General features: G+C 42.0%; 5 protein-coding genes and 1 long non-coding RNA gene across 10 annotated transcripts; 3 read left to right on the plus strand and 3 right to left on the minus strand.

The window, feature by feature from the left end:
- Positions 1-268: 268 nt before the first annotated feature.
- Positions 269-17247, plus strand: slc26a5 (solute carrier family 26 member 5). Of its 3 annotated transcripts, none has more exons than XM_030439578.1 (18): positions 269-474; positions 1993-2288; positions 3764-3903; positions 4361-4471; positions 7603-7781; positions 8070-8234; positions 8560-8795; positions 8966-9113; positions 10418-10531; positions 10619-10696; positions 10912-11007; positions 12545-12651; positions 12867-12936; positions 13047-13139; positions 14283-14387; positions 14758-14964; positions 15158-15212; positions 16358-17247. In XM_030439578.1, exons 2-18 carry the CDS (start codon positions 2146-2148, stop codon positions 16504-16506), a joined length of 2196 nt encoding a protein of 731 aa, XP_030295438.1. In that variant the 5' UTR covers positions 269-474; positions 1993-2145; the 3' UTR covers positions 16507-17247. The 3 variants fall into 3 exon arrangements, with proteins under 3 accessions (XP_030295438.1, XP_030295437.1, XP_030295439.1); XM_030439577.1 differs by having other exon boundaries at positions 1996-2288; XM_030439579.1 differs by lacking the exon at positions 269-474 and adding an exon at positions 789-809 and having other exon boundaries at positions 1996-2288.
- On the minus strand, positions 17215-22399 carry psmc2 (proteasome 26S subunit, ATPase 2). The gene is made up of 12 exons (XM_030439584.1): positions 22217-22399; positions 21865-21902; positions 21674-21755; positions 21452-21551; positions 20706-20837; positions 20540-20612; positions 20315-20410; positions 19986-20150; positions 19805-19892; positions 18734-18936; positions 18512-18608; positions 17215-17497 (listed from the first exon to the last, which is right to left on the minus strand). The coding sequence occupies exons 1-12, from the start codon at positions 22284-22286 to the stop codon at positions 17340-17342; spliced, it is 1302 nt and encodes a 433-aa protein (XP_030295444.1). The 5' UTR covers positions 22287-22399; the 3' UTR covers positions 17215-17339.
- Positions 22400-22612: 213 nt separating this feature from the next.
- On the plus strand, positions 22613-29930 carry dnajc2 (DnaJ (Hsp40) homolog, subfamily C, member 2). 3 transcript variants are annotated; one of them, XM_030439581.1, is made up of 16 exons: positions 22617-22827; positions 24068-24258; positions 25257-25332; positions 25426-25524; positions 25605-25827; positions 25944-26009; positions 26149-26240; positions 26362-26483; positions 26922-27071; positions 27167-27255; positions 27461-27530; positions 27633-27820; positions 28507-28607; positions 28872-28982; positions 29334-29494; positions 29755-29823. In XM_030439581.1, the coding sequence occupies exons 1-16, from the start codon at positions 22773-22775 to the stop codon at positions 29821-29823; spliced, it is 1863 nt and encodes a 620-aa protein (XP_030295441.1). In that variant the 5' UTR covers positions 22617-22772. The 3 variants fall into 3 exon arrangements, with proteins under 3 accessions (XP_030295442.1, XP_030295441.1, XP_030295440.1); XM_030439580.1 differs by lacking the exon at positions 22617-22827 and having other exon boundaries at positions 29755-29930; XM_030439582.1 differs by lacking the exons at positions 28507-28607; positions 28872-28982; positions 29334-29494; positions 29755-29823 and having other exon boundaries at positions 22613-22827; positions 27633-27839.
- Positions 29847-37100, minus strand: pmpcb (peptidase, mitochondrial processing subunit beta). The gene is made up of 13 exons (XM_030439583.1): positions 36976-37100; positions 36503-36640; positions 35907-35993; positions 35636-35765; positions 35214-35412; positions 34990-35069; positions 33620-33732; positions 32957-33100; positions 32656-32816; positions 32465-32550; positions 32265-32353; positions 31269-31344; positions 29847-30057 (listed from the first exon to the last, which is right to left on the minus strand). Exons 1-13 carry the CDS (start codon positions 37057-37059, stop codon positions 29993-29995), a joined length of 1452 nt encoding a protein of 483 aa, XP_030295443.1. The 5' UTR covers positions 37060-37100; the 3' UTR covers positions 29847-29992.
- A 1536-nt stretch (positions 37101-38636) lies between these two features.
- Positions 38637-40589, plus strand: phax (phosphorylated adaptor for RNA export). The gene is made up of 2 exons (XM_030440724.1): positions 38637-38814; positions 38991-40589. Exon 2 carries the CDS (start codon positions 38998-39000, stop codon positions 40219-40221), a length of 1224 nt encoding a protein of 407 aa, XP_030296584.1. The 5' UTR covers positions 38637-38814; positions 38991-38997; the 3' UTR covers positions 40222-40589.
- Positions 40590-62840: 22251 nt separating this feature from the next.
- On the minus strand, positions 62841-64365 carry LOC115595657 (uncharacterized). The gene is made up of 3 exons (XR_003986743.1): positions 64298-64365; positions 63063-63191; positions 62841-62897 (listed from the first exon to the last, which is right to left on the minus strand). It is a non-coding gene; the product is annotated as an uncharacterized LOC115595657 (long non-coding RNA).
- Between the last annotated feature and the right edge of the window lie 5553 nt (positions 64366-69918).

Genomic DNA, 69918 nt, shown 5'->3' on the forward strand with positions numbered 1-69918 from the left:
TGTCTGTTTGTTTTTTCCTCAACGACTGTACTGTTTTACATATCAGTAGGCCTATTTAAAGTTGAAAAACCATATCTGTGGCGGTATGGATTTTTTTTTCCCCAGATAAAGAAAATCGACTCACTTTATGTACTCAACTGCAGCTCATGTAATGTAATGGCAACACAAAACATTCGAAATATGGCAAGAAAACCCCATCGCTCAAATACCAACTTCGTTAGGGACTACAAAACCGCCTGAGGGAAAGCGCATGCGTGAGGCTCAACACCCATCCTTGCAGACCGGAAGGTGAGAGGGAATTCCACTGTAGAGTAATTCATCCCTTCAGCGTTGCCTATCTCTGGTCTATCATAAAGTGTCTGTTGCTACCCGCGAAGGACGTTGTCCCTGTTAAACTTTAACTCAGGAGGTCGCTTTATAAAACCATATCCTCCTTCAGCCGGCAGCATCCCCAGGAGCTGGAGGAGTACGGAGGTAAGACCCAAGTCTTTACTAGCATCTTTAGGTTAGCTTAAATGCTGAACTGTGGAGAGTCAGGGTGGGGGTCATCTCCTGTCATGTCAAAGCGAGGTCACACTAGCAGCCCCACAGTTCGACTACTGGTTCGTTCTTGTAACACGAGCATGACATGTCCTCACGGTTGTAATTTATGGAGTCACCGTTCGTCCTTCATCAACATCATGTTAGCTAGCTAACGTCAGGTAACGTTAGGGGAAACGGGAAGAGGGCTCGAGGCGCTCAACTGTTTTCACGTCAGAGATTTGACTGTGTGAGGAGAACTGATGAGTTCCGGTCCATCCAGTCTCACTGTGAGTCAACGAGAAGTGATTCATTTGTAAAAATCCCACCTTAAAATAGCTGGGTTAGTGTCCGTGTCATTATGACACCATTGTCACATTTAAAATGATAAAACTGTCTGTATTAGCATCTTTTACAGCATTAGCCACCAGTGTGTTTATTTACCCCTAAACCCACATTACAGTACGTTTTATGACTGAGACACAACACCGTTAAATAGAACACTCAACACACAGTGGCACTACATGGATTCTTATGTTTCATACTTGTGTGTCTTAAAAGAAAAGCATGGCCGTTCAGAGGTTGTAAGCATCACCAGTTCATTTAAAAGCAGATACCTACTGTATGCGCAGTAGGCAGGATGACAGGGGATGAGAGGGGCTGCCATCCCCTCTGTTAGCAAAAAGACCAAAATCCACCCCCTCCATCCATTAGAAGCAGAGAGTGCAGTGGCAGAGGGGTTGTTTAAGTTGAATATGTTTAGTCTGCTTGACTCATTGATTCTATATCTGACTGAGATTTGAGACGGGTAGAGTCTATGACCCCTCAAATCTAAAGAACCCCCCCCCCAAAAAAAAAATCAGTTTGCTAATCATGGGTGAATGAAACAAACTTGGTCCAACCCCCTGTATGCTGAACTTTCATACATGAACAAAAGCTTTCTTCAGTACCCGGAGGTAAGCTTTCTGTAAATTCACTGGGAAGTTGTGTGAAGTTGGGACCAACCCTGTGTTGGTGTCCCAGTTTTTGTCTTACTTTGAAGGCATCAACCTTCAGTGGAGTCCAACTGACAAACTGTACAGTTGAAAGAAAAATAAACATCATATTTTGCGTACATTCTTGGTTCCAAAGATGTCGAAGCGCGAAGGCATGTGACGGCAGGGCCGTTGAGAGAAATGACGGGAGTTGAACCTTTACCCATTTCATTTTGCTAACAGCAGACTTTGTCGCAAAGATAGCTCACATTCAGTTTCATGCACTAGCCAAACACCAGATATTTGCTAAAAATCTGATAAAACATCTAAGGTGGTAAGCCTTGCAAATTCAACTGGAGTCTCTCTTATCAGCACCACAGTGCACAAACTCAAAACGCCTGGTCGGTTATCATCACTCCCACTCCTGTTATCATTTCAAAGTGGTGAACCAACGGTTAGTGTTGGAATAACATCCATCTTGTTTTCTATTTCCTCCAAGCAGAAAGCGGAAGTGCTGACAGAAGTTTAGAGTTGGAGCGGTTGAAAGGAATGAGGATAAACCAGCCAGAACAATGACTGAGAAGAAAAAGCAGGAGAGATAAACCACACCAGAGAGACCTACACCTTATACGTCTGCCCTCCTGCCACTGTCATGGACCCAGAAGAAGCTGCAGACTCACAGCTGATGTACAGTATAGATCGCCCGGTCTATGATGAAGCCTTCCTCCGGACGCAGCTTCTCCATCGCAAAGAAAACTCCACCACCCTCCGACAGAGGCTGGCAAACCATTGCCGGTAAGTTTAGCCCTGCTAAAGTACTGTTCAGCAAATCATCGAATACGTGTAGACGTATTGATACAAGTCAAAGTATTCCTAAATGGCTCAGTTAAATGTATTTTTTTTAGATATATATCTAAAAAATAAGATCTAGGATTTGATTAGTCATGAGTTAAAAAAAAGTTCATCCGATCAATCAATTAGTTGATTTAAAAAAAAAACATTCACTGACATTTTTGATAGTGGATTAATAATTTAAAGCAGCCATTAAGCAAAAATGTAATGTTACTGAAATTTGGATATCTTTGGACAGCTGATCAGACAAAACCAGCACTTTGAAGACATCTATTTAGCTTCAGGACAATTGTGAAGGAAAGTAATCACTGACTTACTGAGTTATCAGTTAATCACAAAGAAATATAATTATACAGCAGACATGTTGTCGGTGCATTAACCGATAATTGTTCGGTCTTTATAATGGAACAGGAGCAAATGTTTCTTTTCTTTTTGTTTTCCTGAGAATTTTCCTAGATAGATATTCAATTATCCGTATAGTGGATTCATGGTTAATGACTTTTCACTTCATTGAGCAAATGATTATATTTAAGTAATTGTTTCTGCATTATCAAGAAGTTTTTGCGAAAAGTCCCTCTTATGCAAAATGCTTCTCTTCCTGCCTTGTGGCTTGTTCACTGGAAAGGCATCCTGCTCTGTCTAAACCGCCTGACACTGTATGATTAACTAAATGAACATGCGTCAGCGGTGGTTGACTGTCCCTATTGTCCAGTCTGTGGATGGTAGCATGCGGTGACAGATTACAGCATCATGTACGCAATGAGCTCGACTTGAGCTAACACTTCGGGTGCAGCTTTACTCATTTTAAGAATGTGCCTTTGCTCACCTGTCGGTGTTTTATGGGTGTTTGAACAGTGAATCGCTGCTAAAACGTCTGGCTCCCGATTCGGATGTGAAATGACACAAGTCCTGATAAGGTTTATTTAAAGGGTTTGTCCCGTCACAGAATAGAAGAACATTAGAGGTTTCTTGATACAGTCACGGTTCCTCCTCCTAGTATACAAACAGACAAAAGACAGATGATATATGTGGCAGACTACCAGTGAACTTCTGCACTGGTATGTGACTCTTCCATTATAGTTACAAAGCCAGTCTGACTTGTACAAACCTAGCAACATCTTGTATTTGAAGAGTTAGAATGTAGAAAACTCCTCATACTTTTTATGCTATTTTAGGATCTGGCTAACACTAACAATGTTAGAGGAAGTATGACGTCCCGTCATGCTGCCAGTAATGATCTATTTTATAGTTCCTTGAATTCCTTGTTAAACATACCCCTCCCATCTCTCTCATGGTGATTAACGGTTTTTGGTAGGGTGTGAGAATTAAGTGTTATGTAATGATGTGCTGACTTTATTGGTATACAGTTTTTTTTTTATAACAAACTGATCGGTTCACCCGCTTGTTTTCTTTCATAGGTGTTCAACAGAAAAGGCCAAGGCGGCGGTTTTGACCTTCCTGCCGATTCTAACATGGCTGCCGTCCTATCCAGTCAAGCAGTACCTGTTATCAGATGTGGTCTCAGGACTCAGCACAGGAGTTGTGCAGCTCCCTCAAGGTCAGTGCCCTGCAGACCCTGCTGCACTACTGATTGAGGTCCTGTTCGGACAGTATCTATTAGAAGACTGGAGTTGATCTCTTTCATAGAGTTCTATCGAATATGTGAAAGCTGTTGTGGAGTGCTGTGTTGGCAAAACACTTCACCACGACCCTTTGTCGCCCATATCTTTGTTTGAGAGCCTGGCAAACATTACCTTGACAGAATAATGAAGCCAACAATGTTAGCTATTCCAATGCTTTGTACAGTAACCATAAGCTAACTTTGCCTGGCTAGTCATCTGGAATGACAAAAAGATTAAACATGAGATGGGCCAGCTGCCAGCTCCTGAGGGGCTGCTCTCAGCGTCACGCTGTCTCTGTTTTGGTATCTCTGCAGCGCTGAGGTTGTGATGCAATCATTTGGCTTCTGGGACTTTCAAGCTTTTTTACATCTGTCCCTTTCCTCTGCTCCACAGGTCTGGCCTATGCTATGTTGGCTGCTGTGCCTCCAGTTTATGGCCTCTACTCCTCATTCTACCCAGTCCTGCTCTACACCTTTTTTGGCACTTCCAGACACATATCCATAGGTGAGAAACTGTTAAAGCTGCCTGTCGAGGCTTCGGGTCATAAATCTCCTTCTATAGTCTGTGGCTGGAGCCAAGATAGAGATTCAGCAGAAGGAGCAAGGCAGCAAAAAGACAATGCCAAGACTGCCATAGATTAAGAAAACGATGAACAACAAAGGCAAACTTTGTACCATTTTTGTGGCATAATATTTCAGGGAAGTGTGTCCTTATCCGGTGTTTGTTGTTATCCATCATGTTCTAAATGAATAACGGTGGATATGCTTTTAAGAAGTGATCAGTCAGTGGCCTTTCAAACATCTAGGTTGCTCCTCACAGTCACACGATCAGTTAAAAATGCCAACTGTCTCTGTCCCACGCACACAGGGGCTACAGCAGCGTTCTCAGTATCAGCTCAATTAAACATCTGAACAAGTTACAGACTGAGCCAGATTATGGGAGGAAAGATAACGTTTTCTTTGAGATTGCATGTTGAGGAAATGTTTTCAGTCCGACGTGATAGGCTTTCCTCAGCTGACATGAGCAGCAGGATTGTGAAATTTCCCTGACCCCACCCCTGACATCTCACTCATCTGGGTACTTTCGTTCTTAGAAAGGGCACCGAGGAGTCTCAAATGTCAGCTCAAAGTTATCTCCACATGGCGAATGAGCGCTTCAAACTAAACCCACTCAACTCTTTGAAAAAAAAAGGATCTGATATGAAATGACAAACAGGAAGCAGTTGGCTTCACTGCCTCTGCCACAAATTTAGTCAGAAAACAGGTTGCTGTGGAAATGATGATCTCTTAACTTCTGGCAGAGAGCGAGAGGGAATAACTGGGCTGCTGTTCAAGTGCTGGGCAACATGGCCTTTTCAATCAGAGGGATACGCATACACACACTTAGAGTGGTCAGCACCTAGCCTGTGAATAAGTGGGGCTAAGGTGAAATCTGTACATGGCTCAGATATGATAATATTGACAGAGGACTGCAGTGTTTGTTTTGGTGTTACTTTGCCCCATTTTCCTGTAGTGAAGGCCGACACTGATAAGAGACTGTATATCCGTGAAACTGAAAGAAGATAAAACATTTGTCATAATGTTCCACTGCAATGATCTGCAGTTATCTACTGGATGTACAATAGGTATCCATCCCTACAGTCTTGCTGTACTTTTATTTGAGGTCACAGTTTTGGTCAGAATATAGAAGGCAGCTGGCAAATGTAATTCATAAAAAAATGAATATAGTAATAATTCCTGGGGCCTTACACAGTCCTATAGCTCCACTAAAGCACTACTCCAAATGCTTTTTTTGTTATGAATTTTCAAAGCTTGGCCTTCACTAAACTAATTTCCAACATCAGCAACTTAGCCAAACTTGTAAAAAAAAACTAACTTTTCTGTTAGCGTAGCATGTGTTTTGACAGTGGCACTCTTCTTCTAGGCTTTTTCCAATTAAGCACGGCTCTGTGATCTCACTATCACATCAAACTGTTCAATAAGGAAATGAATCATGATTGCCTTCTGAGTATGTTGCAATCCATTTTGCAATCTGACCAAGCCCATTTCTGGTGGGATTAGTCCAGACTTGCTTTATTGTCAAATGCTACGAGTTGATTATGTCAGAAACCGGTTCAGAAAAGTTTTCATTTATGAAATAATATAAGTGTATTGGGCTAAGGAAGTAAGAAAAATGATTTGTCCAGTTTACAGGAAACAATATGACACCATCTAGTATGCAACTAACCAAGCTATGACAAGCTGTAACTTTCAAATGTCCTGAATTTATGAATATCTGGCGTGGTAGGTATCACACAAAGATTTTTGAGAAATTAAACAATGAATAAGTATTATCACATTTTTAAATTTTTTTATTACATACCTGCAATGAATGTTATTACTTTCACACAGAGTTTAAAGGAAATTATGACAAACTTTGTTCGTCAAATATGCACACATTATATCTTAGTAGGTGTGTTTTTTTTCAAGCTATATTTAGCAAGCTCTGTGTCTTTTATGCAGAACCAAATAACTTCTAGATGTGAAAGACCTACATTAATACTACACAGAATGAAATTTTGGTTGCGAGAAAGGGAAAGCTAGTGGATAGTTATTTTGGAAAACAAAATCCAGGTTTGGTGGAAATGTGTTCAGTAGTGTTTGTGTGGTGCTGCTGAAAAAAACAACCAACCAACAAACCAACGGACACAGCAGAATACTTAAAAAAATGAAACAATTTATGCACGAAAATCCATGAGTTCTGAGATTAATTAGTTTGGAATGATACTCTCTTTACACATCTGCTTCATGTTCTCTCACGTGGCTGTATTTTAAGCACTAGTGGCGGTGAAACTCTCATCAACGTCAGTATGGTCTCATCATTTTGTCATACAACAAATCTTTGACACAATATTTCGAGGAAATGTACTTGTGCTGTTCTAACCCCATTCCCATGTTGTTATGTTTAATCCTGGCTAAGTAATTGGTGGTCTTTAAGACAGTCAGTGGCCTTTTCACACAGCCAGGTTGCATTCCACAGTCAGCGCCAAGAACAGTATGATGAGCTCCAAATGCCAGCACTCTCTGTCCCACACACAGGGGGTCAGCTTTATTAACTCTCTGAAGATTCACTAGTTGCACACTGATCCAGATTAGGAGGTGGTTTCGATGTGTCCATAAATGACATCAGGAGCAGCAGGATTGTAAAATGTCCCTGACCCCGCTCTCCTCATCTGACCTGATCTCCTGGTCAACACCAGACAAATGGGTACGATAAACCAAACCCTCTCAACCTTTAAAACACAAGACTTGATCTTAAATTAACAACCGGCAGCAGTTACTGTGACTGTAAAATGGCCTCTACACTAAGGTAAATCTGAGTTGCTTTGGAAATGATGAGCTCTCAACTTCTGGCAGAGATCGAGAGTGAATAACTGGGCTGCTGTTCAAGTGCTGGACAAGATGGCCTTTTCCTTCAGAGGGATACTGCACTAAGTGTAGGCACAACCCCCCCCCCCCACACACACACAGTTTAGGTGCATGATTCTACAGTTACAGTGGAGATCAAAATACTGTAGAACCAAACCTGGATAGATGAAGAACTCCACGATTCAGACATAAAGTTTGATAAACTGTCCTGTGTTTTTTGATCTGCAGGCACCTTTGCTGTAGTAAGTCTGATGATTGGGGGTGTAGCAGTGAGGGAAGCCCCAGACTCCATGTTTATCTTGCCTGCAAACGGATCCAACATGTCTGATGTCGTGGACGTGGCGGCTCGTGATGCCAAGCGGGTGCAGGTTGCCGTTGTGCTAACGACCCTGGTGGGAATCATCCAGGTCAGCCTGAAAAAAACCAAACAAACACCACACACATCCAGAAAGTGAGAGCTGCCTTCAGCCTCCGACAGAGAATCTGTTATTTGGTTAAAGCCTCACAGGAAAGTGATACAGCTTTCTGAAACCTTCTCACGCTCGAAATCACTGTTTACCCAAAGGATGTCTGATTCACTGTTGATGTATCCACATCTTGAATGGTGTTTTTATTTGAAACAAAACTAGCTCAATCTTATCGCCATACCTCTTTCGTATTTCATACTTTCTCTTTTTTTTATCACTTTCTTTCAGTTTGTCTTCGGGCTTCTCAGATTTGGCTTCGTGGCGATTTACCTCACAGAGCCCCTGGTGCGAGGCTTCACCACAGCAGCAGCTGTGCACGTCGTTGTTTCTCAGCTTAAGTACCTGCTGGGGGTGAAAACACCGCGCTTCAGTGGACCCCTCTCTGTTATTTTTGTGAGTTTTAATAGCAATGGAGGGTTTGTAGGAGGGAGATGGCCAGATGGCTGATTTTGATGTGGATCCTGGTCTTTTTTCCAGCTGCTTTACAGTAAAAAATAGGCATAGAGACCTGCAACTACTGCTAATGTACAGCTGAAATAATGGGGATTCAGAGATGTACAAATGGTGATTAGGACTAATTGAATTAAAGGGACCTATTGGGCTTTAGCAGAGATTTGCACTCTTCTGAGTGAGTGTTTTAGTTGTCTTGAATGTGTAGTAAATTCAAAAAAATAGGCAGCTTAGATGCTTTCAAACTGTCCTTTGTCCTCTGCCGCAGAGCGTCAGCGCGGTAGTCAGTGACATCACCAGCACCAATGTCACCACTCTCATCCTGGGCCTCGTCTGCCTGGTCTTCCTATACGTGATCAAAGACCTCAACGAGCGGTTCAAGAAGAAACTGCCCATTCCCATTCCTGGAGAGATTATCGTGGTCATCGTGTCAACCGGCGTCTCGTACGGCCTATTGTTATCTGAAGACTACAGCGTGGGTGTGGTTGGGAAGATACCAACAGGGTACGTTTCTATGTTGTCATTCTTTCAGGTGAATTTCTGGAATGTCTCTGAAGATGTCTCGGAGGATTGTACTTTAGTCAGTGGATTGTAGAGCTGGGAGAGCTGAATGTTCTGGTGGTTTTAGATACTTGTGCTTGATGTACTACAAGCGTTATCTTGTGTGTTCTCAGGCTTCTTCCTCCATCCCTCCCAGACTTCTCTCTGTTACCCAGTTTGGTCACAGATTCCTTTGCTATAGCCATTGTAGGATTCTCAATGGGTGTCTCACTTGCCAAGATCTTTGCCCTGAAGCACGGCTACACCGTGGACGGCAACCAGGTGAGTCTGGATATAGCCCGGCACAGTGAACTCTATCATGGGCCAAGCTTGTTAACCAACAACAATTGGTGCGTTGACATGAATTTGGGAAAACGGGTTACATTCTAAGAAACCTGTTCTTTTTTTAAATGTATTTATTTATTTTTTACTGTGCTTGAGATAAGAGATATGAGAAACCTGATCTCCCAGCTAGACTTGTCCATTTAGTAAAATAATCCGGTTTCTGTTCTGCTTTTTAACGATGTCACACAGTGAAAATGTTGCTGACACAAGTTTGAGTAATTATGGCTTTGCTCGGAACGTGGCTGAGGGTGGGGCTGTATATCAGTGACATCACAACTTACAAAAATCCTGACAGCTCACTTAAAGGCACAGTTTTAAAATATATATGTATACAGGGTTCGTACGGGTGCTTGAAATCCTTGAAAGTGCTTGAATTTCAATGTTGTGTTTTCAAGGTCTGAAAAGTGCTTGGATTTTAGTTTAAGTGCTTGAAAGTGCTCGACATTATAACTCTGTGTCTTTTACAAAATTGGGATCAGACTGGATAATTAATTTCTGAAGTTTTTGCTATTATAGAATATAATTTTAGATGTTTACAGCATAATACAATGTACATAATTGTGATAAAAAGTGAAGAAAAAAATCACAAGTATATATATTCCTTTAGATCTGTATTTTACCCCAGCAGTAAGGTGCTGGAAAATCTTAAAAATGACCCTTAAAAGTGCTTGAAAAGTGCTTGAATTTGACCTTGAAAAATGTGTACGAACCCTGTGTATATTTTGTATTATTAATACATTTTTAATTTTTTTAACTTAATTTTAACTTTAATTTTTTAAACATTTATTATTATTAATTAATAAAATTAATTGTATTATGTATCACTTGCATAGCACCTAGACGTGCTTTATAATAAAAAAGATACGGAAGTCTCACTTTTGGCAATGCAGAACCTTTAAGTGACGCTTCAGAAAGTAGGTTTAATGTTGAAAGAAAATGTGTTCATTCACCTGCTGCGTGTATATATAGATTACATTAAACAAGGTTATGGTTATGAGTTGTTTGGTCTGAGCCATGGTGGAAAGGATCTTGTGTTTTTGTATTTGGTTTGTTGTGGTTTACAGTGCCGGAGCGTGTAAACACAAGTCACATGGATCCACAAGCAGAACTAGAGAAAAACCAAACAAACCAGTAGTTAACTAAATAAAGACACAACCATATTTCACTGTATATGTTGCATTTTACTATAACAGTTGGGTATGGAAAGTCATGTCAGTCTGTGACACTGTACTGTGTTTCAGGAGCTGATCGCCCTCGGCCTGTGTAACTTCATCAGCTCTTTCTTCCAAACCTTCGCCATCACGTGCTCCATGTCAAGGAGCCTGGTGCAGGAGAGCACTGGTGGAAAGACACAGGTGACACACAAACGCATACACGCACTTCCTCTACAGGAGAGATGACAGTGACAATGAGAGGTGACGCCGTTATCACTTTGTGTTCAGATCGCAGGGCTGCTGTCGTCTCTCGTGGTGCTGCTGGTGGTGGTTGCCATCGGTTTCGTCTTCCAGCCGCTCCCTCAGGTGGGTGGAGCTGGTGACACTGAGCCACAAGCTTCCTGTCTGGCAGCTCAGCATCACAGATGCAGACACTTTTTGTTTGCGGTCTCTTAACAAAAACTAGTTTATGCTTCATTTTTCACCTCATGAGAACAAATCACTGCCAGTAGCTTTTTTTTATTTATGTGTTCTGTATAGTTTTGTCCTCATGTTGTATTCCCCTCTGTTGTGTGTCCCAGACTGCACTGGCTGCCATCATCATGGTGAATCTGTTGGGGATGTTCAAACAGTTCAGGGACATTCCTGCTCTGTGGAGGACCAGCAAGATTGAACTGGTCAGTTTGTCAAATCTTATCAGGGTAGTGCTCTGCACTTTTTTTTGTTGCACTGCGGTTTTTGGTGATCTGATTTTAAACTGATGGTGAAGGATAGTGTTCCAAGAAAAATTCAATGTTAGTGTTGAATGAACGGAAGTTTTGAATGTAAAAATTAAGAGCCTACTTGTTTTTATTCAGGAGTCTAGCTGTGAGCTGGGGCTGGATGATATGGCTTTAGAATAATCTCTGTATTTTACGGCTATATTGAACGGAAGAGGATTAGGGCCACATGTGAATTTTTTTTTTAGTTCTGACTTTAAGGTCAGAATTCTGAGAAAAAAGTCAGAATTCTGACTTTTTTTTTTTTTTTTTTTTTTGATATACTATTATAATCCCAAATTGGGAAATTCCTTTTTCCACTCACATTACACACAGGTGCGCACACACAAACACACACAGTGTAGAGGAGATGAGCGAAGGGGCAGCCACACATGCTACGGCGCCCAATGAGCAGTGTTAGGGGTCGGTGCCTTGCTCAGGGGCACCTCGGCAATGCCCAGGATGTGAACAAGCACTCTCCAACTGCCAGTCCACATCATTCTTTCTTGGTCCGGGTGGGACTTGAACCGGCGACCTTCAAGTCCCCAAGCACTGAGCTATTTAAAGTCAGAACTAAAAAAAAAAATTCACATGTGGCCCTAATCCTCTTCCGTAATATTGCAACACATGATATATACCCTGATGTTTTAAAATCGCTTCAAAAGCACTTGATAAATGGTAGATTGGTGACAAATCAATTATTATCTTATTTTTACACCACAATACTCATGATGTGACAATATTGTAGGTATGACTATTGGTACTTTGACACAATATTAACACAATGAGATTTTTGATTAATAATCTTAAGTAATGTGGTACAGTTCCACCCGAGCTAGGTACCAAAGGCATTTAACAACAGTTTGGCACTGATCCAAGGCAACTGAACAGTACTTTGCGACTTTTTTGGCAACTTCTACTTCTCCTTACAGTTTATGTTGGCTGAAGTCCAGCTGCAGATTGAACTGTTTGTGCCTGTGTTTGTGTGTGTTTAAATGGAGCAGTCCATCTCAACGTTGGGAGGGATACTTGCAGGTTTATTTTTTATCAGTTTTGTTATGTACAACACAAACAAGATCAACTTCATATATTTCTGTTTTATAGATTAGTGAACCTGAATCTGCGAGTTGGATTGCGATGCAACGCAAATTTCAGAAGGAATCTGACAGGATAGAGCAATTTAATCTTACCACTGTTCAGTTAGACGTCATAGTCCACCTTGGAAAGAGAACAATGTAGAGTGACCTTATAAACACAATGCAATAGTAGAACTGAATCTTTATTTGGTGATTTTAGCTGATGTAAAGGTTTCACCATGACACCAGTGATGTCACTGTGTCAAAATCAAGATAAGAGAACACCTTGTTTTTTTTTTCCCCATCTGATGAAGAAAACAGGATGCAGCTGTAACAATTTCTGTCTGTATATTTCTGTTTCTTCCCTCTTTCTCTCTCAGGCCATCTGGCTGGTGGCCTTTGTGGCGTCTGTGCTGTTGGGTCTGGATTACGGCCTCCTGGTGGCCGTCGCGTTCGCCATAATAACAGTCATCTACAGAACACAGAGGTGCTGAAAATGGACAGATGCTTGTCGTTAGTCCAAATGTGTTTTTGTTCTGTTTCCATCACATCGTTATTCACTATTTTCTCTGAATCACCGCGATGCCACATATCATTTGCATGAACGGGTATGGACGGTGCTCCAGGCCTGCTAACAGTCAGCTAAATAACTTTTACATTAAATTCTTTTACGTGTGTCTGACCTTTGTCCTTGTCTTTCAGCCCTAAAAGTGCTGTCCTTGGTCATGTTTCCGGCACAGGGCTGTACTGTGATGTGGACGAGTATGAAGAGGTGAGCCTGTTATAGTAGAAAACATTGCAGTCTGAACGCAGGCTGGAAATGTCGCACTCAGTCTGTTGGCCTGAATTCTGAACACCTGCAACTGGTGTTTTTGTTCCCAGGCGGCTGAATACGAGGGGATTAAGATTTTCCACTCCAACTCTTCAATCTACTTTGCTAACAGTGACCTCTATGTGAACACCCTCAAGGAGAAGGTAATCCTAACCGCCGTGTGTGTGTTTATGGAGTACTGTACTAAATGTTAAAGAAATGTGCTTTTTTTTTAAATTTTCCTTTACTGGAGCAGAGGTCTAGCAGGAATACTTGTAGTCAAGGAGTCAGACAGGTTCTAAACAGGCTGTGCACTGAAGTCTAGAATTAACGGACATTGTCGGCACAATGTGTTTATCCCTACTGGTACAGAGAGACATGTAATTAAATGAATGCGAAAACAACTTGACTGCGAGCACGCAGGAATGTGACATTGACAGACATCCTCTGTTTGTGTGTTGTCTCTGTCAATCCACGGGTTGTTGAAGAAACAAGTAGTTAATCCCAAACCTGCAGAAGTGAAATCTTATACACAGTTTATATTATAATAGAATAACAAAATATTACATAGGCAGAGAACACCCATTTTGGATACAACTGACTCAGTTTCCTAGATGCATGATGATTTTCGGAGCGGCTAGGCTTCCCCACACTGGCTCTGCTTCCACTCTTTATGCTCAGCTAAACTAAGTTTGCCGCTTGCAGTTGAGCGTGACATCAAACTTTTCTTATCATCAACATGACTCCTAACAAAGAGATTTCTGTCATGTTGACATGGTGATATATGGCAACACAGATTATTAGTGATAAACTAACAATCTGCTTCGACTGTGAAAACTGACGAAAACTGATTCAACCGTACTGTGGCACTTCTCAGATGACTTCTGAAAAGAATGCTGGAGATTCTGCTGCAGCCTGGAAGAAATAAAAGAAGTAAAAAAGCAACATCAAGTAGCTGATTTCCTTTAACCAGATTATGTTTAAATTAAACTTTAATTAAGCCATGGCTGTAGTTTTCCTATCTTTACTTTCACCTCAAAAAAGTTAAAAGACAAAATAATACTACCAGCTTTTAAGATAATTAGCTGGTTATGACCAATTAAGTTATCATTAGATGTACATCAGAATGCGCCTTTTTAAAAGTGCTACAAGCATAACAAAGTTACAGGAATATTTATTTTTTCCTCATCAGATCATATTTTAGAGCCATATGAGCATGGACGAGAAGTGCATGTTAGAACTGAGCTGCTGAAAACAATTTTACAAACTGTTTGACCTGTCTGCTGCTGCTGCTGATGTGTTCACAGACGGGAGTAAACCCTGAGGACTTACAAGCTGTTCGAAAAGCCAGAAGGAAACTGAAGGAGAAGGCCAACGGCAGCCACAGCACTCCACTGAAGATCTGTGCCAAGGTGAGTCTGTGTTCTCTGCCCGGTGGCTTGTTGTGTATATGCACAGTCAGCTTTGTTGACAGTGTAAATATGCAGCATGCGGCTATATGTCTGTCACGTAGGGGCTTGTGTAAATCCTGGAAGGACTGGAAAACTTGTTCCTCAGGCTGACGTACACGAGCAGGGAGTGCCCGAACCCTCGGGAGGTTTAATGGGTGATGTTTTTCCACCAGACAAGCTTTCACATGTATAGCTATCGGTGGAATTTGGACTTTTCTGACCTCGGCTCTCTGCGGCTGGAACCAGAAACACCCAAAAATGACAACCTGATGTACCTTGTGGCTTGTTTGAATTCCTGTCATGAAGAATCTTTCTCTTTGTTTGGTTCCAGTACGAGGAGCAGGGAGTGACCCATGAGGTTTTGTCCCATAACAATGTGGCGGAGGAGCAGAGGAACGGCCAGCTGGAGGACCGACACAGCGAGTCGGACCTGGAGGAGGCTGTCTTCATCGAGCCTCTGTGCACGGTTCACTCCATCATCCTGGACTGGACGTCCGCCAGCTTCATTGATTCAGTGGGAGCCAAAGCCATCAAACAGGTGCTCCCCCCCATTTTTTTCTCTCACCTGAGGATATTTTTAATGTCTGGTTCGCTGTAACAGCAAGTGTAGATGTGAATGCTCTGAAGTTTCATTGGTGTGCTGCCACAGTGTCTGTTCAGGAATGCTTATGTGTTGCATCCTGATGTTCAGGATTTGACCTCAGTGAGTAAGTCACTCTCTGTCTCTGCAGGTTATGAAGGAATATGCAGCTGTGGACGTAAAGGTGGTCATAGCCGGCTGCAACAGTGAGTAATCATTACGACTTTGCTCCGTTTTGGTTTGCTGCAGTAATTGCTCCTGTAACTGTGTGAATCTGGAAGACTGTCACTGCAGACTAACCTAGATCATTTTGTGTGATTAATCAATTAATGAGACATATTGCTTCGTCATATTTTTTATTAGAGCTGGAACAATGAATCGATTAGCTGTCACTGATTAAATTAATCGCCAACCATTTGATAATTAATTAATTGGATATTTTTTTTAACACAAAAAGCTTTTTAAAGATCCAGTATGTCATATTTCTGCATGGAAAAGTCAGAAAGGTAGGGAGGAAGACGGTGAACATGACTAAATGTAATATGAATAAAACCTTTAAAACGCCACCTTGTCTGTGAACAGCCAGATTACTTTTCTCGACACTTTTGTGGAATTTCGGCGAGAAATTTAGGAGAGATGAAGAAGACCCAGAGACACTGACGGCTTACGTTGAAACAGTTTGTAAAACAAGATCTTGGAGGAGCAAATTTACAACACATTTTTCTGCACAGTGTTGCCATGATAATCCTCACAAGTCTTCCCAAAAGCCCAAATTATACCTATAGCTTCAGGAAGTGGGGGGGTTTTGCAGTTTGTCCCCTCTAGCCAGAGGACTAGAAGGTAAAATAGGTCAGAGATACTTAGTCTTCTAACATAGAAAGATCGAAGACCTGCTTACGATTTTTACAGTTAACTTAGCCTTGGCTTGGTTCGCCAGACATCTGTTCTGTAGCCATATCTACAGTAGCTTTGAGTAACTTGGTTGCAGAGGCTGTGAGATATAAACTCATACAGCAATCTTCACTATCCTAATCCAGACTTTAATGTCTGTACAGGATACGTATGACCTCCTACTGTGTGAGGACAGAATGACCAGGGAGATTAATATTTTTCTCCTACCAGCTCTAAGCTTGCAAACAAATTCAAATTCAGGTCAACCTCTCACTGAAGTCAGCATTTACTCCAGTTCTCCCCTCTCTCTCATCACTAACAGGTGTGTGCTGTGATAAGGTTCCTTAATACACATGGTAGAGCAAAGACTCATGGGAGTAGCTTCATGTAAATACTGGAATATGACAACACAGTGCTCATCTGGCCTGACCGATCTTGTATTTCTGCTTCGGTCTACAAGGAACCCTTCTGTCTGAGCTGGACGCCCTGCAGTTCTTCACCGGGATCGTGACTCCAGAGACGGTGTTCCCCACCGTCCACGACGCTGTGCTACGCTGTCAACACTCGAATTCCAACTCGCAAGCTTCTCCGGCGAGGGGAACGACCTGACGGGAGCCGACACCTCACACCCATCTGCAGGAGCCGTGAACAATCATTCATATTGAATAGACTCAGGTGGATGTTTTCCCTTCACAACAGTCTGACAAGGTTGTTAACGCCAAAGTGCCCAGAGAAGCGAGAGACGGGGCATGATTGAGGCTTTTATCCATTCAGAAATTCAGGATTTCCGGGTGACATTCCTACAGCCTTACTCCTCTGCAATCCTCTCTCGAGTGGATCGTCTAGAGTTGCACTTTTAAAGTATTCTAGTAGTTCTGTTCAAGTTCTCGCCACTCTTCTGGGAGGTATACATTTTAAAGTAAGCTGCTGCTCCGGTCCAAATGACCTTGTTAGAATGATTTCTGTAGGTGCTGTGTGAAACTGATTTAGTAGCTGCCTGTCATCATCATGCTGTATCAGATGTTTATGGTTACTGAGATGTGTGCTGACAGATTAGATTATATTTTCTGCTGTATGTTTGTGTAATTGTGTATTTAAACCAGCAAAAGTCCTAGCGTTGGTTCATTTGCATTGTCACATTTTTTTAATGTTCGTTTGACTGTTTACTGTTGGAGGCAGAGTGCAACACTAATGTAGTATTGTACCTTTTTAGCATAACAAATGTTCTATTTTTTGAAAGTTATTTTTTTGTGTCGTATATGCAGGAGGCCTTAAAAAGTTGCCATGTGGTTATTTGACAAAAGAAAGTGGTGAGAATCAATTCTGGAATAAACTTTATTTATAAGTGAACAAGAATGACAACAAAAGGACAAGATTTTTTGACTCAGTTCTTTGCTTCTTTTGACAGTAAAAAGTCAGAGTTAACTCTCTCACACACACGCTTAGTTGTAGGTCATGTATCTGGGGGTGGCGCTGAACTTGGCGTAGGACTTGATGACCTTGTTAACGGCCTCCAGGAAGTCCTTCTCTGTGGCGATCTTCCTGCGAGCTCTGATGGCGAACATGCCTGCCTCTGTGCACACACTGCGGATCTCAGCGCCTGACAGGAAACACACATCACATTTTGCTTACAGAACATCTTTCAGGACCGACAGGAAGTGCTGTGGACAAGCTCAGCCAGTCATGTAGCCTCGAGTTTTTGGGATTAAGGTTTTGTGTTTCTGTGGTCACATCAGAATGATATCATATACAGGATAGTGAAAATGAAAGTAAAATTATGGCTTTACAATATGGTAAACTAAACAGTGAATACTTGTATTTTCGTTGAAGAAAATTAAGATGATTTGACATTTGTACAGCACTTTATTATTGCACTATTGTCACATTTTCTTAATCAAAAAATGACAGCTTCAGCAATTTAAATATTGTGATTGGCTGTTATAAGATTTTGATAATAATATTTAAATTCATTGTACTGCATTAGTTAACATTAAGAGAAGTTCACAGCTGAGATAATCTGTTGGATGAAGTAAAATAAGATTTCCCCTGAATCATAACCTTTGTCCTGTGAAAACCATTCATCTCCAGAGCATCAACTTTTCAAGACTTGACTACGTACAGGTCTGTTTTTAGCTCTGTGACAGTGCAACATTCTCTGGGATTACAAATAGGTTGTTTAGCTGAAGAATGAGAATTCTATCAACCCCTACGATAAACATTTATTCACTGAATGTGGTGATACATGATTTGGATAGATGGCAACAATATGTTTACAGTGCACCCTTGTGGCCAGACATGAGTACTACACTAATGAACAAATGGGGTCAAATTCGTAACAGTTGACTGGAGTAACTAGAAGGTTTATTTCAGAACAAGAAGGAGGATAAAGTCATGTCAACTGAGGGGGAAGAAGAAAATATCTATCTATCTATCTATCTATCTATCTATCTATCTATCTATCTATCTATCTATCTATCTATCTATCTATCTATCTATCTATCTATCTATCTATCTATCTATCTATCTATCTATCTATGGAGGAAGATGTTGAAGGAAAATGTAGTGAGAATGTGTCTTTAAAAGAACAAATAACAGAGTGCTCCGTGAGTCTTACCGGTGCTGTTGGGACAGAGGCGAGCCAGCAGCTCAAAACGAATGTCCCTCTCCACACTCATAGAGCGGGCATGAATCTTAAAGATGTGTGTGCGACCCTGAAACACAGAACAAACAGGGGTTAGACTATGGGTTCATAAACAGAAGGTAGACAATCCCTAATCACGTGACGTTTCGTGGCAGATTCATGAGAAGATGTCTTCGTGTCTTAGATAACGCTCACCTCCAGGTCGGGCAGGCTGAACTCGATCTTCCTGTCCAGACGTCCAGGTCTCATCAGGGCCGGGTCCAGTGTGTCCGGTCTGTTGGTGGCCATCAGCACCTTGATGTTGCCTCGAGGGTCGAAGCCATCCAGCTGGTTGATGAGCTCCAGCATAGTCCTCTGGACCTCATTGTCTCCACCAGCACCGTCATCAAAACGAGCACCTGGCAGGTTCAAGATGACAGGCGATCACGTTAATGCTCGAGTGTTTCATGAGGATATTTATTTTCCTGACTCCATTTTGGAGAAAAATATAGTTCCAGGGTGTCTACACTACAGGAATGAGACACTTGAATTTAATGCTTTTTAAGACATTTTCAAGATTTTCCTTTTTTTTAAGGCTGTTTTTTTGGACAACTTATCTTTTCTTATTTAAGCATTTTAGGTAAGTATTAAGTAAACAGTATAGTACATATGTGGTCCCATGTAGTGGTAGGTTTTTATGTAGGAGTATGGTTATTACCTTCAGTTATGCTGACCTACATTTCAACAAAAGGTTGTGGAAATTAAGTTTTTTTCAAATTCTACAAAACTGAATGACTTCTAAGGTGGACTTTGTAAGGAACCTGCAGACACACTTAATATTCAATGTTTCCACAAGTACCTAAAATGGTCCACACTTCTCTTTCCTGTTTTTAGAGTTTTTGAATCCAATTTACTGTCACTCACTATCTTGCCATCATTTTTTGTTTAGCTTGTAACTAACCATGAATGACGTGTGTGTGCACATGACATCCATGAATGTGACTACATAGCAGGCCAAAAAAAAAATTACCAGAAAGACTACAAACGAAGTCTATAGTATTCTTGTTTGATAACATCAACTATGTGTTATGAAATTAACTTAATTCACTTTCAAAAATACAAATCTAGGATTCCTCCATGAATGACTGGAGGGAGTTCACATAACACCAGTGGTACTCATACCACACTTTGAGAATAGTGGGTTTACACCATTCTGAATGGAACACGGCTATGCAAGAGAAAATGTGCCGTATATAGAACTGTACAAGACGGCGGGGTTATCCTTACCTCCAATGGCATCAATTTCATCAAAGAAGATCAGACAAGCCTTCTTAGTCCTGGCCATCTCAAACAGCTCTCTCACCATTCTGGCTCCCTACAGAATGGACGTTTACATTCATCAGGACTCAGAATCTAAACAGCTGCTATTCTTTGTCCGGTGTGTTTCTCAGACTCTTGCCACACTCACCTCTCCCACATATTTCTGCACCAGCTCGGAGCCGATGACCCTGATGAAGCAGGCGTCCGTCCTGTTGGCCACGGCGCGAGCGCACAGGGTCTTTCCTGTGCCGGGCGGCCCGAACAGCAGCACGCCTTTGGGAGGCTCGATACCCAGATTGACAAACCTCTCAGGCTGGTGAGCAGAGGACAAAGACAGAAAAATGATCAGAATGGTGACATGGAAGGGAAGAGCTGTTTGATCCATCAGTGTTCATCTGAATCTGGGTGAATGTTGTGACCAGGAAAAACTCTGGCAGTGATTCAGATTTGGGATTTTCTTGATTTGTGAACACTCACATGGAGCAGGGGGGTCTCGACCACTTCTCTCAGCTTCTCGATCTGCTCCTTACACCCACCAACATCGCTGTAGGTCACATCAGGCTTCTCCTCCACCTAAAACGCGAGACAAATTACACGGGTGCACAAAAGCTATTGATTAGCAAAAATCCAATTAGAAGATAATACCACACATTTCTTGATAACATTTTTGCTCTCAGAATTTGGTCCCTGGTGGATTCATACCTGCATCATGGTGACAGTTGGGTCAATCTTAGGTGGCAGAGGAATGTGGATCTGATACTTGTTTCTGTCGACACTGGAAGAACAGAAGAGACACTACATTTAGCAGCTTGTTTCGCTAGACGTCAGACATAAATGTGAGCAATTTTGATAAAAACTTCTGCCTCACCCGACTCTCATGCCCTCCTCGATGTCAGTCGGGGCCACTTGGTCGCTCAGGTCCACCACGAACTTGGCAAACTGTTTGACATTGATGATGTATTTGGGGTCCTCGGAGTCTGCATTGATGATCTTTGTGCATCTGGTTAAATAAACCATTGAAACAGTGGGGATTAGAAAACAGTCATTGTTTGAGAGAATCATTACAGAATATTCAGCACCACTATAACCATCATGAATCTATGGAAACTTTCAGTTAAGCAAACTCATGTTGATAGATATTTCACTTTTAAACCTTTAAAATTGCTAAATAAATAGTTAATAAAGCTTTTATATTGTTTGTTTACAGTGAGATAACTATTAACCAATTAACTACGGATTCACCAAATGGCAATGAGGGTTATTATGAAGTGTTAGCAGTTTATTCATTAGGATTTGAGGTGGAACATATGTTACGCTTTTATTTTGACAGAGAAATTCTCAGGTGAATACAGTGGGCATGATGAGAAAGTCTACTTTGACAATGCACCTGCTTGTAGTTAGTAGCTCAAAAAGAAGAAGAAGAAAAAAAAAGATTGGGAATACGTATAAAATAGTATTTTGTTTTTAAGATCAAATACTTTTTAAAGCCAGAGCATGCAGTGTTTGTCCTCACAAAAAGCAAAAACAGTCTAAAAAAATACTGCCACAGTACCTTGATCATTCCCACACAATTTATTTACAGACTCAAAACACAGATCTGTGAGTTTGCTTTACCTTGCTACCTGCAGCGGCTGTTCACTCTGCAGAGTCTGTTTGTCAGCAGCCAGATCCCAGAGTGCTGGTGGAGCCAGGCCTGTGTCCGACTCCTTAATGCCTGTCAAAGCAAAAAAAAAACAAACATCCAGTCAGGACATTTGAAGCTACTGGTTTAACGAGAAAATCTGAGTAAGGCCAATAGATTTGCCATTTAAACGCATCTATGGTTGTGTCACCCACCTGTGAGCTCGTTGATCTTTTTGAGCAGCTGTTGGATGTCATCTTCCACTTGTTTGATCTGTCTGGAGTAGGTGCTTTGACCCTGACGATGAACAGCAAACACCACATTAGAACAACCTTGAATTAATACTAATGCAAGCAATACCAATCTTGAACTCATCCTGAGCGAGCATTACTCAGGGCATACTTACATATGTTTTCAGCAGAGCGATGTCCCCCTCATCCAAAGCTGTGAGGATGAAAACAACATGAATGAGTCTGCAATCTGACTGTCAGTGGGCCGCTAGCATTGTTGTCGAGCTGAGCAGTGCCGTTTTTTTCATCATGGTTACGCATATCAAAGTAATTTCTTTTATTGCAAACATCTTAAATGTTACATGTACCAAACCCTCACGGTTGTCTGAGTAGGTGGTAAATACTAGAAGCTCGATTAAAGAACAGAGCTAACGTTAAGCTAGCTAGGGAAGCTAATGTCGACGTTCCTTTTAGCCAAAGCATTGACTGTTTAAGAAGTATTTTTTCATTTCCAGATAAAGTGGTTACCTCTGATAGGTCCGTCATCCTTTTCCTCTTCTTTAGTTTTCCTTTGGTCGTCTCCCAAATAGTCCGGCATTTTTAAATCGGGGAATAAACTGTTTCTCACAAATAGCCCGAGCTGCTCCGGCAACCAAACTGTACCATTACACAGCAGCTTTGAGTTTCCGCCGCTGTGTGCCAGTCGCCGGAAATACGGGTCGGAACTTTATTGATGATGTACCGCCATTAAAACAAATATTCGCCACATTAACAACGCGCGTATAATTTAAAGTATCAATTGTAAATATGAGTCAAATTTTGTGATTGTTGTATTAATGTGAGTTGGGCTTCAGCGAGGAGGCGCCACCTAATGAAATACCGATTTGCGGACGTGCGGAACGAAAATGAGGAAGCGTTACACGGACCAGTTAACGGCGTGACAGCAGAACTCGTTTTCGGATTGGCACTTGGAGAGGGAGGCCCATGTGGTGTGTTAATGAGCGGCCCAGAAACTTCAGCACTTTACAAAGCTTTCTCTTGATAATTTCGGCGCTTGAATGTCCGTGTAGCCCGCTCTGCTAAGATGTTGTTGGAAGCGCTGGACGGCGAAGAAACGGTTGTCTTTAAAACCGCTGCCGGTAAGCACTGAAAGGGGCCACAGGAAGGTAGCTAGCTAAGCTACAAATGTATATGCAGGGTGCTGCTTTATTCGTTAGCATGCAGCTACAGGAGAGACAGCAAAAACTAAGCTAATATCAGCTAATTTTAGAACTCGGAATAGTGTGGTTGTTTCTCGGTTTATTTAGGCTGGCTGTATCTTGTGTTGTATAATATGCTTCCCACTCATGGCCGCAGTTGCTGCACTGATTTATTAAAGCTCTTCACATTAGCTGAACACTTGCTAGTTGGCAGCTCTTGATATTTAACCCACTTTCTCGTCAATCCGCATGTCAGATATTCATCACAGGGGTGTTACATAATGTCTGGACACCTGTTGTACCTTCAGACAGTCTGACCTGTTTCATTTTTAATGAGGACAAAGACACCTTTAGAAGCTTTTTCAATTCAAATGACAGAGTTAAAGGCTCAACAAAATCAGAACAAGACACACAATCCATGTTACCTGAATGGGTGGCCTTGACATCCAGGTAGTTTTGGGGCATTGTACATATATTTGTAGGTTATTTTCCTCGTAAGTTGTTGGGTCTGTGACATGGTGAAAAATGTCTCTCAGTGTTTCCTAAAGCCAAAGATGATGTCCTCTGATGTCTTGTTTTGACGATTACTCAAAGATATCAAGTTGAACTGTCAGAGGAGGAAGGAAACAAGAAAATATTCACAATTAAAAGGGTGGAATCAGAGAATTTTGACCTCTTAAAAATGACTGATTATCGTAAAAGTTGCACATTAATTGAAAAGTTTACAAATAATCAATGAATCAATTAATTGTTGCAGCCCTATATATTTTTTGTATTAATGTTTGGAAAAGGTAGTTTTAGCATTATTAAAAGCCAATGTGCTTCTTTGAACATGGGTGTGCTACAGCTCAAACTGTCAAACCTCTTTAGATCAATAAAGATATTCAATTCAAACTACAGTTCAGAAGGGAATACCTTTTTTTTTATACATCTTAGGTCATTTAGGGCCAGTTTTAGCTTCAGTTTGTTTACCAGAGAGCACTGACATTACCCAGTCAAGATCTGTCACAGTTCTTAAAAAGAAAAATAATTGAATGGATATTTATGTGTTTAAGTAACAATAAATGTTAATGAAAAACTGCCAAATGCCGAAAAAAATATCTGCCACCCAGCCAGGCTCCATATTGTTGTCTCAATGAGAAAAAGTAGCATTTCTAACCTGTCCTTCCCCCCCCCTCAGCCTCTGTGCAGGTTCAGGTGGAGCCTGTTGGACGATGGTTCGAGGCCTACTTTAAGAGGAGGAACAGGAGCACATCTGCCTCCTTCCAGGAGCTCGAGGAGGAAGAGGAGTCAGAAGAGGAGTCAGAAGATGAAGAGTTCCAGCTGGAGGAGTACCCCATGCTCCGGACACTTGACCCAAAAGACTGGAAGGTATCAGATGAAAACGGAAAATAATTTTACACAAAAAAAATGGTTCTGCTTCCATTTCAGAGCTGAATGTGATGCAGGAGATGCTCAGCACACATCTGATTGTTCATGTCAGCCTGAATTTTGGATTAGTTCAGGATTTATGATGAGTTACTCTATGTTGATAGCTGTTGACAGCAGCTTCAGCTTTTCACCTAAATCATCCTCCTGTCGCCTCGTCTCACAATTGTGACAACTTTGACTGAAAAAACTAGTGCTGAACTGTTAATCCCTGCAGTGTCTAACAGAGGAGCTCAAACAAATGCTGTGCAGTCAAGCCATGCGCCACATGAGCAGGCAAGCACAGAAACAATAATTATTTTCCACCACAGATTTACCAGTTGATCATTACCTCTTCATCATTTTGATATTTTGGTGACGATTGTTTTGTCTGACCAGTGGTTAAAAAACTCAAACATTTATTGACAACGAGATAAAACCCTTACATTGTGGAGGCTTGAATGAGAAAAGGATGACCAGATTGGCTTACAAATGACTTAAACTACTGCACAACTGGCAAAATTGTTGATTATTTTTCAGTCGTTCAACTAAAGGATCGCCCTGTTATTAGTTTTGGTTCGAGTAAAAAGGATGTAGGCTTCATATCTCTGTGAGAAGTGTTCACAACTGTAGCTGAGATCTTATGCAGTGATGGTAGAAGCTGACAAACTTCTGTAATAATTGAGTCAAATATAGAGTCGTGATCTATTTAAGAGTTAAAATGTGATCCATGATGACTGACAGTGGTACGACTGATGCTTCACAGAAGATGAATCAACTTCTTTAACGATCAATCTGTAGTTACAGCCTTACACTCCTCTAACACTGAGAGGTTGTTAATGTGTGACACACGCAGCTCATTTCATTTTGGTTTTTAACTCATTTTTTTTGTGATATTTGATCAATTTATGTATTATTGATTAGCTAGAAACTCTTCACTTACTTCTGACTTGTTCTTTCAGAATCAAGATCACTATGCTGTCCTCGGCCTCATACACTTGAGGTACAAATCCACACAGAAACAGATCAAAGCTGCCCGTGAGTATTCCCCTTCCTCCTGCTCTCATGGATCCTTTCTGTAATTGTTGGAAAAGGATATTTCCAATCACATTCTCTGCTGCTTCTCAACAGACAAAGCGATTGTGCTGAAGCACCATCCTGACAAGAGGAAAGCTGCAGGAGAGCAGATTGTCGAGGGAGACAACGACTACTTCACCTGTATAACTAAAGGTATGTAACTCTGCTTTTAAAGGTTATCAGCACCGAGGGTCCTGACCTCATACTCACTGTTGTCTCTGTTTGAACCTCAGCTATAGAAATCCTGTCGGACCCGGTGAAGAGGAGAGCCTTTGACAGTGTAGACCCAACCTTCGACAATGCTGTGCCTTCAAAGGGCGAAGGCAAAGAAAACTTCTTTCAGGTGTTCGCTCCCGTCTTTGACAGAAATGCCAGATGGTCTTCCAAAAAGCACGTCCCCAAACTTGGCACCATGGAGTCCTCTTTCGAAGATGTTGATAATTTTTACTCTTTTTGGTGAGTTGTTTCCAAGAGACGTTGATTTGACTATAGAAAGATGCTGTGTCAAAACACAACTCAATGAAGTGTTTTAACTTTTGTACCTTTTTTCAAAAAAAAAAAAATTGTTAAAGGTACAACTTTGATTCATGGAGGGAATTCTCATACTTGGATGAAGAGGAAAAGGAAAAAGCTGAATGGTAAGCTCCCGTGTGTGTGTGTGTGTGTGTGTGTGTGTGTGTGTGTGTGACAGCAGCTGGTTCTATTGAAACACAGATCAGGCGACAGGTTCACTGTGACTGAATTATCCCACTGACGTGTTTTTACTTTCCCTCGCAGTCGAGACGAGAGGAGATGGATTGAGAAGCAGAATCGAGCTTCCAGAGCTCAGAGGAAGAAGGAGGAGATGAACAGAATACGAACACTAGTCGGTAAGCCCTCGGCACACACTGCAGGTCGAAGGAAACGGATTGTGACTCTGAGTCATGGTGCGTGGTCCAGGAGATCTGCTGAAAATTAGTGAGACTGACAGGTTTTTCCCCTCCACTGCAGATACTGCCTACAGCTGCGACCCTAGAATAAAGAAGTTCAAAGAAGAAGAAAAAGCCAGGAAGGAGTCCGAGAAGAAGGCTAAAGCTGACGCCAAGAAGAGAGAGCAGGAGGAGAGGGAGAGAGTGAGTCTCACGTTAAACAAAACACTCTCCTGACAGCATGTGTGCATTAACATCGTCAGCGTGCTTACCTTCCAGTATTATGTTGATAGAGACTAAAATGTTGGAAATGTGTAGAATTTGATTGTTATGACACTGAAAACGAATACTGGAGAGATGAGTAGCCTTAGTTTTAGCTAAGATTCAGTTTGTCGGCGTCCCCCTCAGTTAATGTGTTTTGAAATGTCACAAGTTGTTGAAGTGGTAATCTACTAATAGGAATGTTACACCATCTCTCACTGTCTAACTGTGATGTACCTGACCAGGCTTTAAAAAATATGGAGGTTTCTAAAGAGGATACACATACACGGATGCCTCAAAGTCAGCCTTTGCAGTTTGCTCCTGAAATGCTATCGTCCCTTTGGCAAACATTCACCAGTCAGTTTGCACCCTCTTCAACAGGCCCGGCAGGCGGAGCTGGACGCGGCTCGGCTGCAGAAGGAGAAGGAGGAAGAGGAGGCCAAGCAGGCCGCCCAGCAGGCCAAGAAAGAGAAGGAGATCCAGAAGAAGGCCATCAAGAAGGAGAGGCAGAAACTCAGGACTACCTGCAAGGTTCATTCTCATTAAAGCACTCTGACTTTGACTGGCGCGAGTCACAGTCGTTTAGTTAATGTTGTTATGTCTCCATATCTGTCCTCACTCCACAGAACTGGAATTACTTTGCTGACGATGAAACTGACAGTGTGAAAATGATGGAGGAGGTGGAAAAGCTCTGTGATCGTCTGGAACTGACAAGGTAAGGTCAACAAGGTTCTCAATGGATGAAATGTAATGCTTTTAAAACCGTTTGACACTTCTCTGTATATCAGGACCCCCAGCACATCTTCAATCTCAGATGATGTTAATCATTTTAAGCTAAAATGGTCTCAGCCTTGCAGTGCTTTCAGGAAGCAGAGCCCTGAGATGTGAATCAGTGTTTTATGGTACTCGTATGTTTCCAGTCTGCAGTCGCTGAATGAGATCCTGGCCTCGGGCTCGAAAGACGACAGTAAGGCAGCCGTGGAGAAGCAGGTAAAAAGGCACTTTGTCTGCAAAGACCACCAGGAGACCCTCATATACCACCCGTGTGAAGTCCTTACTAGTGTACAAACATGTTGGTGTTCCTCTGTTCAGGTGCAGGAGGTGAACGCCCAGCTGCAGCGGGAGAGGGACGCTGAGGTCCAGGCGAGGCAGGCGGCCCGCAGTGCCGACCAGGCCAGCGGAGGGGGAGGAGGAGGAGGCGGGGGGAAGGGCTGGAACGAGGAGGACCTCCAGCTGCTCATCAAAGCTGTCAATCTATTCCCTGCTGGAACCAATGCCAGGTAGACACGATGTGTTCAGGCACAGTATTGAGTGTAGGTCACCTGCATTCGGCAGCACTCAACCAGAGCGTGTTTCTCTATTTCCCACTCATCTGCCATTAGTTTGAGAAACTCACACATATTTGCGCTTATGTGGCTATCATCCATAGCTCTCGTCTGAAGTACGTAGGACATTAGCTTCCATTAACTGCTGACATAATGAGCTGTAACAGTCACGTATGAGACTGTAGCTCTGGATGTCCAGGCATCGCAGGTTATTGCTACCGTGTGAGCAGAGTTGAGGGACGCTTGCACGGAAAGCTTTGTCTCCTTGTAAAGATTTAGAATCGATTTAAGTGTGAATGAGCTCCGGGATGGAATAACATATCTTGGCTCCAGACGGTGGACCATGTAGCGGAAGCCAGTAAGAGGAGGACTCCAGTTTGTATTACTATTTAAAAAAAAATAATAATAATATTTTTTTTTTTAATTCGATTTTTGGAAATGTAATAATTGAATCATAATCGTCAGTGTTATAATCGCGATTAATCAATAATCGATTTATTTCACCACCCCTACTCAGAGCCCAACATGCAATCACTCTTATACACATGATAGACACAACACTTTAAATTGTTTTTTTTCTTTTTGCTTGTGCAGCTGAAGTTGGTTAAAGATGAATAATTTATTTACATTTTCGCTTGCAGATGGGAAGTTATTGCCAACTACATGAACATACACTCCACCAGTGGCACGAAGAGAAACGCCAAAGACGTCATCAACAAAGCCAAGAATCTGCAGCGGCTAGGTGAGCTCCGTTTGAACAAACTATGATTTACACAACCTGCTGCAGACTTCAGTCAACACATCTTTGCTTAGACTAGACGAAACTGGAATCAACATTCCTTTTATGGCAATTTCAGTTAGTCCTTAGTTTTCCCCTGTATAAGTATTAGTGCTTTCATAATTCGAGACAGAAATATCAATATAGAATCTTTAAACATTTCTCTACTGTAACATACCATTTGCCATTCTGTTTGACTTTTGTATCATCGATTTGTCATCTCAACAGATCCAGTACAGAAAGATGAGATCAACAGAAAAGCCTTTGAGAAATTCAAGAAGGAACACTCTCAAGTACCGCCCACCATAGATAATGCTCAGCCCTCGGAGAGATTTGATGGTGAGTGTATCTGTGCAGCTGTATAGTGTCTGTCAGTCTGACTTAGCGGATGCAGACTGGTGATATAAAGCCTGTCCCCTATACCAGAATGAGAAACGGTGTTGCCAGACCTTTCTGCAGCACTAACACAGTGCTGTGTAGATGCATCTGGCTATGTGAGACTGGGTGTTGTGCAACATTTTTGTACCCCGACTTAAAACGATTGTTAACTTGGTGTGTTCTCATTGAGTTGTTAATTTGTGCATTGGAAGCAGGGAAACTTCTCAGGAAATTCATAATGAGGGAACTGTTGAACAAATGACAGATGCTGTGTAACAATGAGCCACATTGACCTGCTGTGTCTTCTCTCAGCCTCTGGTACTGAAGGTAACGCTGCTGCGTGGACCACCGAGGAACAGAAACTTCTGGAACAAGCCCTGAAGACTTATCCAGTGAGCACACCTGAGCGCTGGGAGAAGATTGCAGCTTCCGTCCCAGGACGGAGCAAGAAAGACTGTATGAAGAGATACAAGGTAAGACGCGCTGCTCTGCTCCTTTTCAGCATGGTAGGAATGTTACAATTGACAATGTTTTTTGGTACACTTGGATTAAGTCATTAGTCTAAAAGAGGAGACCATAGCCATGTAATGAGGTGTCTTTCATAGTCAGTCAGTGTAGGCTAAATATTAGAAACGTCTTTGTGTGTAATGTAGTACATCTCAACAGCACCACAATCTGCTTCCTTCCAACTACTTGTGGTATCCTAATAGATGTTTTCCTGTGTCTTTTACAGGAGCTGGTGGAGATGGTTAAAGCCAAGAAAGCTGCACAGGAACAGGTGGCGGCCAAAAGTAAAAAATGACAAGAACCACAAAGAATAGTATCTGTGTTATTTTAACATTATTGTGTTGGTCTTTATTTTATAATAAAAATTAAAGGAGGAAAAAAATACTACAGACAAGACTTAAATACTGAGTTTGTTTTATGAGCTGTACAGTTGAAGGGGTAGTGTGTCCTCAGAGCAGGTCTGATCAGGTTCTCATCCAGAACATTCCACTTCGGATCTGGTTGTAGTCTGGCAGCTGTTCAATTGGACCTGAGACACAAAAAAACACAATGGAGTTATTGTCATTTAAACTGTATTGTACTACTTTGAAAGAAAAACAGTTAATTATAGCATGGGTTTTATAATTGTTACTCTAGCCATTGTTTGCTTACACTGTTCTCAAAGGTTTTGCTGGAAACAGTGATATCTTAGAAACTGTCTACCTCCCATAATTGTGTGGGTTCTTGTGTTTACAGAGGGATTAGTAGCAGTATTACAGTTTAATGTGGAGAACAGTGCCAGCTGGTTTCACAGCCTGGATCTCAGCTGTCATGTACAGTGTAATCATACTTTGCCAGAGCTACAAATAGAGCTAAGCTTAGTTTTCCTATGAATCCAATCAGATCACCACACCATACATATAGTGGCATGCAAGGATCAATTGTCCCCTTGAACAGTAATTTGCTGCTTCTTCATGTTACATTAAGCTTCCTGGCCATGGTGCAAGTCCAAATATTTACTCATGGTTACATTTTTATAACAAACTCTCTCTGCTTATTGCATGGTAGAAGAGGTCCAACAGTTATGATAAATAAGGCACCAGTTAATTACATTATGCAATAAGAGATTTATTTGGATATTACAATGGTTTTTGATTTGACGCCTGTTTTTAAGGGATGCATGATAGTGTACTTTTGCTTATATCCAATCTTTTCCTACTCATTTTGGCCAATTACCAGTGCCTCAAACGATACATGCACATATCGACCTAATCCACTGAGTGTCATCTTAATGACCTATTATTTTGGCAGAAATTGTAATTTTGACAATTACAAAATCTTATTGTTAAAGCCTTTTTCAGCTGATACGGGTGAAGTGCAGATATTATCCCGCATCCCTACCTGTGTTATCATGCAGTGAAGGCGTATGCAAATCATATTTTCATATTCTTGCCTTAGAGCACAGGAGCCACTTTCAGAGACAGACAGTAATTGGACATTATGGCCAGGAGAGAATAACGCTGCTTTGAGATAAACGGACAAACTGCAGAAGAGCATCTTGTCCCTGAGACCAGTCTGATCCATGGCATGACATTTCCTTCATCCGTAGAAAAATACTAATCAAAACTCAAATACAAACTATCTCTGAAATGTTATGGCTTCACGAGCTCATGGACTGTCAGTTACTATATACAGCATCAGGCAGGTGTACGTGTTGTGCTGAAACTTGTTACTCTAAATCCACCAAAATGAGCAACATACCAACTGCTGCGATGGCAGGAGCCTTGTTGAAGATATATTTGGTGCACACGTCCTTGATGGTCGTAGCATCAATAGCCTGTTGATGCAGAAAACATTATATTAGAGCTGTAACGATAAATCAGTCATCAACTATTACTACTAAATTACTATTTTGATAATATGTTAATCAGTTTGAAAAACAACATTTTGGAAAAATAGTCCAAACTTTATTCAGTTTATTTATGTGAATATTTCCTGGTTTCGTCTATGACCGTAAACTGAATTTCTTTGGGTTGTGGATAAAAGAAGACATTTAAGGAAGTTACCTTGGTCTTTCAGAAACACTGAACACATAATGTTACCATTTTTGTACCAAACAACTAATTGATCATCTATAAAATAAACAACAGATTGGTCAACAATGAAAATAATAGTTGCAACCTTACATTACATCATCTTTTATACCTTTATGCCCCTAGTTCCAATAACTCTTGAAAAGTTTAACCACAGCAAAGGCCCCTTAAAATTGCATATTTGTCATACTTTATGATACATCTGTCTTTGAAACAAGATGGTGGCATGGGGTATAAAACTGATGGTCATTCTCAACAGTTAACCAGTGAGCTATCGGCTAAGGAGGGAGAGAAAGAAAGGGTGATGTATCAATAAGGTTAGAGTTGCTATTGATGTCTGCAGCTGCTGCAACAAGGTCATCAATACAGATTCAACACTTTCCAGAAGGAAAAGTTCCATTTCATTCAAAATGACTTCCTCCGTGTTAGTTCATCAGTACTCCTGAGCTGTTAGAAGCAGTCTGAGGAACAAAACTGGACAAGATCATGGGTTTATGATTAGGTATCAAGGATATAATGATATATAATATTATATATATTTGGGATAGTGACAAAACACACCACGGCTGACTTCTTGCATTCCACTAAAAAGTATTTAAATTCACTCGATATGTGGGAGGCTCTGTTCATTCCTGGTGGGTGAGAATTGACTGTATCCACTCACATCAATTCTGGCCTCCAGCTCATGCAGAGGGATCCTGCGACTGTAGCACAGCATCTGTCTGCCGATGTCCTCACAGATGGGGGTGGATCCTGGAGACAACAGATAAACAAGCTGACGTCAGTGAGAGGTCTTGCGTTGTGCTTCTGTGGTCATCGGTGATGCAGCCTGAATTGACGTGGCCCAATGTGACGCAGACTTACCATCCAGATGTAGGAGCATGTTGGTCTTGAGTAGATTTTTGGCCCGTGCCACCTCGCCCTCCGTCACACTCGTACAAAGAGACATCCTAACAGAGCACAAGACGAGGTTTTATATTTAGTGCTGTGAGTGGACTGCAGTACCATTTCTACAGCATATCTGATCTGTCCTCTGTGTATGTGTTTGTACTTACCATTCCATCTGAGTGAAGTGCATCATTTCATTGATGGTGCCGGGCTCACACACCATGTAGAGCCCCCACAGGCCTGTGTCTGTGTAGCAGGTGTTGAAGGACTGGAAGCTGTGGCACAGGTTCCCCTGACAGGCCATCTGAGCCAGTTTACTGGACAGATTCTGGGTTCACAGATGACAGAGTCCAGCAGGAGGGGTTATGCGCTTCATTACCATGTACAGATTGCTGTGCGGGCTATGAAAGTTGTCAGGTGCTTGGTGTGAGAAATCTAAACTGACTTTGAGGTTTCAGCAGTACTCACCACACCTCCGCCAAAGGAGCGGTCCCAGTTTCCAATGAGAGTGTTGGCCACCATGAGGGGGATGGTGTCAGGGTGTGACCACCCAACCGCCTCCACTGCAATGGCAATATGAGCCAGAGGCATCTTGTCGTCACGTACACGGATCTAAAGAGACATCAGGACAGACTCACTGGCATCACTTCTCTACTGTCTATAATTCAAAACCTTCCTATTCTAAGATATATTCTCTTTGAAAAAAAACAGGTGTCTATTAATGGGGCTCTGTGTAACAATTTAACATGTAATAATCACAATTACAGATTGTAGTTTATTAAAAATAAGTATTTTCTGCTTTTCTTTGTCAATTATGATAGTAAATGAACAGTCTTTTGGTTTTGGACACATGAAGCATGTGAATGACATCAGTTTAGGCTCTGGGAAATTTTGATGAGCATTTTTCACAATTGTATGACATTATATAGACTAAATTATAAATTGCAAAAATCATCAGCAGATTAATTAAGAATCCAAATAATGGCTGCTTGCAGCCCTAATAACCATGAACCTCAACTTTCTTGGTTCAAGTTCGTCTGGGAACAATCTGCATGACAAAAATGTAGTAAAATAGCATAACAAGAAAACTAAAACACAATAACAATGTGCAGTATAAGCCCTCAACCTTACCTCACTGCCTGTAAAGTGGCATAGAGGAAGTTCCGGAGCTTCACCCTTATATCTGCCAGGAAGTTTTCCAAAGTGGTACTTGGCCAAATCGATGAGCTCATCGTGAGAAACTCCTGATCAGAAACACATGACAACGTCCCCAGAGTCAGAACAACCTCAATATTTCACTTTGATATTAGTTCCATCACTTTGGCTTGGTGTAGATCAGTGGCGGCTGGTGACTGAAAAAATTGGGGAGGACAGGAGGAAAACCAGTCCACAGTGTCATGTTATTTTATACAAGTCAACTAATTAACCCTACTTTCTTATATTCAATGAAAATTAAGCAATAAAACAATGACTTACAAGACTTCTTTAAAAAAACATTTCATTAAAAGGCTCATATACAAGACAAAAAAAATAAATAAACTTCTATCTCTTTCGGGATTCGAACCGCAGTCACCTGATTAGCAGGCAACTGTGCTACCCCCTGTGCTATCTTAGCACAAAACACACAATCTTCACGACAGTGGCTTTGCTGCTGCTCTGTATTGTGTGCGCTGTAACTGTGTTGCTGTCCCGGTCGTGCCGCTAACTTTATGTCCTCCAGCAGGACGAACGAAAGAAACCAAACTTCTCTCTGATTTCTCCTAACAGTTTTTTTTCTTTCAGAAATGTGCTTATATTTCCTTGAAACAGATTCCAATATCGCTGAAAACTCCATATTTCTTGTCCGAGCATGGCTGGCAGTGAAAGCTGTAAAATACATAGAAGTATTTTTTGTTCACGGTTGTATAAATGTGAGAATGAAATTTGGGAACTGTTATTGGACCAACCTGCTGTCAATCTTGTATTCTGGTTGCTGATTGGTAAGGGAGGACGTCCTCCCTTAGCGCGTCAAATTACGTGTCTTAGCCAATCATAGATCAGCATGAAAAAACTTAAATGCATTGAGTCAATGGAAGGAGATCCCTCCCACGGAGGACAGAAGCCCTCCGTCCTCCTCTAGCCCCCACCTTCCTGCTCCCTGCTCCTCTCACAGACTGCTCTGTCTCCTCCGTCTGCAGCTGTCGCTGTTCAACCGTTTTAAGTGGATATTCTTCCAAAGAAGAAACTTTTTTTAATGATATAATATATATATAATATTTTATAAATGATACTGAGATTTGGTAATGATTTATTTCAACCAGTTACTCTCTTAAAAAAAAAATTGATCTTCCTCTTGCCTCTCAAAAATAGAGGAGGACCAACCTCCTCTGCCTCTATGGACGAGCCTCCTCTGGTGTAGATGTATGCAGAATCAACACACTTGCTTTATCCTTTAATTATTACTTCAGTTATTAAAAGCAACCAACACATCAACTGAGATAAACCAAACAAGTTGTTCTGACCTCCAGCAGCAGCCAGCACTATTCTGGGGCCTTTGTAGTGAGTAGTGATGTATTCCACCAGGTCACCTCTGTTGATGGTCCTGCAATCAAATAGACTTTAAAGCATGAACGAAAAGAACATTTCTAAAGTTGGCCTAGTTAAAGCAGAGCTATGTGGGACTACTGCATCAACCACACTGTAATCTGGTATTTCAGAAATACAATATACAGAGTCATGGTCTTACTTGATGTTCTCAGTGGGCCCCAGGATGGTCCGGCCCAAAGCTGTGGACTGATACGCAGTAGCATGCAGGTAATCAAAGACCACCTCCTGCAGATTCGTCTCCACTTCCTGCATCTCTCGGAGGATCACCCCTCGCTCCCTCTCGATCTCTGCCTCACCCAGCGTGCTGTTCTGGATGATGTCAGCCAGGATCTCCACAGCTTGGGAAGAAGCAACAAAGTGTTATTAGCATGTATAAAATCATATTTTCTTTCATTTTACAAACCAATTTCTACACTTTCCTAAACATCAAGTTCAAGTTCTTTTCAGGCCAAATTCCCTCAAATACAAGTAATCTGAGACATTGTGGTTATATATGTAGTTATATACAAAACAACACCAACTCAATAACATGAATTCATTGACTGCTCTAGTGTACCATACCTCGTGGGAGATCTTTAGAGAAAGCTTTGGCATAATACACAGTTTGCTCTCTGGATGTGTAGGCGTTCAGGTGAGCGCCCATGTTCTCGATCTCCAACTCCAGATCCAGCTGGGAGCGCTTCCTGGTGCCCTGTCACAAACACACACACACACACACACACACACACACACACACACACACACACACACACACAAAATTAGAAACATTAGGAGACAACCCAGTTACTCCAGTTAGCCAAAGTGAAGCTTTACTGCTCCGTCACCATCTTACCTTAAAGGCCATATGTTCCAAAAAATGTGCTGTGCCATTATTTCTCTCGTTCTCGTAGCGACTGCCGGCGTCTATCCAGAGGCCCACCTGGAAGCAGGCAGCATTGACAATGCAGTTATTAACATCCTCTCACTCTGCTGCCAATGTGCTATTGTAGAGCTCCTGACAAATATGGGAAGTGAGGCTGCCCTCTGTAGTGATGCTACTAACTTGTTTTTTCAAACCTCTAAATAAACCGTTTGTACTTACTTTTGAACTCATGGCCTTGATATAATATTCTGTATGACTGTTACAGTATTGCACATATGGTGAAAGTATGGAAATCATAAATACAAACGATAGAAGAATCACCACCTGGAAATCCAATTATTCTGTACAACCTCCAAAACACAACAATATTTTACATTGCAGAATGTCTGTAAGAGGAAATTTATTTATTTTTTTTACAGTGTGACAGTAACCCAAGAATTGTTTTTTTTTACATTCTTGTAAGCAGAATTATTATTGTAAATACTTTACAGTGGCCAGACAAACAAACAGCAAGCGTGTGTGTGTGTGTGTGTGTGTGTGTGTTAGGGGGATCATTTCAGACTTACTGTGCAGGTAGTAAGCCCAGCGTCCTCTGAAGCCACCCTCAGTCCGTTCTCTAAAGTGGTCACCTTGGTCTCAGGGACATTCAGAGCCACCTGCTGAGCAGCCTGAGTGGCCAAGAGTCTGTGCTGCCCAGCTGTGAGCTGCAGGTGGAGGACAGACAGGAACTAACGGTCAGTCATGGTGATACTGCACATTTAGCACAGTGACGTAACATGTCAGCAATGATGAATTTAACGTCGTCGACAGTTTTACTAAATAACACTGAGTAAACTTTAACATTACTTGAATATAATCAATAATAAATACTGGAGCAGCCGAGTTTGTCTCAGCTTTTAGCTAACTTTACTCTTAGCAAACAGTGAGCCTGACGGATCACACGGAGGCTTCCCTACGTTAGACTGTAAACTGAGAACTGTCAAGAAACTTTAAAAAGAGAAACACGTCGAAAAAATTTCTTTAAATACATTCGTCTTACCCGGCTTAAAGAATTAGTTTTCAGTAAATGTCTTTGTAGGAGAAATCTCCCAGCAAGTGTGAGACGCTGTACGGACGCCGCCATGTTGTTTATCTGACACACAGCGCATGTGCCGTTTTCACTGACGCAATCAGTACGAAACATCCGCCGGGGAAGGCGAAAATATGATTTAAAAAATAAAAAACCCTTGACTCTTTTTTAACATTAGGTAAAATCACTACCACTGAGCTCCAATTATCATATTCATCGATTAGTTGTTAACTATCAAATTAATCGTTTTGAGTAATTGGCTTAAAAATGACAAAAGTCTTTGATTTTAGCTCCTCAAATGTAAACATTTTATGGTTTCTTTACTCCTCTATGACAGTTAACTCAGTATCTTTGGGTTTCAGAAAAAAACAGACATTTGACAGCTACCTTGCGCTTCGAAGTTATTGATTAACATTTTAAATTATTTACTGACATTTGCTGGACCAAACAACAAATCACTTACTCTAGAAAATAAGAGACAGATTAATCAATAATGAAAAAAAAGTGTTTATTGCAGCACTGCAATATAAACAAAAGTTTTAATGTCAAAGAAATAAACCGTAAATAATCTAGTAGCTGTCAAGTCAAAACAAACATGTATTTAAAAGTCATTTTGACGATATTAAATAGACTTTGTTGATGTTACGTGTAATCAGGCCAGCTGACAGTCATGCCTGGGCCCGGGACGAAATAATCTAAGATGGGCCCCCTGCGCCCAGATCTCTCCTTTTCCCTTGCTTCCCTCTGCTCTTTCTCTCCTGTTCCTCTCCTCACCCCTGCTCTTCTTCTGCTCTGGCTGAAATTAAATGTGTGATCAGTCTCTGATCCATCCTGCTCAGACTCTCCGACAGGGCAGTGGGCCCCTCTCTCTCCACTGTGACTCTCTCTCTCTCTCTCTGCAGGTTTGAACAAGTCAAATTCAAGACTTTTTAAGGCCTTTTTAAGACCATTTTGAACTTAATTTAAAATCTACACGGAGTATGAAAAAGTAAGGAAAAACGCGGTCCCAGAATTACTTTTAAAAATAACTACATTTATTGCCATTCACAGAGCAGCTCAAACAACAATGAACAATGGTGTGTGTGTGTGTGTGTGTGTGTGTCAGGGTTATTATAGTTTTAAGATTTTCATTACTTTTTATTCTTATTTAGTTTTTTCAGTTTTTTTTTATTTCAGTTTAGTTTTAATTAGTTTAACAAGTGATTTAAGTAGTTTAAGTTCAGTTTTTATTTAGGAATTTAATTGTAGTTAATTATAATAACCCACATTTATTGTATTACACCATGTAATACAATAAATGTGTGCATTTTGAATGAGCAAAAATTAATAAATTAGTAAATGAATGAATAAATAGATACATGAATAAATACTCTCCTCACATAATATTTAATGAGTGGTTTAATTTGCGATTTATTCATTTATGATGGGAATAAGGTATTGACTTAAACAAATAATTATTTATTTATTGTGTAATTATAAATAAATCCATTTATTTAAGCATTTAATTATATAATCAATCATGTATCTAAACACTTAGTTTTGGCAAAATGATTCGGTCTATTATGACGTAACCTTTCTAACGCCTTCCCTACTTGTGTAGTGTGTCGTTAACTTTATTTTGAAAGGGTCTGACAGTTGGAGGCCGGAAGTGTGGCTTTAACCTAGCGCGAATTTTCTTCCGAGGGTCTCAAGTTGGTCCAGTGACTGACACCTCCACACGGCACTTTACAGTCAGTGGAAAAGCCATGCAGCGCTAAAATACCATTCCATGAGGATCAGAGAGTCGGCTGCTGTGTCACATATTTGAAGGTATTTCTCTTTTAATACAGAGTCATTTCATTCTCTGCCAGCTTTAACATCAACTCCAGCGGTATTGTTAGCTGCTAATTGTGTGGAGTTAGCTGTTGTCGCTAATGACTGGCTCATAACTTTAGCTAATGCTTTGAAACGTCAGTGAACAGCCATTATCTTTGGTGTGTCTCCAGTCAAGAAATGGCGGACGGTGGAGAGCTAATGGACGGCGACCTGGAAGATGGAGAGATCTCCGGGTCCGGCTCGGATACTGAGATGGGAAGCGCTGCAGCAGCACAAACTCGACCCCAGGTTCCTCCAGCTTTTAGCGGCCAGTCCTTCCAAAACAGAGCCGCTGCACAGCCCCCCGCCGCCGCCTACCGCAGCGCTGGTAGGACGGTGGAGTCCAGCGACAGTGACCCGGACTCGTCGGACGAGGAGGCGGCTGTGTGGCGGAAGAAGCGCCAAAAAGTGTCAAACGCTCCTCAGCCGCCTGCCTTCACCACCCAGCCGGGGCCGACCCGTATGCCCGTCCCCGGTGCACTGGGAAGCCGCAAGGTGAACAACATCTGGGGCTCTGTGGTCCAGGAGCAGTGCCAGGATGCCGTGGCTGCAGAGCTTGGCATATTTGGCATGGAAGGTGAAATCAGCATGTCCAGCAGGAACGTGGAGACTTACAACTATGTCCTGGCACGTAAGATAATGGAGAAGGAGAGGGAGCTGGAGAGGCAGAATGATGGAGAAGTGAATATGCTGGACACCCAGCTGGAGGAGTACATGAAGAGCAAGGATGCAGAGGAGAGGGCAGGAGGGGATGCCAAGAGGAAGAGGTCAGCTAAAGAGAGACTGGGCCCCAGGGCGGAGATGGACATCAAGGGCAGGTATGAGATCACGGAGGACGACCCGGAGGACAAGGTGGCGGATGAGATCGCACACAGGCTGCAGGAGCCCAAAGCAGACCTGATAGAGCGCGTTGTTAAAGTCATCGGGAAGAAGAAAGCCATAGAGCTGCTCGGAGAGACCGCCACGCTAGAGGAAAGCGGCGGCGTGTACACCATGGATGGCAGCAGGCGACGAACACCCGGCGGGGTGTACCTCAACCTGCTGAAGAACACACCCAGCATCACCCGGAACCAGTGCAAGAAGATTTTCCTCGAGGAGCAACAGAAGGAGAACAAGAGCAAGAAGGCCGCCCAGAAGAGGAGGCGGCACGTGGTGGCCAAGAAGATGAAGCAGGCCATCGGCACGCTGAACCTGCAGGAGCACGACGACGTCTCCAGGGAGACTTTCGCCAGCGACACCAACGAGGCCTTGGAGTCATTGGAGGAGGCTGCAGAGGAGGAAGAGGAGGGTCAGGAGGAAGCTGCGGTGGGCATTGAGGAGACACCGGTGGTCTACAACTCTGCAGACCTGGAGGTCTTCTGAGGGCTCTCCGCTGTTTGAACTCTGGGATGTTTAACCCGGATTGGACATTTTGTATTGAAATGAAGATGAATCACTTAAAACACTGTATGAGTAGTCTCTGCCGAGTACAGAATCTAACCTGAGCGCCCCTTTTTGTTGTTTGTGTTTGCCATCAATTAAAGGAGATCTTACGTTGACCGAAATAATGTTGAAAACGCGCTCAAGTTGTCGCAGTTCATTGGAGTAAAAGTGAAGCACTCTCGTTGATTTTCAAATCTAGTAACTTTCTTTGTCATAACTTTCTTCACGAGATAACAAGGTCCTGATTTGTTCAGTTAATTTGTGTGACTGTGTCTGGAATATCAATAAAGGTGACTCGGGTAAAATGACTTAAACAGTAACTGGTTTGCACAGTGTGCTTCAGTGCTGCACTCTGTAAGAGAATAGTCATCTCTGGTGTATTTTAGCATTGTCCCTGATATCCAAGCAGTTTCAGTATGTCGGGATGGTTTGGCTCCTAGAGTATCAGGTTTTTCTAAAGTAAATAGGCCTCAAGAGTGGAAAACTTAAGCTATTGTAGAGCAGAAGTTTGTCCACTAGATGGCAGAATCATTATTGTAACAGAAATTAATGATCCCATCTCAAGTAAAAGGGTACAAAAAGTATTTGTTGAGAAAACTATACCAAAAGACATGTAATGGATAGTGCTATTTCCAATATTATACTGTAATATGAAAAAAATAACACTGACCCTGGAGTTAAACAAAGTAAGTAAGATAATAAACCCACATAAGAAATACAGAAAAAGCAATAAATAAAGTTCAGGACTGGGGCAATGAAATACTGTCTACAGATAGCAGCACGCACAGTTGTATGGCTCTGACTGATCTTATAATAGAAAGCAGCACAGTTCGGCATCATGTGGCGGCAGACTGTGTGCTGGTAATGGAAAAAGATATCAGGAAAAAACGTCTGTTGCGCTGCATTAAAGGTACAGGTCACCCCAAAATGAAAATTTACTCATTATCTCCTCGCTTCCCATGCTGATGGAAAGTTGGGTGAAGTTTCATGGTCCAAATAATTTCTGGCGCTTCAAAGAAAACCAGCGCTGCACCTTAACAACTGAAGTAGATGGGGGACTTGTTGACGGAATTTTCATTTTTGGGTGAGCTTACCCTTTAACCACACACCAAAGAAATAGTTTTTAGCGGAGTAACTGGGGCACCGATCCGGCTGCAGTTCAGTTCATTTAATTAAAATGTTCAATATTGTGAGAAGCAAAAGCAAAATTCCACCCGACATACGTGTTTTGGGGTGGAGGCAAACAAGAGCAAATGAAACCAACACTTCTTACTAGAGCTACACTACTTAAGTAAGAGAGGAACTATGTTGTTTATCGATTTATTTATTTTTGCACTTAGGGTGAATCCCAAACCTTTAGAGGTACACTGGGTAGTTTTTGTGAAGACATGTTTATCAGAAGACAAAGCAAGCAAGAACCACAATTTCAGTTATACTTTGTTTATATGTGGCGGACCCTGCCACCTTTCCAGGTTCAAACAGTGTACTGGGGATCTTATTTTTCTCTAAGAACAGCTTGTTTACTCAGTTATGGGGGGAAAAAAATGCTCCTGAGTTTGTATTATTACCTCATAAATATTGTAGATATTCAAATTCAGAGTTACATTTCTTCTTCAAAACTACATACAGGGTTCGTACGGGTGCTTGAAATCCTTGAAAGTGCTTGAATTTCAATGTTGTGTTTTCAAGGTCTGAAAAGTGCTTGGATTTTAGTTTAAGTGCTTGAAAGTGCTTGACATTATAACTCTGTGTCTTTCACAAAATTGGGATCAGACTAGATAATTAATTTCTGAAGTTTTTGCTATTATAAAATATAATTTTAGATGTTTACAACATGATACAATGTACATAACTGTGATAAAAAGTGAAGAAAAAAATCACAAGTGTATATATATTCCTTTAGATACGTAATTCACCCCAGCAATAAGGTGCTGGAAAATCTTAAAAATGACCCTTAAAAGTGCTTGAAAAGTGCTTGAATTTGACCTTGAAAAATGTGTATGAACCCTGTACATAGCGCCCCTTTAACACCGACCAGAAATGAGTATTAATTTGAAGGCAGACTGGTGATGACGAGGTCTCTCACCATTCACACACTATCGGCAGGCAGGAGGAGACTCTCCTCTCACCCCCATCCACAACTCAAACACATTGGTATTGATCAAATCTATCAACTCCTAAAAGAGTTCCTGTCTTACCAATCAGCTGTGGTAAACCTTCAGCAATAAATCTGCTTTTAAGGCATGCATGTACCACACGCAACAAGAGGGTGGCAGCAGAGGTCTGATGATGACGGTGCCACTTCACAGTACATGACTGTCGCGTTCTTCTGAGAAAGCATCGAGTCAAATATGGGATGAATGCTTTGTCCTTGAGGGTGTACTAAAACGTGTTTCATTTAGAGAGGCCTTATCTCTGAAAACCTGCATTTTGTCGGGAAAATGTGTTTCTGTTAACTCCACCAAAAAGTAGAAATGGCTCACAGTCCGTCCTTACATCAGAGAGAATGATTCAAAACCCGTTACTTCCAAATAATTTCCCCCAAACTTACTGCATAATTCACCACGAATGACAGAGAAAATGAATGATGTTATTTTTAGTGAGCTGAGCTAGTCATACGGAGTTCAAAAGCAGCCGCGAATCTCTGAACAGAAGAACTGCTCCACTGAAGCGAATGTTTTCATTCAATTTCCATATTTATATTATATTTTGGAAACTTTACTCTTCATTTACAGTTTGTTGAAATTGTTTGCATGTGCAATGACCAGGAGACTCTTTAGCAGGTTATCGTGGCTTAGCATTTACTTGTAATTAAGTAATTGTAAAGGTTCCAGCTTAGCACTGTCTCCATCTTATTGATAATTAGTGGGAGCCGGTATTGTTCTTACCATCGACCTTCAAGGGAAATATAAAAGAAATATACAAACCTATAAAATAGAGTGCTTCTGAATAAAACAAATAAATAAAATAAATCTCTGTGTTATTGAAAGCTGCATCATTAACATATTTTTTTGGGCACCGTCACAGCAGTGGGCCAGTGTCAGCGAGCGTCTGTGGCCCTTCTTGTTGCGCTGTGTCTCACACCACTGACACTAAGTCAGCCAGTGTCAGAGCCTTTCGGACTGACTGAGCATGTGGAATAAGCAGCAAAGTCCGTCCGTGAGAGAAATCCCTCAGATTGGCTGTTCATCTAAACGAATCAGTGTTCAATAAGACATAAACACAAAGAGAGGGGGAAGCCCCTCGAGCCTGTTGCTATAGCATCCATGATTTCATCCATATGGTGCAGTTTCTCCTCATTTTCACTTACGCCTCTTCACCGGTGCCATTTGCATGTGCAACTATTCATTGGACATTTTCACAATAATAAGTGACTACATTAGAGCGAGTGGTGTCACAAAGCGCTGCTTTATCATATATAATCTACCAGTTTCCCTTTTCAAATAACAAATACCGACAACTGCTACCTGGATGAGACACAGACTACTTCATCGCCACTAGTTCTTTTGATGTTGGTTTGGTGTGTCGGGGCCCTCGGGGGCCAAGGAACAACTTCAAACGGTAAACAAAACTCACTCCGGCGCTCTCGGGGAACAAACCTGCGTTTCATTGTGGCCAAACAACAAACACATTTCAGCACTGAACCTTCCATCAGTGTGAAAAATACGGAGCACACATGATACTAAATAGGCGAGGAGCCGACAACCAACGACCACAATACAAAGGCTCTGTATCAGAAAATTAGTAAGACTGGAAAAAAATGGGAGCAAACCATAACTTACAGATACATCCAACAGAAATCAACAGTCATCCCAAAAAAATACATTGAATATAAATGTTCATAAAAAAAGAGAACACTTGTCACCAAACGAATCCACAGATTTTAATATGAGCATATACTAACACTGTCCTCTGATTCATTAGGGATAAAAACTATCCAGGCAATAAATAAATACATATTCTCTGGCAAAAGCGAAGGGCTCAAACTGCTCATATAACACGGACAGATAGCAAGGATTCAGATATTTAGAATTCATTTAGGAGCTGAATTTTATAAGCATAAAAATAATGTAGAACATTTTAATAATAAAAAATATGACAAAGGTATGGATACTCGAATATGGTATTAAAGAATCCCAATGTAACAGGGACAAATAACATGAGAAATAAAGGCTATTAGAACCCTGTTGTGCAGTTTGAACCCTTTGGAGAGCATCAAAGATATAACAGTGTACAACCTGAAACAACACATCTGGCATATTGTCACCTTATGCAGTTGTTAAGGCCAGTGTGTTCATGTACGGTTGTTCATTTACGCATCGAACAGACACGCGGCAGCACGAGCATTCTCTGGAGTTTTGTCTCTGGCGACCTCAGAGAAGAAAAAACTTTTTCTTTTTTCCCCAGCCAGTCGCCCGTCTTGTCTTTCTTTTCCTCGGCGCTGGGCAGCTGCTTTATCACAGCTGTTTTGTGCGTTCGCCTCTTTGTTTTCCCTGATATGAAAGTGAAGCGAACAGGTAACAGAAACCAAAAGAATGAGCTCAAACAGGCTGAATGATACATCGAGCCGAGCGGAACTGCACAATCAGGTGATTATCCTGCCAGACACGTCCGTGCGTGATCCTTTGTCCTAATTGCGTAGTTGCAGCTTTAACCTCCCACATACATCTGGAACCGTAAACTGCATTCAGACTATTCAATATTTATTCTACAAATCAGAGATTTTTTACTTGAGCTAAACCTCCGTAAACAGATGCCCCCCCTGCTAAAGCAGCTGCGTCTGAATCAAAGTAGCAGTACAGTCGCCCCACACAGCTCCGGGGGAGAATGAAAGCCTTTAATGGTGGCGGTGGATTTGTCAGCTGAAGCGCCTTGGAAAATGATCATTATCTCCGCTCATGGCTGCCACATGAAAGGCCCCGGCGCTGGTTGCAGAAACATGTTTGATAATCCCACCACTTATGGCTGTTTTCATATTTGCTGGCGGATATGTCTTCTCTGATAAGCTGTCAGTGTGTACATCATGATTCCGTGCGGCAATTAGGCGAGCTGATTAGGGTTTGCACGAGGTGCGGAGATCAGTTTCCTGCGAGTGGGTTTTCACCGTCAGTTCGCTCGGTCGTGAGCAGGGTTTACTGCATTCGTTACCACAGAAGAAGCTCGATGACGAACACGTGTGTGTTGTTTGCGCTAATGGTAAAGGCGATGAAAGCGGGGCTATCAAAGTAGTGTGTGTGTGTGTGTGAGTCGCAGGAGGTGACTGATGTTCTGCCTTGTCTTATTCATGTGGAACTGTTGCGCGCAGTCTCCGGTCTCAGGACCTCTGTATCTGTCACCTGGCAACGAACTTGTTGCCTGGATACAACACGCTGTATCTTATTTCCATTGCATCAAACAGGACCGGGGTTGAAAGACTTGTATCTTTGGACAGGGGAGGTGCTGCATGATGTCAGCATTCTGAAAGGTTGTCAACAAATATCGCTCCAGCAAATCAATTCCTGTCTGGGTGAGTGTGTGTGTGTGTGTGTGTGTGTGTGTGTGTGGTTGTGTGTTCTGTGCAGGGGATTAGCATTATTTTGACAGACAGACACCACATCTCTTTGAGCATCTGCCTTTTGAGATCCGTCCACAATCATCGAGCTGTGTCATGGATGAACGGCTCACCGCTGGCATGTCACAAATAAGGAATTCAGAGGAAGCTGCTCAAAGACTTTTTTTCCCTCTCCGTCCTTTAATGATCACACAAACAGAAGCAAATCTGCAATCTAAGTTTATCGACGCACCCCCGCTGACCCGTCTGAGCTAATCTTGGAGACGGTGACAGAGCGGCAAGGACGCAACCACCACAATTAGATGATGAATCGACGCTCCGGCAGAGGGGTTTGCAGTATCCAGCGTGCCTCTCCCTCACGTTCTCCGAGCCACAGCAAGTGGCCAGGAGTACGGCGGTAAAGGCGAGTTAGATAACATAACCGGACGACTATTGAGAGCAGGCGGTGACTCATCGCTCTCACCTAAACAAAGGTGACCCAGTTGGGAGGAGAACAGAGACGGTGCAGCACGTTCATAAAGTGTGTCAGCTCAGGGATGATGTCACTTCAGTCCAAAGACTCTCCGCGTTCGGCTTATTGTCAATGAGGAGCATTTTGCACGTGGCTCGTGCACAACTTCTCAAAGTTTTCCATTAGCTGCAGGGTTAGCTCAGGTGCTTGTCAGCGCCTCTTAGTGTGAATGGTAACAGAGACCAAGGGAAGCAGGAGGCATTAATCTGAATAATTGTTCTGCAAGGGTTTTGAACTGAGAACTTAAACAGTCCTGTGCTCTTGTCTTGTAGAACTGACCCAAAGTAAACCCAACTGATGATGCCATTATGGATGGTTTTTGATAGTCGGGTCCAATTTTCCAGTTCAAGGTGCTAAAATAGCAAGATTTGTTAAGCTCCCCAGCCAGTGAGTCAATCTTTAGTAAATTACGAGTACAGTTACTGAAATATTACTCAGTTAGAAGTAAAACTACTGGTATTGAAATAATACTTAAGTAAATACTTAAGTAAAAGTATTCTCAAATGCTACTCAGAGTACTAGTCACTTTTTAACCGTTGCTGGTTAATCCTGTTTGAATGCACAAAACCAATAATAAATTGACCTTGTGACCTTGTTGATTGCAGGCATTCAAATTAAAAAGGTGTTTCTTGTTTCTCCAAACCATCAGTCTAAATTGCTCCTAACTCCTGCATTGTTCTGCTCGGTCTCTAACTCTGCAAACCTGCTGAGTTGTGTTTTTTATGTCTGTATGTCTACATTTTACATACTTACTGTAGTGCGTATATAACAGACTTCAAGAAATGACTTAATCACATTCATTAGCCCAAACGTAGCTGTAATTAATTATTTCCAACCCTGGAATTCAACATCTGCCAAAGCATCCGCTCCACTGGAGAGACAAAATACGGCGGATACAGATCTGTATCTAGCGATGTCAAAACTGTAAGCTTTAAGTTAGTTATGTTCCACCCATTACTGGTGCTCTTTTACTTATTCCATCTCACTGTGCCCTCTTTTTCTGGTCAATGGTTTGATGGCACCTGACCGGAGTGTGTCTGCTGTTTATCTTGATGGACCAACTCCCAGTATTCACATCACAGTACTCATAGTCTTCACATGACGTCACCCTAAAGTGATACATTTAATTTGGAACCAGTTTTGTTTTGCCAAAATGCCATATAGAGACAAGCCTGGGCCAATTTTTCTACCGAATTTCGTCTGAAAAAGAAAACCCAGAAATTAAGTAACAATCACATTTACACACGATCTCTGCAGTTTCTGGAACAGGTTTGATTTGTCCAAAACTTTTACAAAGTTGTTTTTTTCTGAAACAGACAATCCAACATTCACACTTACTTCACACTGTTCTGGGTCAGCCGTGTGGAGGTGAGAAAGTAGGTTTGAACTTCTTTCTCAAGTCTGGACCAGCGTGTCAGACTGACATGAACCACCAGCGTGGTTATAAACTGCAGTAAAAAAGATTTTTTTTTTAATATTCCTCTCTTGCATTGTAGTGATGCAGAAGCCCAAACGACATGACAGTCTAGGCAAACGAAGCATGAAATTGATCATAGCCTGACAAGACATCCACATTCAGTTAAAATTAAGTGCTATCCTTTCAAACCAGGCATGAAATTAATCATAGTGGCCAGAAATAAAGGAAAGAGGGAAGTAATAATGTAAAATTGATGGCTTCCTTGCTGACAATAGAAGCATTGGAGCTGAAATAATGATAGATCTCCAGAAAAACAAAAGCAATAAGTACAGTCCTTCTCCTAAATTTTCAGACAATATCACAAAACCAGGTTAGAAATCATTTAGGTGGTCAATATTGGGGGGATTGTGTGGCATCTCCAGGAAACAAACTGATCTAATTTTTGAGTGGAAGTTTAAGTGACATATTTCTATTTACAGTAAACATACATAACATAACAGCGCTGTTTGTAACATTACATAACATAAGATAACATAACAAAACATAACATAACATAACACCGCTGTTTGTAACATTACATAACATAAGATAACATAACAAAACATAACATAACATAACACCACTGTTTGTAACATTACATAACATAAGATAACATAACAAAACATAACATAACATAACACCACTGTTTGTAACATGACACAACATAACAAAAGAAAACACATACAACACAACATAACATAACAAAACACAACAAATCATAACAAAAGAAAAGACACATGACATAACAAAAGAAAACACAAACATAACATAACACAACATAACAAAAGAAAAACACAGCATAACACAACATAACATCACATAAAGTAACATATAAAAAAACACAATATAACATTACATAACTACTACTTATAAGTAAGGATGTAGTTATCCAACCCAAACCATGATGTTTTCCCAAACTTGACCAAGTATTTTAGTGCCCATATCCAATGTTAAAGGTCTGGTACACCTGTTGGTGATACACAGCAATGGTCATGTTGTTTTGGGAGTCACTGGCAATCAACATATTCAGATGTTTAGGTATAAGGATGTGTTGGCCTGCTTTTTTGTCCTTGCTTATTTAAGCTGTAAGTGCTAACGAAAAGAAGCCTACTTAAAAAAAAGACAAAAAAAAGACAAAAAAAAAGACATAAGGATAAGAAGAAAATTGTGTCCATAGTCGGCTACACTCCAGAGGAATGGGTTTTGGTTGATGTTGATTTAGCAGGGAAGAGTGAGTGAGTCTTTGTGTAGTTTAAGTGTTAAGCAGGAAGCATTAAAAAATGTAAATCATAATTACGCTTCCCTACCCAGGTGAGTGATGGTTTCAAAGTTAAATTGTCAGCGGGTACAAAGCTACTTTGTTTGAATTTAATCCCAATGCCACTGGTTTCCTTTCATACGGCCCTTGATGAACTATAAGTGGCTTCCTTTGAAGTGTTCCCTTTTCAGTGATCTTCCTCATGGCTTGACGTGGGTGGCCTTTTTTAGTCTCGGTTAAGCAGCCAACTATGCCAGTGCTATTTATGACTATTTCCTTACAAAGCCGCAAGCGTACGTGACGTAACTCCCACAAAAAAGCTCCCGCTTGTAATTCAGACACAGAGTGGGTTAGCACCTCTGCTGTGACGTGGGACGAACTTCATTAGAATTTCACAGAAAAATAAAAGGCTTCATATATGACAAATCAAATAGAAGTGGGTGGTGTTGGTAGGTGTAGCTCAGTGGGAAGAAAAAGGCATCAATACCGCTGAGGTCAGAAGTTTGAATCTGCTGCCGGCGATACCTACTGGCTATTTGTCAGACCTGCATAAAAGAAAACATTGCAACAAGAGTCTCATTGTAATTATTATAATTATCATTTTCCATCGGGAAAATACTTTTGAAATTGACCTAATTTGAAAAAAACAAAACAAAAACAGTTAAATGAATTGAGATGTTTTTCTATGAAGGCAAACAAAACTGAGAACTACTTCCAAAAACTGGCCCATTTACACAGTTTTTACCACACTAGGGTAACTTTTTAAAGCGCCCCTCTAGTGCAGTAGTATAAAGAGTGAGAAAAGTCCACATTAGGGGACAATTGGGGTAGCTGAATGGGTCATACACTGCAATTTCACTCAGGAGACCAGAATTCTGGTCTTGAGGTGGACAGAGTAAAGACTGATTTGTTATGTAACGTCAGCAAGTTAATTTATGTGAATGACACAATATGGATATTTTAACCCAAAGTATAATCTTTCTTTTTTTTCAATTGTTTGCGAGCAAACAGTGTAACTGGAGGGGGAAATAGAGTGTCATAGTTTGAAGCGTGAGGCCATCGACGAAGCTGCCATGCTTGGCGTGTTGGGAGTGAGAAGGTGTTGCAAAAACACATCAGAAGATACATGTGTAGGCCCTATATCCTCTTCATCTAATCTCTCTTATTCATCATTATTAGTAAACTGCCCCAAAATTAGAAAATGAAATCCAATTTAATGAAATTAAACCCAGTTGAATTATACTTATGGTCTGCATTTTTCAGCAGAAACCGCTCAATGTCTTTGCAGTCACTCTATATATAATTTTTCATTGCTTGTGGTGGAGTCTGCCATCCCCGTGCTGGATTCAGATTCCCTGCCAATATACAGAGGACTCATTTTTCAGCATTTTTTCGAAATCAGCAGACTCATTTTCACAAACAATGGAATGAGAAGGAGCAGCGGAGTGAGTTGAAAAACTCCTCTTTGTGTTTGCAGCATGAAATCAGATAATGGTTGCAATTATTTTTGACTGCCTTCCTCGTCAAAACACCCGCTTTTGGTTGTAAACAAACACACCGGCTTCTCTCCGGTTCGTATTTCTGACTAATATTATAGCAAACCTTTAACATGAAACAATACAAACACACACGACTAAATGATCAGAGGTGAAACATCAATTTGGGTAAAAACATGAATTAATGATCAATAAATCACGTATAATTGCCAAATCTGAGGTGGAGGTTGGGTGGTGTCAGAGAGAATAATTGCTTTAGTAATTTCTAAAGTTGCAGTATGTCATGGTTTTTGACTGGATTATACTGAATGGCGCTTCTAATAATTACTCCAATTAAAGCATAAAAATATTCCCTGTGATTTCCAGTCGTACCTGTTGCACATCAGCCATTCTTTAGCAGGTTGGCCGTATCTTCTAATTTGCTTTTTCATGCTCCTATAACGTGTGTGTTGAGGCGGCGTGGAGTGCGTTTGAACAGTTTTGTGAGTGATCTTCTCGCAGTTATCTGAGACCACTTATGGCGTTCAGCGCTACGACACACGCCACTTCTCTGTGCAACAAGAGGCACGTGGATGCGACGGTGCAGGACAGGCATGTCAATGAATGAGAAAGCCTTGTCAAGTACACGGAATGACAGATTGCCCCGAGAACGCCATTAACTGCCCATTTCAGAGCCAAATGAGGGATCATTTGCATACAAATAGTGTGCCTATATGAATCAATGATGGATGAGCACACCGATATAGACTCCACCACTGTTCTTCTTGAAGGACAAGGCCTCATGGGAGTCGCGTGGCGGAAAATTGCAAAGAAAGGGCCGATTGATACAAGAGCTACATATTACCTTGAGAAGTAATCCTGACTCAATTAAAAAATGAATCCATCCTCGTTCGTAGTCAACGAGCTGCAATAACATTTCTATATTGAACAAATCAGAGAAATGTTTTGGGTTTTGACAAATTGTTCCTTTAAATTGTCTACTTGTCCAAGTTTAAGTCCTCCAAATTGCCTGGTCATACAAGGTGGGGCTCAGCAAAATAACCAGTGTGTCTACCTGTGTTAGTGGGGGAGACCGGGGGCCATCGTAACGAGTTTTAGTTTTGATATAATTTCCTCAAAAGCCTCTTGAACAGTTTGAATGCATCTGTTATTGAGGTAATGTTCATCAAATGCCTTTATTCAATGAAACACAGGAAGTCAAATGTTACACCTGCACCTACATATAAATATCAAGGGCCATAATACACTCCCACGAATGTACATATAACTGAAACCATTTAATATCCATTAAATTATTAATTCCAGTTCAAGTCTAAACGTTATAGTTTGGGTGGAAAAACTGGACACTAAACACTTTTCTTAGATTCTCAGAAAAAATAATATAAAAGATCTATTTTGATGTTTCCAGGCAGACAAGTTATTCTGATGGAGTTGGGGTTGATTGTAACACAGCCTTACAATTGCTCCCAACCGTACCACTCATGGCACAAGCTACCAGAATGGCTACAATCACAAAGCTAACCTTTGACAAAGATATCAAATGTTAGACAACAGAATGGTCATCCACAGTAGATACATTTAAATTCACAGACAACTTAAGTTGATGATGAAAATACTAAAGATGAAAATATTTTTATTTTACACCTCAAAAATGCGTTCTGGCTGTAGAACTTGGACATGTATGAAACAGTTTGTCCTTTTGCAGGGAGAGGAATTAAGAATAACACACAGATGGCAAAAGGAAGGAAAACGCCCCTGAAAAAGTCGGCCATTGGCAGGCTTATGCCCTCGATCTACATACAGGGAGTCAGATTAGTGTTAGCTTGTCACTATAACCTTCCAAGTAAGCCTGCTTGCTATAGGCCCGTTACCTCAGTCGCGACACAGCTAACGTGGCATCTTCTTCCATTTCCTCAAAGATCAGCAGTGTCAAAAAGATTCGCAATAGATCAACCGTTGAAATTCACATTTCAAAGCTAAAATCTCTAAAAGCTCAGCATGGATTTACTTCACCACTTTAATCATAACAGATGTTTTGGCACTGTCTACCTCATTTACTACATGCTTGCTAATGATTTTCCGAGGCCAAAAACAGAACTGCTAATCTTCTTCAAACAGAATTCCATATACTTGTTTTTAGTCTGCCTATGCTCGCGTGTTGCTCGTCTTATTTGGTTCGAGGTTTTAGTCCTTCATGAGCCTCTCAGACAGCCTGCTGCCGACACTTGAACGCACCAACCTGGAAAACTTTTTCAAATCGATGCACCTCCTAAACTGGATTACCAGAGCGTTTATTGATTTCTTATCCGAAGCATGTGTCAAGTCTGAGCAAGTTCATTTTCTCACGAGAAAATGGCCTCCTGGACTCTAGCAAATCAATCTGAAAACTCTGAAAATTACCAGCAGTGCACCTGATTATAATAAAGTGGATAAATACAGTATCATTGTATAAGACAGTTTTACATTTTCAAGTGTCCAATTTGATGAAAGTTCTTTGACATTCTGACAGTGTCCAAATGTTTTGTCTGAGTAGGCTGATATCATATCATATTATTGCTTTGAGGCCTTCCATCTCCAGTCCTGACTGGATGGACATCTCTCTTCGCAGGTCGCTCTGTGCTAAATGATTTGGCTCGGACCAAGCGGTGGCGTCCTGGAGCTGGATGGCAATCTCATTAATCTGTCAGGTGACTTCTCCACCCCTGTCATTCCTCTCTGGCCCCTCAGATAATGGGCTTCTGTTATGTGGACCAGTGTGTAATCGCCCAGACTCACAGACCACTAGGATTGCTTTTTTTTTTTTTTTGTCCCGTAATGGCCCTGTAAATGCTCTATGCACTGCACATGCCTCACATTTGTCTCACACATCACAGAGAATATAGATTGCTGGTGATACAGCGAGGACGGAGAGGGAGTAGAAAAGTTTTGGGTTTCCAGTGTGTCTGGAGTTGAATGCAACCTGTGAAATGGAGTCTTTAGTTGTAGTCTAAACCAAAATTAAAGGACCAGCCCAACATTTGATGAAGAACAGCTTGTTTAAAGGATACGTTCACCCAAAGAATATTCATGCAGATAGAAGGCCAGTTTCTGGAGCTTCACAGCAAAACAGCATTGGAGCTTTATTTTTTTTTTTAACTGAAGTAGCTTGAGACTTGTCGTTTAGAAAGACCTTAAATGGCTCCATACAGGTTGTCTGAAATCTCTGATCAGTCTCTCACCATAAATTACCAGACTTGAATCTGTCAGAGCTCTGTAGGAATGGAAACGTTTTCTTCCTGTGCCAGGGTCAGAGAAATGGTGACAGAAAACTCCACTAAAATGGATGCAGGTGAAAGAAGCCCAGTAGGCAGTACAGGTTCTTGACACTGAACCAAAACCGTGCTGGTTGTAAATTCCAAAAACAAAGCGTTGAAGTTCGTTAAAATACTCCACAGAACAGAAAGGGGAACTCAGCTGTGGTGTTGCTGATGCTGAAATTGTCTGAGGGTTTGTCACCATGATTGACTCCTTTGACGTCACACAAAGTATTGTGATCAGTTGGTCATGTGATCAATTTCAATGTGATATGGCACAATCCAAAGTTGGGATCCCTAATTTCATACTTTCAAGCGCATCCAAAATCCATCAGACAGGAGAGCAGCTCTACGTTGCTGAGTGGACCCAGAGAAATGTTTCGTTTTCATCATTCATTGTAAAAGTCTGAGTCAGCCTGGCAGCCGTGTCAGCTGAGATGATCTGATAGACTGCAGACATTCCTGATGAAAAAGTAAAAATATGAATTATCATTAAATTATGGGTGTCTTTCAAGGGCCAGGCCAAAGAGAACGGCTCTTCCCGAATCTCTACAGACAGACTCAGAGAACAGAGGCTGAGAGGAGAAAAGATAATGGAAGGAAAATCTTGTCCGGCTTGTCTGAAGGCTGTGATTGGTCAGTAGTTTGCTGGTACACCGAAGGATATCGGACCCACATGTTTACTCCTTCAGATTGATCATGCAGATTCCATTATACTAATCGAGTATACCGCTTGAGTGTGTGTGTGTGTGTGTGTGTGCTGTCATTCAGTGACAATGAATTATAGGGCATCAGAAGACATTGAGTCTTTCTTCACCTTGAGAGTGACTTGCAGGGAAAACCGTGCTACAACTTGACAGTGGTTGACCACCCTGACCACCCTGATATGATACAGACGTGAATATCCTTTATTTAAGATAGGATTAGGAGAAGTCCTCGTGAAGTGATGGGCAACATATTGATTGGTTTTGAGTCTGTAACTGGATCCTCCCATGAGCCTTTGGTTCAAGGTTCAAGGTGATTTATTTGTCATTATACAACAGGTTGCATCAGAAATAAAGTCTGTAGAGTCCTTCTTGCTACACAGACATAGAACATACATACAGGTGTTTAGGCCGCAAACATTCGTCCAAGAAACATAAAGATTTAAACACCCAGGAAATAATTATCTAATGCATTAAGTTTGAGTTTGAGTGGGTGTAAACAACGGCAACAAGATGGCGATGATAATATCTTGGGCATCTCCACATTAAAACACCAGGTAAACACTGTCCATCCACTTTGACCGCATCTGAGCACCAAGCATTAATTCTCAACCTTGGGGCGGTCCGACTGGCAAGGTTGAATTGTTGAAAGATACCACGGGCAGTGATCGTCTCAAAGTCTGCTGCTCCTAATCCAAAATGCACACTTTGGTCTCCCATGCCGGTGAATTTATCCCTGCCTTAGGCAATGCCTGTTTCGGTAACAAAGCCGGAAAAAAATAGTGAAATTGTAAGGAGTGAAGCTGCTGCCTCTGCATGGACTGCCATTACTTGTTGGTTTTGTATCCAGTGTAGAACGACCAACTTTTGACAGTAACAGCATTTTAACGTCAGGCTCTTGGTGTCATGATTTGGAGATTTCGGGTGGATTTTCTGTGTCCGGTGTGTTTTTCCCTTTGCCTGTGTGTTTCAGAGGTGCAGTGGAGGCTGGATTGTTTTTCCTGGAGGACTGGAGCTTGCCACACACACCTGCAGTGAATCACCTCATCACTCCTGGTTAAATACCCTGCTCTGCTCTTCATTCGCTGCCGGATTGTTTCTGACACCACACTGTGGTAGTTTAACCTTCTGGTTTACAGCTTTTGGGTCCATCTATGAACATTCAGACCGTCACACTTGGGTTAATATTTAATTAAAAATCCAATTTTTACTTTGATTTATTGAATGATTGTATTGCAGGTCTGGGGTCACCTTTGAGGCAGCTGGGTTTGCCAGATCACGTGATCATGTGATGATCATATGGAGCGTTTGCTTAAGGCGGGTACAAACTACAGGATTTTTCAAACCTTCACAGATTAGGAGACCACACACTTGATGATAACAAAAGACAGATCGCACAAGATCTCTCTCTGCTGATCTTATAGTGTGTGGTGTTCTCCGTAGTGCACACCACACACTAACCGATTCTTCAGCAGAGTATCAGGTTCTTCGCGCGCAATATTGCAAATCTCGCGTGGTCAAACGTGACTTCAGTGTAAACAAACATGGCGGACGAACCGGAAGATGCAGTGGTGGTTGTTTTAGGCCTATTACTACGGTGGCCCAGAGGTGTCAGGCCAAATACAGAAGCCACAACACGAATACAAAAGCCACAACACGAATAAAAAAGCCACAACACGAATACAAAAGCCACAACACAAATACAAAAGCCACAACACAAATACAAAAGCAACAACACGAATACGAAAGCCACAACACGAATACGAAAGCCACAACACGAATACGAAAGCCACAACACGAATACGAAAGCCACAACACGAATACGAAAGCCACAACACGAATACAAAAGCCACAACACAAATACAAATGCCACAACACAAATACAAAAGCCACAACGGAAGTGAACAACAACGGAAGTGACCCCGGAAGTGAACGGCAACGGATGTTGACAATGCGGCGGATTGATGCTGCCATTTAGGACCCGTGTGCCGGCTGTCTCTGGGCAACACAGAGTCCAACTTCGTTGCTGACTTTCCTCCAAGCTTTCTCCTGTTTTGTCCAAGTCTCTGTGTATCGGTTTCTGTCCCGGAGCTCCCGAGCTCCGGTCTCTGTATGCGTAGTGTGGTAGTATAGTACGGAGCTAACGAGCTTCGGGGCGCCGAGCATGGAGCATTAGCCCCAGTTAGCACAACAATAGAGCAGCTAGCTTTTCTCGCTTGTTGTGTCGTTCCGAGCCGGGGCTGCAGCGCCGACAGCAGCGCTCTGGTCTGCTCCCCGAGCTCTGTACCACCATACCGCTGTACACACATACAGAGACTGGACAATAAAGGAGAGTGCTTGGAGAAAATCGGAGAGGAAGTTGGACCACTTGCTAAGTTATGAAAATATGTGTCTGTTACTTGATTACAGCTGTCTGTTGTACTTTATTATGAACCACAGTAGCACAATCACAGCTGTACAAATGTACGCCACCATGAGTGACAGCAGAGATGAGGAGTTTCCTCCGCCGCAACAACTTCACTTGCAGAATGATGCCAGATAATTCACCGAGAAGGAGGCGAAGTTTGTGACATTTTCAACCCGGATTTTTGAGAGGAAGGAATTAAACGTCTGTCCCAAATAAATGCCTGGTCTGTTAAGTGATTGAAACAAATAAACGCCCCGGCTATTATTTGGTATTTCACGTATGATAACTCTCCCGGCTGGGGAGAGAGACATGCGTCACAGTGCTCAGCTGCAGACACAGCAGAGAGGTGACGAGATGCGACTCATCATGACTGGCAGGCGTCAAGGCCACTCAGCGTTACCTTATTAAAAAAAATAAATAATGTGTGTATATATATATATATATATATATATAAAATATTAGGCAGAGTTATGGAAATGAAGGACACATGAATGTGATTGTGCTACTGTGGTTCATAGTAAAGTACAACAGACCGCTGTAATCAAGTAACAGACACATATTTTCATAACTTAGCAAGTGGTCCAACTTCCTCTCCGATTTTCTCCAAGCACTCTCCTTTATTGTCCGGTCTCTGTATGTGTGTACAGCGGTATGGTGGTACAGAACTCGGGGAGCAGACCGGAGCGCTGCTGTCGGCGCTGCAGCCCCGGCTCGGAACGACACAACAAGCGAGAAAAGCTAGCTGCTCTATTGTTGTGCTTACTGGGGCTAATGCTCCGTGCTCGGCGCCCCGAAGCTCGTTAGCTCCGTACTATACTACCACACTCCATACGCATACAGAGAACGCTCGGGAGCTCCGGGACAGAGACAGATACACAGAGACTTGGACAAAACAGGGGAGAGCCTGGAAAAAAGTCAGCGACGAAGTTGGACTCTTTGTTGCCCAGAGACAGCCGGCACACGGGTCCTAAAATGGCAGCAACAATCCGCCGACCGCCGCATTGTCAACATCCGTTGCCGTTCACTTCCGTTTTGGGTCACTTCCGTTGTGGGTCACTTCCGCTGTGGGTCACTTCCGTTGTGACTTTTGTATTTGTGTTGTGGCTTTTGTATTCGTGTTGTGGCTTTTGTATTTGTGTTGTGGCTTTTGTATTTGTGTTGTGGCTTTTGTATTTGTGTTGTGGCTTTTGTATTTGTGTTGTGACTTTTGTATTTGTGTTGTGGCTTTTGTATTTGTGTTGTGGCTTTTGTATTCGTGTTGTTGCTTTTGTATTCGTGTTGTGGCTTTTGTATTCGTGTTGTGGCTTTTGTATTCGTGTTGTGGCTTTGGTATTCGTGTTGTGGCTTTGGTATTCGTGTTGTGGCTTTTGTATTTGGCCTGACACCTCTGGGCCACCGTATATTACTGGCTGAAAAACTAAAACAAAAACAAAACGGCTATGGAAAAAGTCATGGAGACGGCGAGAGTGTGGGCTGTATGCGTTACAGCGCGAGTTGGAGGTGAGTAAAAATTGTCACAAGTATTACAGATAGCTTCGCGAGCAGCGCTGTACGCTCTGGCCCCCGGTACTGCTGGTAACCATGGCAACAGGTAAATAAAAGGCTGACGGAGAAACACAGCTGACTCAGCTCGCATCTTGATTGGCTGTTGGTCCGGTACACGTGACATCACACGCTACAGGAACACCCCACACACTACAGGATTTCTAGTCGCAAATATCAAACATGTTCATTATTTACGATCTCTCCTTCTGACGCCTTCCGAGAGGATCTGACCGGACAAAATCACTCTTTACACACCCCACACCACAGGAAAATCAGACACGATGTCCTTTGCAAACATCAGATAATCGGGCCTTTGCTGGCTTTGATCGTGAGGGGGAAATCGGGACAAAAATTGCCCCGATTATCCTGTAGTGTGTACCCGCCTTTAGCTGAAAGAAAACTTTGACCTATAACCTATAGTTTCAATGTAGTTTAGTGTAGTATTCCACACTGCAGCCATTTTCAAATATAATTTATGATATAACAGACATTCCGTAATTGATTAACATTGATACATGTGTATTCGTCATCCCTATAGACCGACTCACAATGTTTGTTTATATAATAACTTCTGGGTAGACAATCCCTGCATCATGCATTAGCTTACATACAATTTAACTGTCTTTTTTCACTGCGTTATTTCAGTGTATAAACATCTCATTCCTCTAAAATGCGTGTTTAATGCTTTCATCGCTCATTACCAACAACACTTACATGTTAAAGAGAAGGACAGCTTGAGTTCACCCCAAAACTAGCAGTTATTCATTAGAGCTGTGTTGCCGCCGCCAGCCGAGGAAATCTGCTGGATCGAATCCAAAACTTAGAGTAGGGGTAAATTATTTATAGCCTACACCAATACATGTAAATAAAGGCCCCGGATTTAAAAATACTGTATTTGTCTTTCAAGTTTAAAAGGACAATATGAAAGATTTTTTGTTGAAAATGTAGAAAAAAGAAGATTTACTGAAATTAGCTAACACCCCCCTGGCCCCCGAGCTCCCAGTCCAAATAGCTGCATGGCTAACTGAGTTGAGGGCTGTTACAGTTAGCAGCAGTTAGCAGTTACTCTGGTGATATGCTGCCTCTTGTAGTATGTAGTATTTGACAGGTGGCCAATTCTTACATATTGCACCTTTAAAAATTGGGTTTAATTAACTAAGGAATTCATTTTATTATCTTCTGATTTCAAATGTTTCAACTTTTTTATACATTTTCTCTCGTGTTACACTAACACATTACTTTTAGCGGTAACGGAGTAATGTTACACGTTACTAATAGTATGTCAGTAATATATTACTACATGTTGTGTCACGTAAGGCGTTAGAATCCGCATTGCCGATCGAAGTGAAGCGTTCATTGTTGTTTTTTTGAGAACGCATCCACACCAACATGAACACGTGAACAAAGGCTCTGTGTGTTTATTGTAGCCGAGCCCGTAAACTCTTCGTTCAGTCTCTGTGTGACTGAAATGAGCCTAATGAAGAAGCCTGAGCCTCCGATCGCACTTTAATTTAAGTTCTTGAATCACATAATGTATGCCCATAGATTCTTTGTTCTGTGGACTAAAATAAAAAAGGCATAGAAAAAGAGATTTGTCTTGTCTTAGGCTACATTATAGAAGGTGCAGGTCTATTGTGTTTCATATGACTAAACTTAAGATTAAAAATCTTTATTCCTATCTCAATATATATCAGACTTTGGTCCTTTGTCTGCCTGCTCATCCCCATGTCCAAAAACATTAATTTATTTGGAAAGACCTAGGCTGTTTAATTGTTCTATATAGGTTATTTGGGCATTTTGTTGAAAGTAACTAAAAAGTAGAGTACTAAAGTAATGTATTATTCTACGCAGACAGTATTATTGTAACTTAATATATTACTTTGAAATAAACTTAACTAGTATCATGTAATAAATTGCAGTTTGCCTGACATTGATTGCATCAACCCCAGAAGCCTATCAGTATTTCTTCACTTGCTTGAACTCAGTGCCAAGACGCATCATCTCTGCAGGTCTCAGATGGCCGAGTGGTCTTCATCCAGAATAACCTCGCCCTATTAATTCCAATGCAGGACGGGAGCGCACAGGGAACATCTACATGTTCAACACGATTAAGGATTCATTTTTCATACGAATTGCTCCTAATCTGCGCGACTCCTCTGTTTAACATTAATTGGCTCATTAAATCACTGCCAGCAGGCTGACACCGGTGTGAGATTAATAAGCTCCATGTCTGTGGTGTGGAGAAATCCTCACAGCTTCGGTGCAGCTGCGATGGGCCGGGAGGAAAGATGAACGCAGGTGAGAACGCCTCCGAATTAAACAAACTTTTCAGGCACGCTCGCACACTTTAATTAATCCCGAATAGGAGTTCTGAAAGTGTGAGGTCAGAGAAATAAAGTTCCTTTCAACAAATGAATCCCCAGTCTGTTCTATAAATAGCCGTGAAGCAAGCACATCAGTCTGCAAGGAGGCCAGATTAACTGCTGTATTAGTCACTGGGTCTCCACTACATCACACGAGTGCCTCTGATTGCTTTGTTTCCTCCCCCGGAAAATTACTGAAAGCTCATAACAGTGCGTAGAAACGCTGTATTACTTTACAGGGCTGAACAACACAAGCTTGGGGCTGAGATATAGAGAGAGAGAGAGAGCACTGTTTTACTATCTTAGGTAAACGGTTCCTCTTTCCATACTGAGCGTCGAATATCCATTTCAAGATCAGCATTTCCAGAGCGCAGCTTTTGCGCCTTAGGGGTCAACAAGTGCGTAGGAGAAGACGTAAGGCCGACAAAATCAGGAAAAAGGACTCCCACACACTGTCCACTTCCCTTGCGATCTATTTCGACAAATGCAACCCGAATTTGATCGTTCTGCAGGTGTTACTACAGGTGTGTGACGTTTGAGAGATTAGTAATTATGACCAAAATAATACCCCTCCAATATATTATATTATATATTAGTATTTCATTTCAAAAATGTTATTAAAGGAACTTAGGGCAGGATCACGAAATAAGACTCAATAGCGACACGACAGACGTTTGGGTAACTGCAGCCATCAGCCAAGCCGGCGCGGGAGCGCGCATGAACTCTTCACAGAAGTGCAGCTGATGCTGTGACACGGTTATTTGTTTGCTCGCTGTTCACGCGACTGTTTACTGCAAGACTTCCTCGCATACCTCCGCGGAACTACCTTGGTAGCCTACATCAGCAAACAGCATGATGTCAAGAGACGAAGTAAGTAAACTAAGTGTTTATCTTAGTGCAGCTTTAGTATGTTTCTTTAACAACATTAGCGCATCAATTCAGCAAAACGACAGTTGTAATGTAAAGTACGCTTACCTTACACTGGCCAAATGGTTTCTAAAGTTCAAATTTCACCAGCCACGGTGAATAACAAGCTAGCGATAACCATTGCTTTGTGATTGAAGCTAATGTGACTGCTAACAATGTTATGGTGTTTGACGAGCATTTGGCTTGTGGCTGCAGCTAATTTCTGACTGTGGTAATTACCAACATAGCTAATATTTATAACATTGGATAAAGCTTGCTAACAAGCTGACATTAGTTTGCAGTCATTATCATGCAACAGCAATAGTATGATTCAATATCTCAAGCCACGTTATGTGCCAGTGCCAGTGAGATCATTTGTGAAATCATTTCCATTATAAGACAATATAAATGGTATGAATAGCACTGCGCCATAACAAAGTAAATACAAGGAAACACAAATGTCATTATGTCATAACTGGTATTATACTAAGTTGAATCAGAATAAAAATAACATCAAATAAAATCAAAACATCACTTTGAGGATTACTAAAGTTATTCTTATTAGTATTGTTCTCAATGTTTTTTGTTTCAGGATTTGGAATTGACTCTGGAAGGAGTGGCACACATGGAGATGTACTGCCTGGATGAGGGTACACTGCGTCTTGTTAGGATGATGTGGAACAACATCTTTGCTCTGGAGGACAGCCAAGATGTGGGCAGCGATAACCGAGAGTTTCGGTTTGCTTCCTACCGGCGATTTACGATCTGGCAGGATGGGCATCAGAGAAGAGGGAACTGAAGGCCGATACCGAGCTGCTGTGTTCTTCGTATCTGGTTGAACTTCCCTGACCCCTTTGCAAACTACACAGATTACAAAGAAGCTCCGTTTAGGGTGCCTGACTGATATTTTCTCCTGTTTCCTCCACTTTCATCCAAAAATAAAAACTATTTATGTACATTATATATTTTTATATTTATTTTCAAAGTTTACAGTATTTTTCAAATTTGCAGTATGTACAAAGTTTTATTTTGTTTACATGTTTATAATAAAATAAATGTGTGGAAAACAAGATGGTCTTGTCTTCTCTCTTTTCTTGCTCACGTCTCTGGATCATGTAGCTGAGGCCTTTATGGAGAGAAGAGAACAGTAGCATTAGAACACATACCAATGCTCCATAATCAAATCTGGTAATTATCATGTTATATTATAACATTTTACAATGTTTTGTCTTTATTCTGAAAAGATTGAAATTCCTAATGACCAAAACTTAGAAAGTGAAAACATACTAACCCCTCAGACACTGGTTCAATTGGTGATAATCGATGAGAGAGTTTAGCAGCTATTCGCTTGCTGGGTGTTGATGCTCTCATCTCCTTACTTCCCCGAGTAGCAGCTTCAGGAGTCTGCTTGTTCTGATAGCTGGAAAACAGCAATATTTTAAAAAGTTAGAGTCTCAGTCAGCAAGCTGGCTGTGACTTTGCTACCTTGGTGTCTTTTCTCTTTGGTCAGAACAACTATGGCCATGCAATGTTTGCCTGTAACAATAATAATATCAAAATACTTGCCTCAGTCAGTACTATTGTGTGTTTCACTTTTACAAACAATTTCTCCTGCTTTACTTACAACGTAATGTATAATGTCTGGAGCAATCTTGTGTGTAAGGTACAACAAGAGAAGAATAAAGGCTAAATGCTCTATTGATGAGTTGAGACCACTCTTTTAGCCCACCCACCCCAAAGGACTCAACCACACAGACGTGCTTCACAAGCAAGGTCGTAATAATAATAACAATAATAATAACTTTATCAGACCTGTAGACGCGCACAATATCAATTATTATATAGCACCACCTGAGCTCGTTTACATTGTGCACTTCACGGTTAGCTCTAAACTGCCTTTTATTCAGCTACATCACAACAGTATCATCAACTCGTCAACACAATAGCCCCCAAGCCATAGCCTGTAAATACCGTTACTGTACACCCCAAATACTGTATTTACCAGGGACAAGAACGAGACGGGAGCCGGTGCTGTGTGTATGATATATTTCACTGTACAGATTGTAAAGCCCACTGAGGCAATGTGATTGTGATTTTGGGCTATATAAATAAGATTGATTTGATAGCCGTATCCCCTACACCCACGAAGCAGCCGGGAAGCCGGCTCGCTGTGTGTAGCTAGCGGCTAATATGACTACATAGACCCAAACAAACCGTTAGCCTGTTGCTACAGCCAGCTGCTAACGTCACCTCCCAGATACAAGTTGGGCTTTTGGTCCCATATCTAAAAGGGCATATTTCTAACTATTCGGTTTCAGACTGAAGGACCTTGGAAAATGCGCAGTCTGTAACTTATCAGTGTTACAAGCAGTGGACTAAGTTACATGTTAGCGGCTAGCGCTACGTTAGCCGCTAACGCTACGTTAGAAGCTGACGCTACTTTGCACTTTAGCTCACTCCGAGTCCTCGGTGATCTCATAAGATTTTCAAATCAAGCTCTAAAAATGACCTGTAATGTATTCTTACCTGGTTACAAGGAAATTAGCCATGTCAGCATCCGTTTTCAGTCCCAGTTCAAACTGAAGCTGCCTCCATGAGTCGAAGGCATATCCAATGTATATTCGCTTGCCAGCCCGCTTTAGTCATAACTTCTTTTAGACTCACGACTTGCTACTGATAAAAACCTTCGTTTTCTTCTTCGTATTACTTTTTAGTGGACTTTGTGTGGTGGTGGGTCGTTTTCCGGCCGTAGCAGAGCCCATAACAACACAAACAGTATTTCCGGGACTGCGCTTGTCTTTTTCCGGTCTCCAAGCTGTCGAGGACGCGCGTTCAGCGTCAGATAACGTCATGTCCGCAGGGCTGCGCGGGAAATTCGGACCCCGAATAGCAGTACATCATGCAGCACACAGCCTGTTCAAGGCAATGGGGAGATATGTGTGTGGGCTCATTCTTTTTGGTTTTGAACGCTTCATCACCCATTAGCATTAAAATACTTATAATGAATGTTTATTTTTTCACAAATCCTGCCCTAAGTTCCTTTAATATAGGGTTAGGGTTAGTGTTAGGGCCAGTCTTCATTTTCACTGTGTTGAGTTGCCTGTCACTCTATACATTTATGAATGCTGAGTAGTTTCTACTGTGACTAGTGAGCTCAGCTGACATGTGAATACAGCAGCGCCCCTTTAAATTGTAATGTGACTCAAAGGTAAACAAAGATCTGCTGGCATCAGAACCACAGTTATGTGGTCATTCCCTGCAGATTTCGATACATTGTAGACGCTTTTGTCCATCACGGACACGCAGCTGGTGACCTGACAGCAAACACCGCTTGAATGTCAGTGACCGATGGAGAATGCATCGTGTTTTGGTCAGACGTGAAGTGTTCCTGCCACAGTCACGGTGGATTCACACTGGTAGAACCGTCACGTAATTACCATTGTGCTATCAGTTTACTGTGATTACATTTGCATATTACCATAATGGAGGACCATTTGCAAAAGCGAGAATGAAACGCATCTGCATTTCTACTTTAGGGTGAAGCACAAACATGTTTTTGGCTCATGTGAATATAATCTCTGACGAAAGATCAGTAGAAAAGCACCTCTTTAGTGTGACGCGCTCGCAATTTAAAATCTTCTTCCTTTGGTTCAGTAGTTTGTACTGCACGCCCCACATATTTTTCAGCTTTTGCCAAATACACAACGCAGCGCATTTTGCATCAGCATATTCATAATGCATAAATTAGCATCAAAACACACATCTTGAGGCATGAAGAGAAAGTTGGGAAGTGAGGACGTGTGAGTGCTCCTTACATCAAACAGGCGTGACATTTACCATTTCCATTCAGATTTTTGTTTTTTTTCCTCTAAAGAAACAATCTGTCGAAATGATTTCTGGGATGAATGTAAAACTGCGCATATCAATATTTCATGTACATAAACACTGCTTTTTGATTCAAAGGTCAAGTATGTTGTGGAGTTTCGGCTCGCTTGACCATTCAGGAGAGAGGAAGAAAACGAGAGAGACACCGATGAATTACGTTGAAGCAGTTTGTTCAAACATGATTGCAGAGGAACAAAAAAAAACCCAGCACAACTGTATAACAAGTGCATTGACGAGTTAATCCTATGGAACCTCCCCAATGTTCAGATCATATCCGCAGCTCGGAAAGCACCCCTCCCATGCATGGTTACCTGTTTAACAACACATAAGACAGATCGCAGATAGACTGAAGGCCATCCTGCGAGTTTACGTAAACGACAGCCTTGGTTTGTCAGACATTTTGTAGACAGCAGCTTCGAACTGCTGAGCTCTAAAAGACCATGAGAGATATAAACTCATAGACAGTGATGTGCACAAGGGGGGGTCGCCCCCCCTCGTGACCCAATTGTTGAAAAAAACGCGCGCTAAAGTGCCCTCCTGAGAGCCAAAACGCGTGCTAAAGTGCCCTCCTGAGAGCCAAAACATGCGCTAAAGTGCCCTCCTGAGAGCCCAAAAAGCATGCTGAAGTGCCCTCTTGGTTGGCAAAACACACTAAACTGCCCCCTTGGCTGGTTAAAACATGATAAACTGCCCTCTTGGGAGCCAAAACGCGCGCTAAAGTGCCCTCTTGAGAGCCAAAACGCGTGCTAAAGCGCCCTCTTGGGAGCCAAAACGCACACTAAAGCGCCCTCTTAGGAGCCAAAACACGCACTAAAGCGTCCTCTTGGGAGCCAAAACGCGCGCTAAAGTGCCCTTCTTTTCGCCCCTGCCCTTCAAAAAGTCTGCGCACGCCACTGCTCATAGATCAGATGTCACTTTGCCCTCATCCATACCTCATGGGGCCTAACCTTTATACAGGATACGTACGACATCTTATCCTGTGGGGCCGGAATGTTCTGGGCCGTAGTTTTCCAACACAAAGTACTTGCAGACACACAGCCTCTCCGCATTTGACTGGATATGGGAGACTTGACTGGCTTTAGATGCATACTGCTGAAGTCATTAGATAAATGTCTGAATGAGTTTTCTGACGCTCACTGAAACAAAATGGCGGCGAGGACAAATGACAGGAAGGAGCGCGGCAAAATATTCACCTGCACTCCAGACTTTATCGTCGAGAGAAGCTCGGGGACGCACTTCAGGAACACGCGGCGTTGTCGATGCTGCTTGAGCGGAGCGACCGTGTGTGACGGCGTGAGAGCTTTTAATCAGACAGTGATGGAAACACTCGCTCTAAGGGTTCCCTGGCCAACTGCATGTCGTTTATCATACTTTCCGTTTTTAGTGTGCTGCCATTGTGAATTCAATGTCGTTTTTATGAAGAAAAAAAAAACAGTCTTAATCACAATGTTATTAATGTTAAGAGGGCGCTGCCTCTCCAACCCCAGTGAGACTGCTATTAAAGAGTTAGCCTGTTGAATTAACACACTAATGACTGCTCAGGTCTAAGGACTTCAAGTGAGCGCTTTAATTCTGACTGATTTGTAAGATCGTTCCTGATGGGTGGCTTAAAAATAGTAATTGCAGCAGAGGTATTTTTAGTTGTGTTAGCAGTGTGTCTCTACTGGTGACGCGTCGCGTAAAAAGCAATTGTACTTGTGCCCATGTCGGTCTTAAAATAGGTGTGGTCAGGCGCATTGATAGCGCATTGCTGTCTTGACACAGCAGAAAGCGACTGCGCCATAGACCAACAAAAAGCTGGTCTGAAGTCAAAGGCGCTGAATTTTTTTCCTGCTTCATAAAGAGAGCATTGTTCAGACAGTAAGATGTGCCCACGCAGGTGGGTTCACAACACTCGTACCCTTGGATTGTATCATTTGGGAGGCTGCTTTTAATGTTTCACCACAACAAATGTCGTGGCACGTTCAAGCATCAAAACTTGAAGCTGTACTTAAAATAAAATTGACAGGACAGAGGAAACTCTCCAGAGGAAACGGAATGCAACCCATGGTGAGGGTAGAGGGTGCAGCAACCACGGACAACATACCTTTCCTTTGGTGAAGACGAATGCCACTGTTAAATATCAGTGTACCAAGTCCTGCCACACCTGGCTTTGTAAGGAATGGAAGATGACACTTTCATTGGTTCCATACATGTTACACCCGTCAAAACCCCCCAAAAATACACCCCGTTTACACCGTGTTACACTTTCTGTCCGGATTATTCACCGTTGAATGAGCAAAATTTAGTTGGACGTGCCTAAACACACTTGCTCCTTAGAACATTTTAATAGTGCCCATAGTCTCACACAGTTATTTCACCAGTTAGCTCTTGCGCTCTTGTGAACACAAGTGCTCACCCTTACATCACCCCCAAGGATCCAGAATGAAGCCTTTATATAAAGACATATTAACAAGGTCATTTAGCTGGAAGGTGGGGGATGGATGCAGTCCCATCCCTGCCTATCTGTTAAGGAAGTGCTGGTGTGGCCATGTGTAAATACAAGTGATGAGACCTGGTGTAAAGCCAAGTGTGATGAATTGAAAGAGAAATGCCTGGATACGTCTGGAAGAGTCTCCACGCAACACTTCCATGATCTGCGGTATAGCTGAAGTTCAGACTTGGTCGGGGCTGCGTCTGCTGTCATCTCGCATCAGTGACATCGAGATAAAAAAGAGCCTGGATCTGGAGATGACATGCCTGCGTCGTGTCGAGCTGCAGGTCTGACGTGACGGTGAGGATCCGCTGGCACTGCGGCACAGCGATTGGACGCGCCCCCTTAAACCTTCTTCAGTAATGTTGCTCCCTTAGTCTGGAGGGGCAGGGTGGAAAATCCAAAGTGACTGGAATTATGTAAAGTAACACACCACTGGCTTTTTATAGAAGGCGCCCGCCTCCCGTCGGCATGGTTACTGGCCGCCGTAATTGGCCCCCCATTTCTGGTGGTGTGAACCGAGGCTTTCCTCCTGTCACCGTTGTCTGTGCGCGGTTCTGGATAATCAAGGTGGTGACAGAGAGGTGAACAAATTTGACTTTGGCAAATCAACACACACGCACACATTCTGCTTTCACCTACTTGTTGTTAATGGCAGCCGCTTCTGTACGCTGTTGCATTCGGCCCGCTCGTCTGACGGCGTCAGCTGTACTCTGCCCTCTTATCAACCTGTGACATGCCCATATGCCTCCTTAAAGTGTCCCAAATTTCATTTTTTTGCCTTCACATGCAACTCAGATCTGATGTTTTCCAACTGGCATGAGCATCAATAAGGCAGCCACGTCCCTTTCCATGTGCTGATATGTGACACATCTCGATAAACCTCACGTCGAAAGCAAGTGACCCACATGCGACTTGTATTTTTAACGCCGGCATCACAATGCGTTGGCGTTGCCGTGACGATAAATAATTCTTCATTCACCTGAGACAGCCATTGTAATTTTTTGGCTCCGCGGAGGACGATGAGACACACGAATTCGGAAGAAAGAACAGCGGTTTGACTGGTATTCGGGGAGACGTATCAGCTCAGTTAAACGCAAACTGGAATGGGATGGAGACAGGAGGGGGAGGCTGAGCGGCAGAAACAGATGCGACGTCTTCTGTTATTGTCACCCGCCTTTAGAACGCCGCTGTCAGGTCGGATTGTCACCAGATATGGAATACAACAGGGAATACTGATGAATAAGGTGTGATCGCAGCCTTGTCCACACTCATTCTCCTTCCGAAGGTCTGTTTCTAACTTTGATTCGAACAGGAAGGGAGTAAGAAAAAAACCTACTTATACACACACACACACACGTGCAGGCGAAGGATCTTGCTTCTTGTACATCATGTACCTGAAAATCTCACACACAGCGACAAAAAACCTTCACAGTCTCATCAATCCCATCTGCCAGCGGCCCAGCGCACATTCATTACAGCTGCGTAGAGCACTTGATAACTCGACGCTGATCCACACTCTATTTATTTGCACTGACAAGATAATATGCAGGCCCGCGAAGCCTCAGAGTGTCACTCAACATTACAAAAACGAAAGCGTGTAAATTGCGATTCCAGGCCCTTATGAATCACCGCGCTCCATCGCTGACAGGTGTAGCCCTCCACGCCTGTGTAAAACGCATCGCACGCGCCATGCACGATGCTTTATCATTTAATTGCAGACATTTTTTTTTTTGCATTTTGTGCGTAAAACCTTCCCACTCTGAGTTCAAGTTGAAACAGTAAAATG

This window comes from Sparus aurata, chromosome 14 (assembly GCF_900880675.1).
Source record: "Sparus aurata chromosome 14, fSpaAur1.1, whole genome shotgun sequence".
NCBI lineage: Eukaryota > Metazoa > Chordata > Actinopteri > Spariformes > Sparidae > Sparus > Sparus aurata.

Bases quoted from the DNA above. Each gene is read 5' to 3' on its own strand.
- dnajc2 (XM_030439581.1), top strand. From the start codon at position 22,773: ATGTTGTTGGAAGCGCTGGACGGCGAAGAAACGGTTGTCTTTAAAACC. The intron at 26,484-26,921 runs GTGAGTCTCACG...CCTCTTCAACAG, and splicing joins AGCAGGAGGAGAGGGAGAGA to GCCCGGCAGGCGGAGCTGGA. The intron at 28,983-29,333 runs GTGAGTGTATCT...GTCTTCTCTCAG, and splicing joins GCCCTCGGAGAGATTTGATG to CCTCTGGTACTGAAGGTAAC.
- slc26a5 (XM_030439578.1), top strand. From the start codon at position 2,146: ATGGACCCAGAAGAAGCTGCAGACTCACAGCTGATGTACAGTATAGAT. The intron at 10,532-10,618 runs GTGACACACAAA...CTTTGTGTTCAG, and splicing joins GCACTGGTGGAAAGACACAG to ATCGCAGGGCTGCTGTCGTC. The intron at 15,213-16,357 runs GTGAGTAATCAT...TCGGTCTACAAG, and splicing joins GGTCATAGCCGGCTGCAACA to GAACCCTTCTGTCTGAGCTG.
- phax (XM_030440724.1), top strand. From the start codon at position 38,998: ATGGCGGACGGTGGAGAGCTAATGGACGGCGACCTGGAAGATGGAGAG.
- psmc2 (XM_030439584.1), bottom strand. From the start codon at position 22,286: ATGCCGGACTATTTGGGAGACGACCAAAGGAAAACTAAAGAAGAGGAA. The intron at 21,552-21,673 runs GTGGGTGACACA...TTGCTTTGACAG, and splicing joins AAAGATCAACGAGCTCACAG to GCATTAAGGAGTCGGACACA. The intron at 18,609-18,733 runs GTGAGCGTTATC...TCTGTGTTTCAG, and splicing joins TCAGCCTGCCCGACCTGGAG to GGTCGCACACACATCTTTAA.
- pmpcb (XM_030439583.1), bottom strand. From the start codon at position 37,059: ATGGCGGCGTCCGTACAGCGTCTCACACTTGCTGGGAGATTTCTCCTA. The intron at 36,641-36,975 runs GTAAGACGAATG...CTCCACCTGCAG, and splicing joins AAACTAATTCTTTAAGCCGG to CTCACAGCTGGGCAGCACAG. The intron at 33,733-34,989 runs GTCAGAACAACT...GTTTCTGATCAG, and splicing joins AGTGCTGGCTGCTGCTGGAG to GAGTTTCTCACGATGAGCTC.